Source organism: Pan paniscus, chromosome 7 (genome assembly GCF_029289425.2).
Source record: "Pan paniscus chromosome 7, NHGRI_mPanPan1-v2.0_pri, whole genome shotgun sequence".
Lineage (NCBI taxonomy): Eukaryota > Metazoa > Chordata > Mammalia > Primates > Hominidae > Pan > Pan paniscus.
In genome coordinates this window covers 33,936,319-34,008,407 of record NC_073256.2, presented here as the reverse complement: position 1 = coordinate 34,008,407, position 72,089 = coordinate 33,936,319, and positions in this window count along the sequence as shown.

Sequence of the window (72,089 nt, the reverse complement as noted above, 5' to 3'; positions counted from 1 at the left end):
AGTCATGATATACAGGGTCAAATAAAATCCATCTGATGAGAATTTATGGTTTGTAGGGCATGACTCCCCAGACACCTTAGAAGGAATTTGGGCAAGATAGAAAATCAGAGCTTAGTCCTCACTTAAAATCTCACCAACCTCCCATACAGGCATAATGCAAGACTCCTTAATCCTGCCTTCCTGCATTCTTTTTTTTTTTTTTTTTTTTTTTTTGAGACGGAATCTTGCTCTGTCACCCAGGCTGGCGTGCAGTGGCACAATCTCAGCTCACTGCAACCTCCGCCTCCCAGGTTCAAGCTCTTCTCCTGCCTCAGCCTCCCGAGTAGCTGGGAGTATAGGCACCCGCCACCACGCCCGGCTAATTTTTGTGTTTTCAGTACAGATAGGGTTTCACCATGTTGTCCAGGCTGGTCTCGTACTACTGACCTCAGGTGATCCACCCACCTCGGCATCCCAAAGTGCTGGGATTACAGGCATGAGCCACTGCGCCCAGTCCTCTTGCATTCTTTTCTTGGTAAAGTGTCTGGAGTGATCCTTTTAATACATAAATCAGTGTAAAGTATTATCTCTGTCCTCACCAGCAAATGCAAAATCTTCCATGCCCTCAGGACTTTACATTACCTTCTACCTGGCAACCTTTCCTAACAACATTTCCTATTTTTCCTCTGCTTTCTCATGCTGCTCCAGCAAGGCTAGCTGTCTTGCTTTCCCAAATATGCCGTGCAGACTCTGTCTCTACACTTTGTACTGCTGTTCCCTTTGTTGGAACCCTTTTTGCCTAGATCAGTGGTGTCCAATCTTTTGTATTTCCTGGGGCACACTGGAAGAAGAAGTGCTGTGGGCCACATATAAAATACACTTACAAACACTAATGATAGCTGACGAGGTTTTAAAAAGTTGCAAAAAAACTCATGTTTTCAAAAAGTTTATGAATTTGTATTGGGCTGCATTCAAGGCGGTCCTGGGTTACATGCAGCCCGCAGGCCACGAGTTGGACAAGTTTGACCAAGATAGATGTTCACGGGGTGTATTTCATCACTTTATTCAGGTCAAGGCTCTGATCTCCCAACACGTCATCTCCTAGTTTCCCAAACCTCCCCTTCTTAAAACTCCTTACCCTTGACACACACACTCCTTAACTTTTTATAGTACTGCTACTATCACTTCCTGACATGCTATTGTTTCATTTATTTCTAGTCTTTCCCCGTTAGGATGCAAACTCCATGGGACAGAGGGTATGTATTCATACTGTCTAGAATAGCGCTTGCTTTATCTTTTCAATAGCATCCATCACTAGCCGACTCAAAGTCATCCCCCTGTTCACCTGACACAAATGCATATCTGATTGCTTCCTCTGCCCTATAATTGTTTGTCTTTTCCCATTAGAATGTAAGCTCTAGGATGGTAGAAACTTTATTTTCTGCACCTTTTAGTCCACACTATCCAGAATACAGCACTTGTTGAATGAGTAGATGAATCCACCCATTCTGTGTATTCCCTAAAGCACAGCACTAATCATGTCATTCTCCTTATTCCAAAGATTGTCAGTGACACTCTACTAGGTTCAAAAGGAGATCCAAACTCTTGAAAGAGATTTACGACTAACCCAAATTCTTTATCCTTGCTTTAAAACATAAGCCTTCAAACTGGAGTGCACAAAGAGCTTCCAAGAACTATATAGTCTCAATGGTTTTACAAGAATTAATTTCCAGAATCTAACCTGCTATATATCATTCTATTTATTTGAATATGCTTTTATATTTTTAAAAAGTTATCATACAAACAGTGATAATTTACTTAACACATGAAACCAATTTCAGAAATGTTAAAGCAAAATAATATGGCCTGAGAAGGACTCCATACTCCTATATTTGAGTCCTTGTGGATGACCTGTAACCTAGCTTAATAGACAAAATTGAAAACCTAACTTAATAGTATGCCTGTAACAACGGCTGAGTATTGGCCAATCCCAGCGGCCACACTTCAACCACTCACAGACTGCTGAATGTACAAACTGCGTTCAAATAAGCCAAACACTGAGCTGTAACCAATCACTGTTTATGTACCTCACTTCTGATTCCTGTACGTCACTTTATCTTTTTTGTCTATACATTTGTTCTGACCATGAGGCACCCCTGAGGTCTCTGTGAATCTGCTGTGATTCTGGAGGCTGCCGGATTCACGAATCGTTCATTGCTCAATTAAACTCCTTTAAATTTAATTTGGCTGAAGTTTTTTTTTTTTTTTTTTTTAAAGACCGAGTCTCGCTCTGTCACCTAGGCTGGAGTGCAGTGGCGCGATCTCGGCCACTGGCAAGCTCCGCCTCCCAGGTTCATGCCATTCTCCTGCCTCAGCTTTCCGAGTAGCTGGGACTACAGGAGCCCACCACCAAGCCCGGCTAATTTTTTTGTATTTTTAGTACAGACGGGGTTTCACCGTGTTAGTTTGGATGGTCTCGATCTTCTGACCTTGTGATCTGCCCGCCTCAGCCTCCCAAAGTGCTGGGATTACAGGTGTGAGTCACCACGCCCAGCCCGGCTAAAGTTTTTATCAGATATTTTAACCATGAGAAATTTAACCCTAGTTTTGTATAAACCTAAATATTGTGCTGATATTATTTCTATAGTATGAAAGTAAATTCTACGGACTCTTTAAATAATGCCAAAAGTTATTATTTTATCTTGCAACTAAGATCTTTTCATTTTATCTCATAATTATAGTAATAAGGCTGTGAATGGAAAATAAATCTTGAGGCCCCAAACTCACTAAACCAAAGGGAAAAGTCAAACTGGGAACTAGGTCACACACCTGCCACTCATGTTGATCCTGACAAAGCAAGAACATCACCATCTTGGACAAGCACTGCCATTCTAAAGTTTCCCTTGATCAAAAACCGCCTAAATCCAACCCAAAGGCCATCTGCATAATGGCTAATGTCAGCCATCACCATAAACCACAAATGACACCTCCAACCAGAAACTTTCCAACCATGAGATAAACCCCTCCCAGACCACAGACATGCCAGCCCCGAGAAACCTCCCCACTGACTGGAGAGATGTCAGCCCCAAGATAACCTCCCATCTGGCCAGAGACATTTCAACCCCGCAGTAAACTTCTCAACACAGAAACATTCAGAGCCTTCTCTCGCCCTGAAACCTTAAATACTCTTAGCCTGTAAGAGACAGTGCTCCTGACTGAAGCTGGTCAGAAGCCCCTCCCATGTTTTTTCTCCAAAATCAACCTACCTTTGACTGTTGAACTGCTTTTTATGTTTCTCTCTTCTTTAACACTTACAGTTCCAAAATAAGACAGCAACAAAGATAAAAAGCTACATACCTCCCTCACAAGGTGTCCACAGGGAAATTCCTTGTAGACCTTAAGATCTTTACCCTAAAACAGTTCTGTTGAATTTCACCCTAGCAATATAAATTGATAGTCTATCTTCACAGGTATTAGACAAAGGACAGAACTCAAAGTCATCCCTCTGTTCACCTGAGACAAATGGATATCTGATTGCTTCCTCTGCCCTATATTTAGGTTATGTAAAAATGCAGATTTACTTAGCTAGACAACAGCATAAGTGACTATTCCTCTACCCCTCTGTATTAATCAATTTTCATGCTGCTGATAAAGATATACCCAAGACCGGGAAGAAAAAGAGGTTTAATGGACTTACAGTTCCATGTGGCTGCGGAGGCCTCACAATTATGGCAGAAGGAGGAGCAAGTCACATCTTACGTGGATGGTGGCACGTAAAGAAAGAGAACTTGTACAGGGAAACTCCCATTTTTAAAACTATCAAATCGGTCTGGGCGTGGTGGCTCATACCTGTAATCCCAGCACTCTGGGAGGCGAAGGCAGGGGATCACCAAGGTCAGGAGTTCAAGACCAGCCTGGGCAGCATGGCAAAACCTTGTCTCTACTAAAAATACAAAAATTAGCTGGGCATGGTGACAGGCACCTGTAATCCCGGCTACTCAAGAAGTGGAGGCAGGAGAATCTCTAGAACCTGGGAGGTGGAGGTTGCAGTGAGCGGAGATCGTGCCATTGCACTCCAGCCTGGGCAACAAGAGCGAAACTGTCTCTAAAAACCATCAGATCTCATAAGACTTATTCATTATCACGAGAACAGCACAGGAAAGACCTGCCCCCGTGAATCAGTTTTCTCCCACTGGGTCCCACCCACAACAAATGGGAATTATGGGATCTACAGATGAGATATGGGTGGGGACACAGAACCAAACCATATCACCCCCTCACATGTAAATTGTGAAAAGCTAATCAAAGACTCAAAAGAATACAAACTTTTTTCTCTTATCTGCCCACACCCTTTTTAAACTTCTTACTCTCTCCCCAGTACCTGCCCTTTTTACTTTAAATATTGAGGATCCCAGACCGTCTTCAGAAAAACATGGACCATAGTTTTTCCTGTGGATCTATGGTCTTTCCTGGGCTTATCTTAACTTTGGCAAATAAACCTCCTAAAATGATTGAGACTTGCCTCATTTTCTTTGATTTACATAATGTACTTCTCAGCCTCCACAAATGTAAAGTAAATGAAACACACTATTTTTCTTTTTTTAAACAATTTGAATGTTTATGCTAGTTATTCCCAGTGTTCATGTATATCAAGAAAATGAATTTTTTGATCTGTTATTCTTTAAAATTTCCCAAGTCCCGGAAAAAGAAAGGCAGAGGAACAGAAACAGCAAAAGTAAGTAAAAAGGAGCCAAGTTCAGATAAATATTAAATTATCAGTATACTAAGCTAGTTATCTCCTATCTGCAAGGAAAAGAAAAAAAAACTTAGGTGCATTTGACATATATACACACAAAAAAGAGTAAGTCACTGACAATTTTATCAAGCCATATAATTAAGAAGCCAGGGATTATTGAACCCTGAAGCAAAATGGAAGTGGCATCTTCTACCTGAAATAAAATAATTTCTTTTATAGACAAGACAATTTTATGACAGTTTCTTTCCTTTTTCTTTGATGGTAACTATCAAATGAACATCTTGCTAATGTCAAAGTTTCCCCAAGTAGTCAGTACAATTCCAGATTATCTCTAGGAAATATCACCAGTCAGAAGGTAAGTATACCGTATAATTGAGAAAACATGGAGGAAATGTTACAGGCAGAAGGTATCCAAGTTACATAGCACCAAAATACATTAACAGTGGAAGTTATCTGAGTTACCTGTGGCAAATTCATACAGGTCTGCAACAACCTCAATTCTTGCCTTCTCAGAAGAAAGCATGAGGGGCATTCAACTGAGGGGCATAAGGCAGAAGAAGAGACCAAGGCAAGTTTTAAGGCAGGAGTGAACGTTTATTAAAAAGCTTTAGGCTGGGCACGGAGGCTCACGCCTGTAATCCCAGCACTTTGGGAGGCCGAGGCAGGTGGATCACCTGAGGTCAGGAGTTCGAGACCAGCCTGGCCAACGTGGCGAAACCCTGTCTCTACTAAAAATACAAAAATTAGCCAGGCACTGTGGCGGGTGCCTGTAATCCCAGCTATGCGGGAGGCTGAGGCAGGAGAATCGCTTTAACCCAGGAGATGGAGGCTGCAATGACCACCATTGTACTCCAGCCTGGGAGACAGAGCAAGACTGTGTCTCTAAATAAATAAATAAATAAATAGCTTTAGAGCAGGAATGAAAGGAAAGGAAAGTACACCTGGGAGAGGCCCAGGCAGGCATCTTGGAGGTCAAATGCCCCTTTGACTTTGAACCTAGGATTTTATTTGTTGGCCTACTTCTGGCAACTTGAGCTCCTTTCCCTTGATTCTTCCCTTAGGGTAAGCTGCCCACATGCACAGCGGCCTACTAGTGCCTAGGAGGTGAGCACACACAGTGTGTTTACTGGAGTTATACACATGCGCACCTGAGGCTTTCTTCCCTTTTCCAGTGGAATGCCCCCAGAAGGTCATACTGAAGCAGTGTTTTCTGGGGTGACACCCGAGGTTCGTCATCACATGCCAAGAAGATTAAGGACACAGACACACAAGGACTGAGTTTACGGTCAGGAGCTGCTCAGTTCTTTCTCACATGGGGCATAATCATCTTTATTTACTAATTTTAAAAAGTCAGAAGACTCTTGTGAGGATGAAATTAAACAATACATATAAAAAACTTATTACAAACCTCAGAATAGATACACACTTAATATGTGCTAGTGTTATTATGAGCATTTACTATTACATTGAAAATATGTTTGTTTCCGTCCTGGTGAATGATAAACACTTTGAATAGAGGAACTATGATTTATTTGTCTTTTTAATCCCTACTCTAATCATTAGACTGTTTAGAAGCATGAGCCCTGGAGCTGCATTCCTTGCTCTGTCTCTTACTAGCTGTGTGACCTCAGGCAGATTATTTCACATCTCTGTGCTCAGTTTCTTTATTTGTAAAATGAGGATAATAATGGTACCATGAAGATGAAACAAGTGAATACATGCGAAGTCTTTAGCATCTAACACATTATAAATACTACATATTAACTCCCATTATGATAGTAGCTTTTCTAGAAATATTTAACCAAATTTCAGACATCAACTTATCCACTATGCCAGACACTAGGGTAAACACAGGAGTAGGGGCAAGAAAGAAATGATAGGCAAAGTCCTCATCTGAGAAAATGCACAGATATTCAGTATGTTTCCTTTAGAGAAGCAAGCAGATCAGTGACTTGTCAAACTGTCCTTATAGCTGCTGTGTGGACAACAGACTACCAGAGAGCAAAGATGTAAGCAGAGACTTCAGCCCCATATTCCAGGTACCGTATATGATGTAATACAGGAGTGTAAAAAACTTTTTCACAGAATTACTATACATATGGCAACCTGAGGAAAATCCCTAAATGCTCCAATAACACAGTTTGAAAACCAATGGCTGGAAATATTAGGCATTTATATTTAATCCTAGCCATTTTTCTAAACATATTGATACGTTAGATAGTACATCTAAGTAATGTTAGTATTTTTCAAACAGTTGGCTATTTAAAGCAAATTTTCTATAATAACTGTTTTCTAAAAATATTCTAAAGTGAAACTGATTTTGTATATTACGATAAATTTCATTCAATTATTTTTAAACTGTATCTTAAGTGAAATTTCAAATTGCTATGTCTATGTAATCAACAGTAATTAAAGTATTGTAATAATATTGATAAACCTCAACTTAATGCCATTTTCCATATTAAAAACTTTGCCCTTTTTTCATATAATTTAGTAGCATTTATCAAAAGCCTTTGCATATGATCTTTTCATTATTGTTTGATTTCTGCCCTAGAATTTCTATCAAAGCCAATGTAAATTTATATCTGAAACACAGTATTAGAGAATTGCTTAGTAAAAGATTTACTAAATGGAATTATGGTACTGAACAGCATGCACCTGTGCGATTGCATTTTAGAACTTGTGTCTGTGCTTCGGATATTTAAAGAAAAAAACAGCATATGATTTGGTTATATTGAACATTTGGTTATCTCAAGCAAACAGTATGTCACTTACTTGTTTAGCATGTTCTATGTATCAGGAAAGGTCAGTGGAGTAGGTGGTAGGGCTAAGAAATAAAATTTCAAAGAACTGTTCATTGGTTATTAACTGCGGTGAGAAAGGAGTAATGAAAGAGTAAGGTAAAGGTCATTATTGTCTAAATTCTGATATATCAGATGCTCTGAGGTCAAAGTTCAAAGTCTGACTGCTTTTTGGCATAATGCATTCAGAGTTTTCCTAGACTCACTAAGAAAATTCACGGTATCTTAATGAAATTATACAGAGGGAAGGTAGGGATATGGACAAATGTTTGAAGCTATTTAATTCAGGCAATCTGTAGCAATTTAAAAAAAATTAAAAAAAGAATCCAAGAGGGTCACAGGAGTATGCAGGGAGTATCTCTGAGATTCTGGAAACAAGTGAAGAAGTGTTCTACAGAAGCCAGGAAAACACTGGAAAGGTAGCCGTGAAGCCAGGTGAAAAGCAGAGATAATTTTGCTATCCTTGTTAGGTCAAACAAATTGTGTGAACTTGGACAGATATGAGTTTGCTGCAGAATATTTCACAGTATATTTGAAGTTGTGGCTCTCATGGTTTAAAAATGCTGTAATTTGTTAGGGTACAATTGACCGATTCAACTTACTTGGCTTCCTTTCAATTATTCTCTTTTGAATTATATAAAAAGTTTATATCGAACTTTTAAAATTAATGAGTAAACTATATACTGAATCTTGAAATACACAGTTTTCTTCCTAATTCATTTCCTGAACTCATCAAATGAGGTAATCACTTGCATGCCAGTAATTTTGTTTCACTGAACAAATGTTCATTTTAATTTTAACCTTGTCATTTCCAAGGAAAGAAATAATGGATAGTTTTTTTTTCAAACACCACAAACGCTGAGCTGAGTATTTTTTATAGTAACAAAATTGTGCTTAATTGAAATTATAATTAATCATTATGTTTTATTGGTAAAGGATTACAACAAATCCAGCTGGTTTCCTGTAAGAGTTCATCATCTATTTCAGGGACTAAATTCTTTATAAGGAAATATGTCAAAGAATATTTATCTGTGCTAAAACCAGGACTTACCAAGAAGCTCTATTTAAAGTACACCAAATTATTAGCTAATGGAATTTCATCTATATTGGTTTTATTACTAAAAGAAAATTGTTTTACTCATTAAAAAGTGTATATAAGTGAATATGGCTAGAGGAAGAGGAGAATGTATACGGAATGTTTAAAAATGACAGAAAAAGCATTTTAAGTGAAGAACTTATTTTGTCTATTGATAATCAGTAACTAGTGCTTAGTTACTGTATACAGTGCCTTTCCCACTGAAAATAAAGTGAGCTTCAGAAGTATTCGAGCTGTAGGCCGGGTGCAGTGGCTCACTCCTATAATCCTAGGACTTTGGGAGGCCAACATGGGAGGTTCCCTTGAGGCCAGGCATTTCAGAACAGCCTGGTCAACACAGTAAGACCATATCTCTCAAAAAAATAAAAATCAAAGTTCAAATTAATTTTATAAATACAAAAATATTTTTTAAAAAGAAATATTCAAGGCCGGGCACAGTGACTCACATCTGTAATCCCAGCACTTTGGGAGGCCGGGGCAGGTGGATCACGTACGGTCAGGAGTTTGAGACCAGCCTGGACAGCACAGCAAAACCCCATCTCTACTAAAAATATAAAAATTAGCTGGGTGTGGTGCCGGGCACCTGTAACCCCAGCTACTAGGGAGGTGGAGGAAGAAGAATCACTTAAACCTGGGAGGCGGAGGTTGTAGTGAGCCAAGATTGTTCCACTATACTCCAGCCTGGGTGACAGAGTGAGACTCTGTCTCTAAATAAATAAATAAATAAGCATTCAAGCTGCACATAGAAAAGAATTCATAATGTGTGAAGTAACAATTTAAATCAACAAGAACTATTGTTTTCTTTTAAGTGGGACAGCTAAGCAGTGCACGCCAATATACAAATTATAGTAAACTTTTTGTTACCTGGCATGGTTGAAAACGAAGAATTCTGATTAATCAATTATTCAAACTTTTCTATTTTTCATGTACTTTGCTATGAATTCACAACAAAATTTGAATATGACAAAAAATACACTTAATCCTTTATCCTTTAGTATTTATGATCTAGAAACCTCTTCAACATCAAATGGTGATTTCTAATCATTATGGGTACTTTATCTTTTCTTCTAATCCTTGCAGGGGGCTGTTTTTCTGAAAGCCACCCCTAGTCTCCCTCAACACTGAGACTTCAAACGAAGCAACTTTAGTACCGGTCCTTATCATTTTATATGTGGACTCTGTATTAGTCTGTTATCATGCTGCTGATGAACACATACCTGAGACTGGGTAACTTATAAAGAAAAAGAGGTTCAATGGACTCACAGTTCCACGTAACTGGAGAGGCCTCACAATCATGGCGGAAGGCGAAAGGCACATTTTACATGGCGGCAGACGAGAGAATGAGAGCCAAGAGAAAGGGGAAACCCATTATAAAACGATAAGATCTCCTGAGACTTATTCACCACCAGGAGAACCGTATGGGGGAAAACTGCCCGCACCATTCAATTATCTCCCACTGGGTCCCTCCCACAATGTGTGGGAATTGTCAGAGCTACAGTTCAAGATGCGATTTGGGTAGGGACACAGCAAAATCATATCACACTCCTACGAGAAAATCTTTACTAGTTTCCCTCTGTATAGAATGTAATCATTATCAAGATGAATTTCCCCAGCCAGGCGCGGTGGCTCACGCCTGTAATCCAGCACTTTGGGAGGCCGAGGCGGGCAGATCACGAGGTCAGGAGATCGAGACCACCCTGGCTAACATGGTAAAACCCCGTCTCTACTAAAAAATACAAAAAATTAGCCGGCCGTGATGGCGGGCGCCTGTAGTCACAGCTACTCGGGAGGCTGAGGCAGAAGAATGGCGGGAACCCTGGAGGCGGAGCTTGCAGTGAGCCGAGATGGTGCCACTGCACTCCAGCCTGGACGACAAAGGGAGACCCTGTCTCAAAAAAAAAAAAGATGAATCTCCCACAAGTGGAATTACATTTATATCACCCTACTACCACCTGCTTGAAAACCCTCACTGTCTCCCTACAGCCAAAATAATTAAATTTAAACACCAGTTCTGCTTCCCAGTTTTTGTCTTCCCAGCCTGCCTCTTGTTTCTTTTCCTACGTACTTTGTGACTACTTTTTCCCCCATTACGGCCAAACCGATCAGGCTCTTTACCCCAGCACACACTTTTGCACCTGTGTCTCTGCTGTTGCTGGCTTCCTGACTTAGAGGTCATTTCCATTCTACATTGCCAACATCCCCTTTATCACTGAAGACCCAGAGCAAGTCTCTGTTTCTCCAAAAGTCTTCAAAGAATCCTCCAACCACCATGAGCTCTCTCTTTCTGGATTATTTGCCTAGCCCTGTCACGGGAAAATGAGTGATCTACTACAGCAGTTCTCAAACTTTTTTGTTCTCAGGACCACTTTACACTCTTGAAAATTAATGAGGACCAAAAGAGCTTTTGTTTATGTGAGATATACCTATCAGTATTTGCCACATTATACATTAAAACTGAGAACAATGAAGCAACTTATTTAAAAATAATAGTGGGACTATTGCTTAACATAAGTAACATTTTTATTTAAAACAAGTTTGTTAGAATTTAACAGAATCCAAACTTGTTCTACTCACCTTACCACAGCCAATAAAGTCAAGAAACAAGGAGCTGGACCAAGAAAAGCAACTTTGTCTCAGAGAGCCAGCAAACCAGGAAGATGGCACTAGCATCCTGAAGTACTATCACAGTGTTTGTAGGCTTTGTACAGTTTTACTTAGGTATAGAGGAAAAGAAGGGGATAGAGATCAAGAAGTGGCCAAGAAAGGCATATATACGTGGGCACCAGCAGGGAGTATAGGAAAAGTTGTGAAATCTCTTTGTTTCTGGTTAATGGTCTCCTTGTACCTTTACATCTTTAAGAAAACGTAGTATACATACTTCCCCTTTTACCTTGAGAGTTAGTCTCAACAGTTGCAGGCTTTTGTTCCTATGTTATCTTTCAGTGTTCTAAAATTATTCTAACGTCTCGGCAAGCATGAGCAGAGGCCAGAGGCCCCCTTTTAGTCTAAAATTTAGTTAACTGTGTTAGTCTTTTACCATTTCACTGTTACAGAAGAGTTACAGTGTTTTACATTTTTGCCAATGTCTGGCTTAATAAAAGACAACTGTATTCTGGGATCTCTTTCTATATTTAATCTGTTGTAATATCACATATTATAGGGTGTCTGCAAAACTTCACTATGCGCTCATGAGAGAACGACAGTGAAAAGAGTTTTACCAGAGCATGAACTTAAGGTTTGGGTGTCTAAAAATAGGTTCTCCATTGGGTCTATTTTTATCTTTAGCTACCTGCAAAATATAAAAGGAACAGGGAAGTCACACATGGTCACAATTATCCAAGCACCAATTACGCTCTTTGAGACTTTAAATCTCAAATAAACTTCCTCCAAATATTAATATTGGATATCACTTCCACATGGTCTATTATTTATTTAAGAAAAAATATAGGCTTTAATATCAATTTACGCAAAGCCTCTGAGTTTATGGAAATGTAAGACATTATTACTGTTGTAAGTTCACACTATTCCAAACTCAAAGGTAAATGAATTTAGGAATTATTTACATCACAACTCCTTTCCATTAGACATGGTGAGTGAAAATTAAGTCTATGAATTATCCCAAATTATTCACTGCTATTATGGCTGGTTGGTTTGTAGATATATTGAAATATATTATATAAATAGGCTTATTATTTTTAAAAACTGCAAATTAACTCCTATTTAATATTTGTATTTTTAAGAATTCAACACAAAATATGCAGTATGATCACAACCGTTAACATATGCAAAAAAAACGGTATTAGGATTGTGGGCTAGTTTAGTATAAAAAATGCATCTAAATCAAATGAAAACCAAACACATTCTGATTTCTATTTTTTTTTTTTTTTTTTTTTTTTTTTGAGATGGAGTCACTCTGTCTGTTGCCAAGCTGGAGTGCAGTGGCGCAATCTCAGCTCACTGCAACCTGCACCTTCTGGGTTCAAGTGATTCTCCTGCCTCAGCCTCCCGAGTAGATGGGACTACAGGTGCGCGCCACCACTCCCAGCTAATTTTTGTATTGTTAGTAGAGACGGGGTTTCACCATGTTGGCGAGGATGGTCTCGATTTCTTGACCTTATGATCTGCCTGCCTCGGCGTTTCAAAGTGGTGGGATTACAGGCGTAAGCCTCCGCGCCCTGCCTCTATTTTTACTTTCTAATTTATCTCATTTCCTCTCCTAAGAACTACATATATATATGTTTATATATATGTTTATATATGTTTATATATGTTTATATGTTTATATATGTTTATATATGTTTATATATGTGTTTATATATGTTTATATATATATGTTTTTAAAGAATTTTTAAGCCAATTATTTGGGAAGTGAAATATTTGGAAAGTCGGCAAGGCATTTATTATTTAAGCAAAAGTTATTTAACATGCTATCATTAGAAAACACAATACACTGATGGGTGATCTTAGAATTTGGAATAAGCAGAATAAGTAGTGTTGGTCCTCAAAGAGGTTACGCATTTTTGGAAGACAAATCAAACTCCTATGAAAACCATGTAAGGAGAAAGTAAAAACACAAAGGATACTGCAAAATGTACATCACATAGTGGGAAATGGTATATACCTCCATCATAGCGCTCTCAGAGATCCCTTTGTGCCACTTCTCATCTTACACCCTCACTCCCCTGCCTTTCTTCAGCCATATTTTTGGTGACCACTTCCTTCAGGCTTTACACAGATGCATTGGGCAATACCTCAACTCAGACGATCTCACTCACTGGTGCAGTGGATTAATGCCATCATGCAACCGTTGACCATTAGGAGAGGAGAACAAATGGAAAGAAACTTTCCTATGTCATCATGCTGGCAGATGCTTTATTGACTTAGTAGCACTCACCCATGACTTGTGATGGAACAGCCTGGAAAAGGTGCTAGAGCTGGTATAGTTCTGAGTCTTACAGGATTGAGCATCAGTCTCCTGTAACAGCTTACTTAACGATGCATCTTTGCATTGGTTTTCAACTTCTCCCTTTTTACTCCCACTGCCCCTCTCTCTGCTCCTTGAAATCACTTCTCAAATAAACCATCTGCACTTAAACATTGACATAGCACATTTGTGTGGACAAGCTTGAGAATTTATACCATCAAAATTCTTGAGCCTGTCAGAGGTAAATTCCTCACTAGAGAAAAGGAGCTTCCTTTTGCCTGGAGATATCACAAAAGCCCTGAGTGAAACCAGAGCTTCACAAGATGATGCTTTTCCTCCTCACTGCCTCCAATCCTGTCTCCTGGATTGGATTTCTGTAGAGATGGAGTAGGGAAACAGCCCCTATTTTGGGAGGAATAGCTTACCCACCAAAGTATTCTCAATCTGGTCAGTGGAACACATGTGGGAGTGGATTGTGACTACTATCTCAAGGTGAAAAAAAAAAAAAAAGGCTGAATAGGCTGGGCATGGTGGCTCATACCGGTGATCTCAGCACTTTGGGAGGCCAAGGTGGGTGGATCACCTGAGTTCGGGAGTTCAAGACCAACCTGGCCAACATGGCGAAACCCTTTCTCTACAAAAAATATAAAATTTAGACATGTGTGCTGGCGCAGCCTGTAATCCCAGCTACTTGGGAAGCTTAGGCACAAGAATTGCTTGAACCCGGGAGGCAGAGGTTGCAGTTAGCCAAGATAGCACCACTGCACTCCAGCATGGGCGATAGAGCAAGACTGTCTCAAAGAAAAAAAAAACAAAGGGCTGAATACTATTTATTGACTTACTAGCACTTACCCATGACTTGTGGTGGAACAACTTGGTAAAGCTACCTGGACCTGGTATAAAAACTCTTGACCTGATTCCCTGAAGCTTGGACACAACAATAGTCTACTGCAAATGAGATGAAGATTTCAGAAATGCCTTGCCATAGCATTGAGGAATGAATCAGAGGCAAGGGAGGTTGGAATATTGTAACATGCTTCTCATTTCTAACCCCAGTAGTTTGAGTTACCTAGAAGAGCAGCTATTCGTTTGCTGCAAAAGTAATTGTGGTTTTTGCCATTACTTTAATTGCAGAAACCACAATAACTTTTGCACCAACCTAATAGCTAGTCACTCAACCATGTACAACCTTAAAGAGCAGAGCAGTTAAGGCCTTGGGTCTACCCTTGACCAATAGTGAAAAGGACCAAAAAGAAAGAGGAGTCAATGGCCAAATGGAGGTATCAGTTCTGAGACACATTGCATAAAGTGCCTCAGAAGGCCTAATGAAAGCTTGTTTAACCAGCGGCCCGCAGGCTGCATCAATTTTGAATGCAGCCCAACATAAATTCATAAACTTTCTTAAAGTTTATGCACGGACCTTTTTTTGGGGGGGGGTAATTACCTATCGTTTGTGTTACTGTATTTTATGTGTGGCTCAAGAGAATTCTTCTTTCAATGTGGCATGGGGAAGCCCAAAGATTGGTCACCTTGGATGGGATCATGTGCCAGTCTCCAATAGTTGAGACCAACTGAATGAAACTGCTATTATGGCTGGTTGGTTGTAGATTTACAAACATCCTTGTAAAGGATGTGCCTTTTCTCTGTTTCATTCCTGCTGCCCCTCACTCCTTCCCTATAATCATTCTGGTAGTGTGACAGGTCCCCCACCAGGTTATTTAAGGGTGTATTGTCACTGCATGAACCCTGAAGGTCAGTGGTAAGCCAAGGCCATGCTACCCAGCCGAGGATCAAGCGTCCCTAAGAACTCAAGCATCCCAGAGGCTATCTGGAAACATACCAAGGAAAACAGTTCCATTATACATAAACGGCAGGCAAAGAGCCAGAAAATTAGCTTAAAGGCAGCTTAGAAGTGAGAGGTGGCATGGATCTCTAGCACTGTCCTGCTGCCATCCAGGAATGCCCTGTATGTAAGTCCTAATAAACTCATCTACTCGTCAAGCTGGACTCAATGTTTGGTCCCTTGGCACTTTCCCAGTTCAGGGAGGGAGTGGTACAGTCCCAAGCTTTTCTTGTAACAATCCCCAAGTAAAATAACTGTGCATAGCCTTTATTTCAGGCTCCACTTTGGCTGACAGTTTTGTCATTTCATTGTTAAGGGTGGTTTGCTTCTATTTTCTCCCAATGAGACTATAAGGACAGGAACTTCAATTTACTCATTTCTGCATCCCCTTGAACTAGAACACAGAAAAACCTTACTGTATGTTTGTTGAATACTTTATGGTGTTTGTAGGAAATTTCTTGTGGGTAAAGGCAATAACAAGGTGGAGAACGGAATTGCATAGGTAGAGAGAAATATGGATGCATGAGGAAAACTATGGAGGAGTTAAACCTGTGAATCTCCTCTATCATTTATATGTTTCTGTATTTCCAGGTACACGCAATACAAATATTGGTTATCACACAGTGCAGACGTTTAATACAACACAGAGGCAGGAATGTTTCAAGGCATGTTACAGGACTCTTTTGACTTCATAGAAATATAGATAAATGCCATTTAAATAACAGAAGCTAACCATGACCAACAATTTGTAGAATCCTGTTAAGCCCTGGACTAAGCTGTTTGCGTAATAAATTATCCCATTTACAAATGAAGAGATGAAGGCTTTCAGAGGTTGGATATCTTACTCAAGGTCACAATGTCATTAAGTAGCACAGCTGGAAGGAAAATCCAGTTGTATGGTAGTATTCATTTGTCTTCAAGATGTTAAAGATATTTAAACGTATCTCTATCCTTACAAAATCAGGAATCCCTATTGACAGAGACCATGTCTCACTCTTTTTTCCTCTTCCTCAGTGTTGCATAATGCCTTGCAGAAAAGGGGTGCTTACTGAATTTGGGTGACAAAGAGATTGTGTGACTACAGAAGAACTAGAACAGGAAAGGATAACAGGATGAAAGGGGAATTGGAAGAATGAAATCTCAGAGTCTGAATCTTATTAGGTACACACTGGGGGGCTCCAAGGACAGCATCAGTGAAGTGGCAGTTTTTAGAGCCAACAGTGAGCAAAGACATTGCTAATTCTTTTATCCAGAGGTCCCTCCAATCTCTCCATTTAGGTATACTGAGAGTTATAGTAGCTGTGACAATATGGCAAGACTATTAATCCAAATGAATACATCACTCAATGAGCTTGAGAATTTTCATGCATACAAGTATTTCAACATAGAACAGGCACCTAGTTGCCTTTGATAGTAAATATAGACCTTTCTACAATTATATAATTACTTAATCCAGCGGTCCCCTTAATCCAGTGCTTTTTGGCACGATGGGACTGGTTTCATGGAAGACAATTTTCCCACGGATGGTGGGGATGCAGGAGGATGGTTTCAGGATGAAACTGTTGCACCTCAGATCATCAGGCATTAGATTCTCATAAGGAGTACACAACCTAGATCCCTCAGGTGCACAGTTCACAATAGGATTCTTGCTCCTATGAGAATCTAGGAGGAGGAGCCCAGGTCATAATGCTGGCTTGTCACTCACCTCCTGCTGTGTGGCCTGGTTCCTAATAGGCCACGGACTGGTACTGGTCTGTGGCTGAGGGACTGAGGACCCCTGACTTAATCTATTACAGCTTCAAGTGACTGTAATTTATGAGTAATAAGCTAGTTGAAAGCCTATGTAGCGGTAACAAAGAAAAACTATAAAAATATGCTGATTATATGAAATATACTTCTGGGATTAATATAAAAAGATATAAATGTCTTTACAACTTTAGCAAGTTTCAATTAGGATTTTATCTCTAAAAAATTTTTAAATTATCCTGAAATTAGCCAAATAAGAGAATAAAACATGATCATTATTCTCAAAATCATGACTTCTCCATCATGCTTCAACAATTTAATTAAAAAATGAGTAATAAATCTTAATGTCAGTAGATGTGTATATCAGAGTGAGCAAGAAGCCAAATCAATGAGCCAAAATCCAGGACCACACAACACTGTTGTAATAATGTTTTTGTTGTATAAGCAGATGCTATTTCATGTTTTATTTGTATACAGAGATTTAATGTATTGATTCGATTTTAGTTTAGACTTGTAGAATCATGGGCAAAGTTCACTGAACATTTTCAAATAGAGAAGAAAGAACAGTATAATTTAGATTGATTCCATTTTTATTTTAAAATTGGATTATATTTTCATATTTAGATGGGAATACATACAGTTTGTGTTTAATTCTATAAAAAGAAGAGGGATTATTAGCATTGCTAACTTTAAATGCTCCTTTAAGTACATGCTAAATGTACCCCTACATAAATCATTAATGACATTAAGCTGCTTTAACCCTATATTTTTCATCAAAGTTCAAATTTGCTGCTAAGACTGGTAAGCATTCCTACAAATATGCAGTTCATTTAATGTCTATAATCCTATGGAAAAAAAGGAAAGGATATAAATATTATAAAAGCTGAGATTGTATTTTCATAAGGAGAAGTGACTTGATACACTAATCCAACCCAACTAGTTAAAATAAACACTTTTCTGTTATAATAAATATAATATCCCATATATAGTTCCTTTAATACAGAGAAGAAATACAGATTTGAGAAGGCCTTGATAACATTTTCTATTTTTCCTACTATTTTTCTATTTTCCATTTAATATTCAACTTTTTTCCCAATATCTCACACTATATGGATAAAACTGTAACATGTATAATTTGAGATTATAGCAAATAAAAGAGCCAGCAAATTAAAAACACATGGCATTTTGATGAAAAGATACTGTATTTTACATGAGAAAAGGTAATACTGACCACAAAGAAGTACTAAGCTAATCATAAAACTAGAAAGGAGGATTTCAAGAGATAAACCCAAAAACTGTGCTAAATGAAACAAGCCAAGTACAAAAGCCCACATGGAATTATGTAGATTTATATGAAATCTACAGGCTAAGTAAATATACAGAGACTGAAAGTGGAATAGTTGATTACTGGAGGCTGGCAAAAGGGGTAAGGGGGAATTAGGAACAGGTGCGAATGTGTATGGGGTTTTTTTTTGTTTGTTTTTGAGGGTTGTAAGGATGTTTTCAAATGTAAATAGTTGTGATAGTACCAAAGCTTTACAAACATAGTAAAAACCACTGAATTGTACAATTTAAAAGGGAAATTTTATGGTATGTGAATTATATCAGAAGAAAAAATGATAATAAATTTAAAAACACATATTCATTATTTATGATAACATTGGTAGAAACTTGCAAATTTCTTAGGTAAAGAAATTGAAAAAGCATGAAGCCCAGAAATATGTAATTGAACTATTTATATAATACAGCTGATGATTAGCAATTGTTTCGTGTGCAGTATAACTTGAAATACAAGACAAGTCTCCTTTTGAGGTATACATTCTTTAATTTTGTAAGTTTTCCAGGAAGTACACTCATCCAACAGCTGTGTAAACCGTAAATGTGAATGTTGTGGGCTTTTTTTTTTTTTTTTTTTTTTTTGCCTCATGCTAAATGTTAGGAAGCTCTCACAAGCATTTAGATTTTCAGTTATTATTTACCTTCTACCTAGCAGTTGTATAGTTGTATATAAATATATCCATGTTCCATGTCTGATTTTGTTAAGTCTGTGTGTGTAATTGGGATTGGCAATACAATAGCAAAGATCGGGGTGTAATTCAGCGTGATGAGGTATGAAGAATAGAGCACTGCTAGAAACGAGACTTGAGTTTTCATTTTAGCTATGGGAGTAACTTTTTACAACATTACACAAATCAATTATTTGTTCTTCAGTTTCTCCATCTATAACATTTTTTAAAAATTGGACTAAGATAAATTATGGCAAATTGGTGTAATCTCAAGTGACAACTGAGCTATTGCTAGAGAATCCCTGGAATACTTTGTTCAGAAACTTGGCAAAGCTCCCATTGAAAATGCAGCTATTGATTAGTGACGTCGGTCATGGGTATAAAGGCAGAAAAGGATCAAAGCCCTGGTACTATGGACTAGATGATCTTTAAGGAACTTCTTATTTCTAAAATTCTATCACATTTAATTAAAATTTTTACACAGTATTCAATTCAACTAATTTCAAGAGCATGAACTTATTAATCTCACTCCTTAAAATTACACTGAAATAATACGAACATTCTAATATTTATACTACTGTAAAAATCATAGACTCATTTGGAAATATAATCTTTATAATGGATAGTCCCCATTTTTATATTTTGTTTGAATATCTATTACTCTTCATTTTTATTCTTCAACAAACATTACAGGAGTAGTAAATGACCTTTTATATTTCATAGGATTAATTTGTCTAAATATGGCCTGCCTAAAGTGAAAGATTTTTGCCCTCTGGTTAATAGCAGTGTGAATGTGAGAGAGAACACTTCAAGTAAAGAATGGCAAAACAAGCATTTCAAGGAGGGGCCAAATGCTTTCAGTTCCAATTTATAAACTTACCTGCGTTAATTAAGAAGAGTAAACTCAATGGTAAAGGAAACCCGCACCATTTTCAGGGGGAAAAATATCACCTGCCATAGCATCAAGAACCTATGTATGTATCAAGAGAAATATCAGAGATCCCAAGTGTAATGCTTTGTAATTGAATAACGCCCTGAAGTAATCAAAATGAGAAGTGGTCTGCAAGAAGTCAGCTAGTACATAAAATGAAATTATCGGTAATTAAGGTAAATGAGAACACTTAAATAACTTGCTTTAAAAACTTGAAATAAACCACAAATTAATGCATTTCTCTGTAATTGTTTTAATACTAACTATACACTGAATATATCAAGGACAGAATATAAGATATGTCACTTCTAAGATCAGTGAAGTATCTCTGATACAATAGATGAGGGTGAGTCAAATTCAGTTGACTCAACCATGAAAGTCATTAACAATGAGTAACTATAAAAATCTAGACTAATCTTACTGCTGTATACATTCTTCTGAAGTCCTCTAAAACTTGTTGAGGATAATTTCACACAATAGAAAATTCTGAGAAAATGCTAAGGACACAGTAAACAATTTTTACAGAATATAATTTTGGGGCCGGGCATGGTGGCTCATGCCTCTAATCCCAGCACTTTAGGAGGCCAAGGAAGGTGGATCACAAGGTAAGGAATTCGAGACCAGCCTGGCCAATATGGTGAAACTCCGTTTCTACTAAAAATACAAAAAAAAATAGCCGGGTGTGGTGGCAAGAGACTGTAGTCCCAGCTACTCGGGAAGCTGAGGCAGGAGAGTTACTTGAACCTGGGAGGGAGAGGTTGCAGTGGGCCGAGATTGCATGACTGCCCTCCAGTCTGGGTGACAGAGTGAGACTCCGTCTCAAAAAAATATGTATATACATACATATACATATATATTTTGTATCATATAATATACTGTATAAATATTTCCATCAGAAAAACTTGATTAATAAAAACTCCATTGATATTTTGCTCTAGGCTGGTGTTGACAGTCTTCAAATCTGGTTTCTAATCTATACCTATTAATGAACCGAGGAAAATTTGCTACCGTCAGTCATTTGCTAGAGTCAGAAAGATGCTGAATGACTGTTCATACTATAAATAAAGGAGAAAAATGTGAGTAAAATGCACAGCTAGATTATCAGGGAATCTTCTGTAAGTTCATCATTCAGGACTCTTGTCTTCATTCTTCAGTGGACCATGTTAGTAAAAAATCTGAGTATATTTAATTTTGGTAGTATTGTTGTGTCACTGAATATTGGCAGCTGACAGAGCTAGATGTTCATTTTTTCATTTTTTAGTTGTCCTTGGAAAAACATCAAAGTAGAAAGCGACAAGCTCATCCTAAAATTCAACTCCCAAGTAGCCAAAACAATCTTGAAAAAGAAGGAGAAAGTCAGAAGACTCCCATTTTCTGATTTCAAAACTTTTCACAAAATCAAGACAGTGTGGTCTTGGCTTAAAGATAGCCAATTCTTTTCCATCCGGGGAAAAGAAGTGAGAATCCAGAAAAAAACAAAAACATGTAGTGATAGATTCTCCAACCAAAATTAAACAATATTGTCATTTATGGAGTATTCTCTATATGTCAGGCATTGAACCTACAGTATTTGTGTACTTTCTTCCCGTCTTAACTACAAATATGAAATATAGTTTGTATTATACCCATTTTATTGATAAGGAATCTGAGGCTGAGAGAGTTGAAATCAATCAGCCTAGCGAGTGGCTGAGTCATAATTCTGAACTGAGGTCCACCTGATGCCACAGCCTAATTCCAAAGGGCTCATGAGCACCATCTTATGTGATGACTTTGATGTGTCTTCATAAAATAAATAAAGTGAATATTAAAACATACTAACACTAAAACATAATTGTAAAGACAGTTTCATTAACAAATGTAGTAGGCTCTTCCATACCAAAAGCCAAACCAAAACAACACAAAACATTGCAATTATGCATCTAGAATATGCACGAGGCATGAAACTCTGGGCTGTGAAGAAGCGGAGTTCCGTTTTCAGCATGATTGTAAGGTAAGTCTACAGTTCAGATTTCACAAACTTCTATTTTTGGTTTTTATACTTCAAATTTTTTAAAGTATTACAGCATCCAAAGAAATATATTTTATTTTATATGCTTTGTAATGATGAGCAAGTTTCTGTATCCCTATTAATTTTCTTGCTCAACTTCATTCTTTGCACAATGTTATGAAAACTTACCTAAAATATAAAAATAAATTACTACCACAAATCTAAATTCTATTTTGAAATAAAACATCTATTTTGTCAGCTTACACTTAATGATGCTTTCATCATTCACTCCTAATACACACAAACAAACCAGATCTGAGTATCTACATAATTACTAGAGCACAACACTCCCTTAAGTAATGCCGCGTAAATGACATTACATTAAATCCAGCTAGACTTTACACTAACAGAAAGCACCTCTCTTTGTTAATGCATATCTGGGAAGTGGTGGCGCATAGAAGGGACCTTGACGTTCCTAGGATGAAAAGTACTGGTTATGTTCCTTTAGGCTGTAAGAGGGGCTTTATTGTATGTAAAGAAGAAGGGGAAGGGAACTGAGAGCATGAAGGTGGGAAGAGGAAGAAGGGAGAGGAAGAGAAGCTGAGGCATGAGGCAAAGGAGATGGAGGAGAGACTAAAGGTGGAAAAATTTGGGAGCAAGTAAAAGGTAGACTGAAAAGAGAAGGAGCTTGCTCATTGACTCTGGTGAGATATAAGTGCAGTTGGCTCCTATGAGAGTTTTGTCACATACCTGAGACGCCTCCTCTGTCCCCAGAGCCAACCTGCTGCTTATGACTGGAAGCGAAAATGTGTGTAGACCCAGGAACACACCAGACTTTACCCAAAACGACTGTAACTCATTTATCTAAAATGAGTTTTTTTCCTAAAACAAAGCACTTCACCACCATTAAATCTACTGTCACTAAGACAGCATCAAGATTCTCAATTACGTTCTTGAGTCTAAAAAGGACCTAAGTTTAGTTATATTTTTTCTTTGCCTCTTGACTCAGTTTTACAAGCAGTTCCTGAAAACTTTGAATATAATCTTGTATTAAATTAGATTAGATTTTGCCTTCATGTTTTTAAATTATAGTCTGCAGTTCTCAATTTATATCCAGCAAATATCCCTAGGAAAGATAAAATGAAAAATTTACTTCCAACCAGCAACTTCCATCTCCTCATTAATGGTCATTTAAAAAATTATTTTTTATGAGTAATTTTTTTTACCCATGACTATAAACAAGTTGCTTATCTACTGTGTAGTTTCTTTTATGAATTACAGCAATTATACTACATTTGTAGCTACCAAGTTGGTTAGCCTTAATCTTATGTTTTAGAGATATTTATCATAAACAATTTTTTGTATATGATGTCACACTCATTTGTGAGTTCTTTATTTTCATTTACTGTTTAGGTGGCTAGATTAATTTTTCGAGTAATAATTTTAGTAACGTTACAATTGTAATTCCTAACTTCTTGAATATATCGGATTAAACATGCAACATGCAATCTGGGAAAAAAATTTGACTTATGTATGAGTGAGAATTTTCCAGAGAAAAAGAATCATATATATATATATATATATATATATGATTATATATATAGATACATATATACACACCAAGAGAGAATTGTGTGTGTATATATATACACATATATATATATACACACACACACAAATATATATACACACACACACACCCCAAGAGAGAATGGGATTTATTGATTGATTGATTGATTGGTTGACTGAAACAGAGTCTTGTTCTGTTGCCCAGGCTGTAATGCAGTGCTGCAATCTCACCTCACTGCAACCTCTACCTCCCGGGTTCAAGCAACTCTCCTGCCTCAGCCTCCCATCTAGCTGGAATTATAGGTGTGTACCACCATGCCAAGCTAATTTTTGTATTTTTAGTAGAGATGGGGTTTTCCCATGTTGCCCAGGCTGGTCTCAAACTGCTGACCTCAAGTGATCTGCCCAACTCAGCCTCCCAAAGTGCTGGGATTACAGGTGTGAGCCACCGTGCCCAGCCAGAGAAACATTTATTGTTAAAGAATTAGTTCACATGTTTGTGGAGGGTTGGGCAGTCCAAAATCTGATGGAGTAGACTAGCAGACAGGAGACTCAGGAAGAGTTGCAGTTCTGGCCCAAAGGCAGTCAGCTGGCAGAATTCCTTCTTGTTCAGGGGAGGTCAGTTTTTCTTCTGTTAAAACCTTCAATGGAATGGGTGAGGCCCACCCTCGTTATGGTGAGTAACCTGCTTTACTCAAAGTCCACCAATTTAATTGTTAATCTCATCTAAAAAACACTTTCACAGAAATATCTAGAGTATCGCTCTCCTGTTTCATTAATCTATTTCTCTAACTTTTTACAAATATCACAGTTTCAATTATTATAGCTTTATAGTAAGTTTTGAAATTACGTAGTACAAGTCTTCCAACATTGTTCCTCTTTTTCAAAGGTGTTCTGGATCTTCTAGGTTCTTTGCATTTCCATATGAACTTTAGAATCAGCTTGTGAATTTCTAAACACGCTTACTGGAATTTTGATGGGGATTGTACTGAATCTATAGATAAATTTAGGATCAATTGATATCTTTGTAATATTGAGTCTACTGATCCATGCTCCATTCATTTAGTACTTCTTTTTTTTGAGACTGTCTTGCTCTGTCGCCCAGGCTGGAGTACAGTGGCGCAATCTTGGCTCACTGCAACGTTCGCCTCCCAGGTTCAATCAGTTCTTCCTTCCTCAGCCTCCCAAGTATCTGGGATTAAAGGCACCCACCACCGCGCCTGGCTAATTTTTTTATTTTTAGAAGAGTTGGGGTTTTACCATATTGGCCAGGCTGCTCTCAAACTCCTGACCTCAAGTGATCTGCCCATCTTGGCCTCCCAAAGTGCTGGAATTACAGGCGTGAGCTACTGCACCCAGTCCTTTCTTATACACCTTTTATCGAATTTATCTGTATTTAATATTTTTGGTGCTATTATAATTGGTGGTATTGTTTTTAAAATTTAAGTTTCTGACTGTTCATTGCTAATATAGAGAAATACAATACATTTTTGTATATTGACTTTGAGTTCTTCAACCTTGCTAAATTCACATATTTCTAGTAACTATTTTGTATATTCCATCACATTTTCTATTTATATGCATAATCATATCATCTACCAAAACTACAGTTTTGCTTTCTCTTTCTTCTATTCCAATCTGGATTTCCTTTCCTCACCTCCCTCCCTCCCTTCCTTCCTCCTTCCTTTGTTCCCTTCCTCCCTCCTTCTACTGGAGAGAAATTCATTCCAGCACTATACTGAATAGGAGTAGTAAGAGTGAACCTTCTTGACCTGTATTTGAACTTATGGGAGAAACCATTCATGTTTTCACCATTAAGTTTGGTATTAGTTTTAAGTTTTGGGTTTTGTTTCTTGGGGGGTGTCCTTTATCGGGTAGAGGACGTTATCTTCTCTTCCTGGCTTGCCAAATGTTTTATCCGCAGTGGATCTTGAATTTTCCAAAACATTTTTCTGCTTGTATGGAAATCAATAAATGGTTTTCCTTTTTAGTTTGCTAATAAGGTAAATGGCATTCACTGATTTTTCAACAAGTAAACCAATCTTGCATTCTACATATGAGCCCTCTGCCAATTTTAAAGTGATTCCATACATTGTTAAATTAAATTTGCTAACATTTTGTTTCGAATGTTTGTGTCCATAGTCATGAGGGATATTTGTCTTTCTGTTTTTTTAAAATAGTATCTTGGTTTTGTAATGAGAGTAACACTGACTTCATGGAATAAGAAAGCATTCCCCGCTCTTAAATTTTCAGGAACAGTTTGTGTAAAATTGGTGTCATCTCCTCCTCAAATGTTTGATCAGATTTATCAAGAGAGCCATCTGGGCCTGGAGTTTTCTGTGTGGGAAGGTTTTTAACTACAAACTGATATTTTAAAAAATATATATAGTGTTGGGGTTGTCTGATTCTTCCTGGGTGAGCTCCCGTAATTATCTTTTATGTATTTGTATATTTCACATAAGTTATGAATTTACTGCATGCATTTATATATAATATTTCCTCATTATCACTTTAGCACCTGTAATTTCTGTAGTGATGTCATTGCTCTCATGTCTGATATTGGTAATTGTACCCTCTCTTCTTTCCCTGATCAGTCTTTTTAGAACTTTATCAATTGTATTGATCTCATAAAGAACCAGCTTCTGGTTTTACCAATTCTTTTCTTTTTCCCTTTTTTCTTTTAGGTTTTCTATTGCATTGGTTTCCACTTTGATTGTATCTATTTTTCTCCTTCTTGTGGCTTTAATTTGCTTTTCGTTTTCCAGATTTGCAAATGTATTAATCTAAAGGCACTGATTTTAGATCTTTCTTCAGTGGTGTGATCATAGCTCACTGTAACCTTGAACTCTTGGGCTCAAACAATTCTTCCCCCTTAGCCTCCCAGGGAGCCAGGACTACAGTTGTGCACCTCCATGGCTCGCTATTTTTCTTTTTATTTTTTGTAGAGATGAGGTCTTGCTATGTGGCTCAGGCTGTTCTCAAACTCTTGGCCCCAAGCAATACTCCTGCCTAGGCCAACCAAAGCTTTCTGGATTCTCCTGGTAAGCATTAGATAAGTGGGGAAATAACTTATTAAAATTTTAAAAATACATATTTTGGTCAACTAATATGCAAGAAAACAGTCTCCTCATAGATTCACATTCATCTCACTTACAGATTACTGTATTAGGCCAGTTAATGGATACAGATGTAATATGAGCTTCAAAATCATCTGCATTTAGAGATGAATAGGTAAAGTCCAAAATATTAAGAAGTACAAAGCTACAGTTAAGACTACAAATTTGTCACGCTAATACTTAATCCAATGTTTCTGTGCTATTTTATTATGATTTTTTTTTTTTTTGAGATGGTGTCTCACTCTGTCTCCCAGGTTTGAGTGCAGTGGCACAATCTCGGCTCACTGCAACCTCAGCCTCTGGGATTCAAGTGACTCTCCTGCCTCAGCCTCCCGATTAGCTGGGATTACAGGCGCCTGCCACCTCACCTAGCTAATTTTTATATTTTAGTAGAGATGGGATGTCACCATGTTGGCCAGGCTGGTTTCGAACACTTGACCTCAAGCAATTTGCCTGCCTTGGCCTCCCAAAGCGTTGGGATTACAGGCATGAGCCATCACGTCTAGCCTTTATTATGATTTTGAATTTCACGTAGTATTCAGTTAAAAAAGTTAAGGAAACTAACTTAGATGGTTGTGGTTTAATTTATTGACAAGAGCATCAAGAAAGAAGAAAAGACTATCATCTCCAATATTTGCTCTTCTGTACTCTGTTGTTGGAAAACAATGTGGATTCTTAGCAGAGCAAAAGATTGCATCCTTACTTGGGCCCTTACTGTTCCTCAGCTATTCTTTTTTCTCTCTCCCCCTCAGCTTCTTCTCTCATTCCTCAAAGCAGTTCATTCACACCCTTCAACACTTCCCTCTCATTCTGAGCTGAAGATCTTATCTTGAATTAAAACTCTACCAGGCGCAACTTCTGGAACCTGAGACAGTTATATAACTTTCTAAACTTTCAAATTCCTATTTGGTAAACTGGAGACAGTAATAATGCCAACCCTACATGGAAGAATTAAGGTAATATATTACAAGCTGTTGACAGAGTGAGTAGCAGAGTAAGCTCAATACACTTTGGTTTTTGTTATCTTTATTAATGCCTACTTTTTTTCGTATTCCACTTAAAAAGGAAGCTTCAGGACAGGTGCGGTGGCTTACGCCTGTAATCCCAGCACTTTGGGACACCCAGGCGGGTGAATCACAAGGTCAGGAGACTGAGACCATCCTGGCTAACACGGTGAAACCTGGTCTCTACTAAAAATACAAAAAATTAGCCGGGCATGGTGGCAGGCGCCTGTAGTCCCAGCTACTCGGGAGGCTGAGGCAGGAGAATGGCACGAACCCGGGAGGCGGAGCTTGCACTGAGCCGAGATAGCGCCACTGCACTCCAGCCTGGGCAACAAGAGAGACTCCTTCTCAAAAAAAAAAAAAAAAAAAAAAAAGGAAGCTTCGATTCCTAAACTACCTCAAAGTTACCTAGACATTTATCTATAATCTCTCTAAATCCAATGTCCTTTCTCCCTCCCTGAGATCTTGTCAGTCATTCATTTCTCCTGTTCTTCACCTCAGTTAATAGGATATCACATGCAACAAAATTTTTTATTACCCATAATTTGTCCAGAGCAAGGTTTTGTTTTGTTTTTTGTTTTTGTTGTCGTTGTTGTTAGACAGAGTCCCACCCTATCACCCAGGCCAGAATGCAGTGGCGTGAAATCAGCTCACTGCAACCTCTGCCTCCCGGATTCATGCAGATTCTCCTGCCTCACGTTCCTGAGTAGCTGGGACTATAGGCACACCACCACACCTGGCTAATTTTTGTATTTTTAGTAGAGACGGGTTTCACCATGTTGACCAGGCTGGCCATGAACTCCTGGCTTCAAGTGATCCACCCACCTCGGCCTCCCAAAGTGCTGGGATTACAGGCATGAGCTACTGCATCTGGCCTCAGAGCAAGTTTTGACTCATCTTTTGTTATTTTGGCTCAAGTTTTACCTCCTCTATTTAAATGTGCCCACCTTCACTCCTTTCCATCTGGCTGTACCTCTTGGCGAGGCCATTAATGTTTTTTGTTCCCTTTGCCTTTTTTTTATTAACTATAATTTTTTCCTTACATCATCCTCTCTCTCTTTTCCCAAGTAGACTGTTAAAGAGTACAAAGACTTCTATTAGTTGAATTTCCAATACCTATCAAGTTCTCAATACTTAGTGTTCATAATATATTTTTGTATTAGAATATGGTAGGTTTCCGAAATCATCCTGATTTACATCTTTATAGATTCTTTTGACTTTAGAAGACCTTTAATTAACATTTAAAAATTGATAAAACTCAAAAAAGGCAGAGACTCCTGATTTTCTTTAATTATAGAAATTAGCTAGAATCTGAAAAATACAAAAAAAAGATGCTTTTCCATTTATTTTTCCAGTTAACTATCTGCCTGACTTTTAGCAAATATTCCACTTTCAACTGTACAGTTCTTTATTAAGAGGATTTTGATAAGGCATGAACTATAAAGGGATCAAAGTTGTATATATGAGAGATAGCTGAAAAAATAATAATAAGTACCTTTCCTCTTCCTCTAATTAAAAAGGACCCTGAGGCCAAGGAATTAAAATATGCAACAGGACAAACCATGTTTTTAAATGTAAAATACAGGAACAATGTCACTTTGTTTCTTTTAATGAATGCAGAGCCAAGTTCCTCTATAGTTTGGACTATGGAGGGCAAGGGGGAGCTCCCCTTGGCCCTCTGAAGGCTGGCCAAAAAAATCAACTTACAGAAGGCAAGTTAATTGGAGAAAAAACATACAAATTTATTTCATATGTATACATGAGAGCCTTCAAAATGAAGACCCAAAGATACAGAGGAAATTGTCTATTTTCATGTTTAAGTTAAATAAAGCATAAACAGCCATCTAGAAATATGACTGGACAAAAAGGGTATGATCTAAGCCTAGCCGACCAAGACAGGAAATGCAGCAAGGCCTGTCTGTCTACATTCTTCCTGGCTTCTCTGAGCATGCATTCCTTCCTTCCGGGTAAGGGGCAGGGCCCTTTCTGGAATGGCTGTGATTTGGTTTGACCCACCGAAATCTCATCTTGAATTGTAGCTCCTATAATCCTCACGTGTTGTGGGAGGGACTTGGTGGGAGGTAACTGAATCATGGGGACGGGTTTTTCCTGCGCTGTTCTCGTGATAGTGAATAAGTCTCACAAGATCCGATGATTTTATAAAGGCACTTCCCCTGCACACATTCTCTTGCCTGCCACCATGTAAGGCGTGTCTTTGCTCCTCCCTTGCCTCCTGCCATGATTGTGAGGCCTCCCCAGCCATGTGGAACTGTGAGTCCATTAAACCTCCTTTTCTTTATAAATTACCCAGTCTTGGTATTTCTTCATAACAGCGTGAAAATGAGCTAATACAAGGGGTCATATGATGTACAGTCAAACAAGTTAGGTCAGATAATTTCTTTAGAAGGTCAGTTTTTACACAGAAATGTGGAGCGAAAGTTACAGTAATGTTTTCAGGTTTTATGGCTGGCTTTGGGGAAAAGGGATTCTGGTTTCTATGATCCACCTTGGGAAAGAGGGATTTAGTTTCTAGAACTAGCCTCAGGGGAGAGTGGGACTGAGAGAGAGGAGGGCAGGGGAAGCTCAGAGAAAAACTTTTGCTTCAGAGGCTGCTTTGGAGGCCTTTATTTTGGGGTACTGTTTTCTAAGCCCCAGCAGATAATATACTGTGTGTTCTGGTATGATGTGGAAGTCACTCTCTTTTTCATCCTCTCTTATAATAGTCTCCAGTCAAGGCAGGTTTACAATCACTGATGCAAAATCTCTCATCTAGAAACTACTGCAAACAAACACTAGCACACCAGGGTGCTGTGAACAGGGATCAAGAGTCAGTAAAATAGATTTTTAAAAATTGCTTTTAGCCTAATCACTGTATCCTATTGTATGTTTGTATGACCAGATTGGGCAAGAATATGTTCCTTAGGATTTTACAGAGATTCTGTATCCAAGTACAGGGAAAGAAATACTCTCTCAACTATGGAAGACTATTGAATCTTTTCACGTATTCACTAGGAATTGTCGCTTACTCTGTAGGGTTTAAAACTAAAAAAAACAGAAAAAAAATAAATTTTAACTTTACAATTATAAAGTAGTGCTCCCATTCTGCCTGATTATAGTGTTCATCAGTTAAAAATGCAGTTTCTCTGACCCCACTTCAGACCTGCTGAATCAGATTCTCCAGGGAGAAGCCTGGGTATTTCTATTTTTAGTTGGTGATTCTTAGGACAGACAAGCTTGGGACATACTGTAGTAAAGGAAACTATGGAATCGGAAGATTCAACTAGTATGGCAACAGAAAACACAATAAAAAACGTACAGATGTTCCCTGCTGGAGATTTTACCAACAGGAATAAAAATGGTGCTAAGGTTATGCAACAGCAATTAACACTCAAATTAACTGAAAAAGGAATAGACATAGTACATTAAGTACAAACCTGAAAAATGACAAGACTTGGCACAATGCCATTATAACACATGAAAAGTCTGGCCATCAGAACAGCATTCTGGGTTTTTTTCTTTTTGACAATTGACAGTGCAGTTTAACTTATTGACAAAGCCTTCTTGTTTGGAAGGATCATTCCTAAAATATTTGATCATCCAAAAGTTGCTGCGGCAAATAACTTGAGTCATCTGTGAAAATAGTCATGAAGTAAAGCCACTTCTCATATGGATGACAGATGATTTATTCCAAGTGGCGGATGGAGGGCAATCTGTCATATTTTCACAATGTGGGAGGTGGAATTTCTAGATTCCTGCCATTTGGCAGCAATATTTATATTATTTTGGTGAATGTTTAATAGATATTGATACAGTATTGTTTAGGAAGCCCGCACCTCATTTGAAATAGAAAATACATGAATTACAGAAAGAAAGACGCAAAATTGCCTGTAATCCCGGCACTTTGGGAGGCTGAAGTGGGCGAATCACAATGTTAGGAGATGGAGACCATCCTGGCTAACACGGTGAAACCCTATCTCTACTGAAAATACAAACAATTAGCTGGGCATGGTGGCAGGCACCTGTAGTTCCGGCTACTAGGGAGGCTGAGGCAGGAGAATCGCTTGAACCCAGGAGGCAGAGGTTGCAGTGAGCCAAGATCGCACCACTGCACTCCAGCCTGGGGACACAGCGAGACTCCATCTCAAAAAAAACACACACAAAAAAACCCATTTAAAAAAAAAAATATATATATATATATATATCCTGAAAGTTGCCTTTAATAGGATTAAAATAGAACAAAATAGGAATTCTGTTTGGCAACCTAAAGGGAGGGCAATAACTAATATGGCAGTAGTAGAAATATGTTTCTTAATGAACTGATGTTAATGATAATGATGGTAACTAATACTAACAACAACTTTCCCTTGTTGGGTGTTTACGCCTATTTTGTGCTAGGCATTACACTCAGTAGTTTAATGGATTAATTTATTAAAATCTCACAAAACCTCTATGAGGTTTTAGAAGTCTATGTCAATAAGTTAAACCGCACTGTCAATGTCTATGAGGTAGGATCTCACTATGTCTATGAGGTAGGATCCCCAGCGATCTTTATTTTGTAACTGAGGAAATGGAAGCTCTCAAAATTACTCAGCTGGCAAGTGACAGAACCAGCATTTGAACCCAGGCAGTCTGGTTCTGAGGCCTACACTATTAACCTCTACCCTATTGTATTCATGGCTTTCTTTTGCTGGAAGCATGTGTGCCTCATTTGACTCTAGTCTGAAGCGAGCAGTGGATAGGATAAATAAACGGTGTGTTCTTTTCTACAGAATTTTTTTTTTTTTTTTTTTGAGACAGAGTCTCACTCTGTTGCCCAGGCTGGAGAGCAGTGGTGCGATCTCCGCTTGCTGCAACTCCACCTCCCCTGTTCAAGCAATTCTTGTGCCTCAGCCTCCCAAGTAGCTAGGATTACAGGTGTGCACCACCACACCCAGCTGTGGAGCCATTACCATTTTTGTATTTTTAGTAGAGATGGGTTTTGCCATGCTGCCCAGGCTAGTCTCAAACTCCTGGCCTCAAGTGATTCGCCCGCCTCAGGATCCCAAAGTGCTGGAATTACAGGCATGAGCCATTGTGGATGGCCGATTTTTTTTTGTTTAAGACACAAGATTTCACTCTGTTACCCAGGCTGGAGTGGAGTACTACGAACGTAGCTTACTGCAACCTCGTATTCCTGGGCTCAAGCAATCCCCCCTTCTTAGCCTTGTGAGTAGCTGGGGCTACAGGTGTGAGCCACCATGTCTGGCTAATTTTTAATTTTTTCTAGAGATAGGGTCTCATTAAGTTGAAGGAAGCAAAGCCTACTTAAATTGAAAATACATATTATTGAGAAATTTCAGATCATAGGGCATAAGAAGAAGATCCTAGAAGTATCCAGAAAAAAAAAGTATGTCTAGTATTAGTTTTCCAGGGCTGCCATAGCACAGTGCCACAGACGGGGTGGCTCAAACAAGAATTTATTTTCTCACAGTTCTGAAGCCTAGAAGTCTAAGATACAGGAGGCAGCAGGGTTAGTTTCTTCTGAGGCCTCTCTCCTTGGCTTGTAGATGGCCATATTCTCCTTGTATCTTCCCACGGTCTTTCCTCTGTATGTATTTGTGTCCACATCTGTCATGTTAGATTAAGGCCCACCGTAATAATCTCATTTTAATATAATTACCTCTTTGAAGACCCAACCCTCCAAATACACTCACATTCCGAGGTTCTGGGGATTTAAGACTTCAGCATATAAATGGCGGGAAAGTGGACATAAACCCGTAATTGGTTTCACACAAGGATGGGTCTCAGAATGGTTTAAATTTCTCTAAACCTGTAAGTAAAATACCTTTAAAATCATAAGGTTTCTAAGTTCAGCCAAATTACTGATCAAATGAAAAATAGAATAAAGACTTCGTCAAACATGTAAGGAGTAAAATAACTCACTGGCATTCTTTTTGGGAAGGCACTCAAAGATGAGCTTCTGCAAAATGTAGGATAAAGAAAAGATTGATAAAAATATGGGATCTAAGGGACCTGCTGTGGTAGCTCATGCCTGTAATCCCAGCACTTTGGGAGGCCAAGGCAGGGGGATCACGAGGTCAGGAGATCAAGACCATCCTGGCTAACACGGTGAAACCCTGTCTTTACTAAAAATACAAAAAAAAGTAGCCAGGTGTGGTGGTGGGTTCCTGTAGTCCCAGCTACTTGGGAGGCTGAGACAGGACAATGGTGTGAACCCAGGAGGTGGAGCTTGCAGTGAGCGGAGATCGCGCCACTGCACTCCAGCCTAGGCGACAGAGCGAGACTCCATCTCAAACAAACAAACAAGAAAATATATATATTGGATCCGGGAAATGATAATCCGACATAGGAGCTCTAATAAAAAGAAGTGTCAATGTAGTCCTGATGGTTGCAGAAGGATGCCATTCTGAAAAGCAGTCTGAGGGCTGAAAAAGGTGAATAGAACAGATGGACTATGATATAATTGAACTTCAAAAAAATATTGCTTAGATATTTAACAAATTAATTGGGCATTTTGGAAAAAATAAGAATATATACACAAAACTAAGCAAGTGAAGAAATAAGCAATTTGTAGACTTCAGCAAAAACTTGCGCAAAGAAAGACAAAAATCATAGTTTGCAATTTGACTTACACGTGAACAATGTTTACATTGTCAACACAATTTAAACTCTGCTGCTTCAACTAAAAGTTATAGCATAAGTATATTGAACAGATAGCTGGTGATAACACATAAGTGATGGTTGTATAAAGGAAACCAATAGATGATTAAAATATATGAATCAAAACGTAATGAGCATATTACTTAGAAACATAAAGGTAAACGTCAGAAGGAATAGATTAAAAGTTATCAGTCGTTACTTCCAGAGATCAAGACTGAACTAAGGTGGAGACAGGTAGGATAAGAGACTGTGTTATTAAATACTTTTTCAAATACAATTTGATTTTTAACTGTCTACCAGTATGACTTTGGTAAAAATAACTTTCTGAAAGAGCACTGAAAACAAATAAGTAAGGCAATCAGCATCCTGTTAGATATACATTAAGCACTCAGTAAGTGTTATCTATCACTATTACTATTGCCATTTGTTGGAGAAGAAAGATGGAAGGACAGGAAGAGAGTAATATGTAGACTCTGATGAAACTGCTTGAGTACCTGTGGGAGTCAGGTTAAGCCCATTGCCATAAACCATTGTAGCTTCTTCTTTCCCATTCCCAAAACATTGTGACCAATTTGAAAAGATGAAAAGAAAACCTACCATGATTCCAGATTCAATAAACATTTACTATGCAGCTACAGTAGTTAAGGCACTAGTGATTTAAGATGAATATGGCATTGTCTTATTTTCCAGTAACTTAAGACCTCCTGTTGTAATCAACATGTGTCAAGTTTTGCTCATTGCCAAAGTGAAGTATACCGAAAGTACCACGTGTGCATCAAAGACAGGACAATTGATCCAAACTTTGGGTTCCAAGAAGGATTCATGGAAAAGGGACGCATTTTATTTAAGCCTAGAGAGTGTTTTCATAGATAAAATTATGAAGTAAAGAGAAGGAAAGTCCAGAGAGAGAAAATTGGTTAGCAAATCCTCAAAAGGGAAAAACATGTTAGAGAAACCTTGCAGTCTTTTGTGGTTAAAGGTCAGGATGAAGGAGTGTAGAAATACCAAAAGTGATGTAAGGAGATGCTAGGGGCCAAATGTTTACAGTGTCCTAAGTTTTTATAAACTGTCTGTCTTAGACTTGGGTGGGTCAAGGAAGATAGCAAGAATACAAAGGAAAACTGTTATTTGGTATTATAGCTATATAGAAAGAGTTACTTTCTGTACCTTATAAGAATTTAAAGTTATTATGTTATACCTTGTAAGAATTTAAAGTTATTATGTTTGGTTGCTCTTGAAAAAGGTTAAAAAGGCCAAGGCTAGTGACCAGTTGAAAGAAAGAAAACTGAGATTCTTTCATTTTGACAGGTGCTGAAGGCTTAATATTCATGAACAGAAAATAAATCATGGGACTTTTCAAGTTCCGAAACTTTGCTAAATGATTTATCTACTGATGTTTCCTGTCACATTCTCTTTCTCTTTGTAGATTAATAACTTATAAATGATTTGCTGTTTTTACTGAGTGTTTTAGGGTTTGTTTTAAAAGGGGAATTTAAAAAAGATTTGATTCATCTACCAGGTTCAACTGGTGCCTACATCATTTTCAATATTTTTAAAAGCTAAGCAAATAAGAGACAATCATTCTTTGTAAACTGTCTTAGATCAACTGAAATGCTGGTTTCCTTTTTTGTGTGTTAACAGTGACTAGTTCTTAATGATCTAAAATTATGATTGGCAGTTAGATCTCCGATTGACTAAAAAATCCCAATGGTGATTTTTAAAAAATGTGATGACTATAGAGGGAAAATAGTCTATGGGACCTTTGGTGGTAATTTAGGTTGAAAACAAGTAACATAAAATAATGGCTTTTGAAAACAATAAACTTGCATTAGATATGGAACAAAACAAAACTGATTTCCTTTGATCTGCTAACTTCTGTCAAGATTCTTGATAGAATACCCAGTTGACATACAGAGACTTTCAGCCACCACCAGAGGCCACCACCAGATACGTGTACAGCTCCGTAGAGAAAGACTCTAGCTGCTTTTGCAGGTCACCTGCTTTGTCAGTGTTGGAAACAATGAAAGACAGTCAAGGTAATAGAGGATATATGAAAATGATGGTTATGATGATGGCCAGACAATTGAACCAAGACAATAAATGGCTAAGATGGGTTAGAAAATAAAATTATTGAAGGAATGGAGTTTAAAATATAGAGTGCTGGAAATATGATCTATATTGGCATTGAAATTGCCACGTGTATTCATCTGGGTTCTACAGAGAAACAGAATACAGAATGTGTGTGTGTGTATGTATGTATGTATGTATGTATGTATGTAAAATGAGGATTTGGCTCATACACTTATGGAAGCTGAGGAGTCTTAGAATCTACAGTTGACAAGCTGCAGGGAGGAAAAAGAACATCAATGGTGTAGGGAGAAGACTGATGTCTCAGCTCAAAGATAGGCAGAAAGCTCAGTCTACCAATTCAAATGCTAATTTTGTCCAGAAACACTCTCACAGACACACCCAGAATAATGTTTAACTAAATATCTAAGCACGCCGTGGACCAGTGAAGTTGACACATAAAATTAACCATCATACCAAGAATGAGCACTGGATTATAAATTATGTTGAATGACAGAACGCAGACACAAAAGAGATGCCACTTATCTAAGTCCATTGACATGAACTTCAAATATAGGCAAAGCTGCTCTGTAGTGATAGATATCAGAAGAATTATTACCTGATCGCAGAGGTCAGAGGCGTGGAGTGTGATTGGAAATGGATATGATAGAATTTTCTGAGATAATGCAAAAGTTCTAGATTTGATTTGATGATGTTAACATGGGTGTATACATATGACAAAACTGATTTAAAAGCACACTTTGACCTGTGCCTTTTATGGTTTGAAAAGTAAATGTCGATAAGGAAAACACAGAAATGCAAATAAAATGTTTAAATAATTTCAGGTAAGAGAGAGGCAGAAGGATAGAGAGTAAAACATAGAAAGAGAGAGAGAGGCTAGTGGGGCTTGGCATTAACAAGAGGCACAGTGAACCAGAAATTAAAGCATCAAGATGATAGTAACCATGAAAAGTAGTGGGTGATGGAGTCTGATGGCAAGAGTTGGGGCAAGTTAGAGAAGAATGGAGAGAATAATTTGGAACCCACAGGAGAAAAAAAAAGAGAAAAAAATAACTACCTACTCTCAGGACTAGTTCCATAACGTCTATGAGAAAAAATAAAAGGCACCTATATCAGTTGAGAATTCAATCCGGTAAACAGGAACACTATAAGTAATATGGGATATAAGAATTCATTGTACGGATTAGACTATACACAATTGTAGGAATTGGTGAAGGAGCTGGGGAAAGTCATCTCTCTGCCTCTGGTGGTGGCTGAAAGTCTCTACATGTCAACTGGGTCAGCAGGAAGGAAGAAAACCCTTATTTCAGGGAAAGGAAAACAAACAAAACTGGAATGCATTTGAACAAACCAGAATCAGCATCATTTTCATTGTTTCTGAGCTTGACTAAGAAGGCAACTGGCAGAAGAGGGGAAAATCTAAAACATAGGTTATTTCCAACTCTCCACCTAATTCACATCTGCACTTGTGCAATTAATCAAGGTTAGAAATAGACAAAACCATGTAGAGCGATTCAACTTCAAATTCATCGCTAGGATCCTCGGGTGGATTCCTTGGCAACTCACCTGAAGGTCATTTTCATGGCTCTTAAACTGTAGTTTTCCCGTGCTTCCCTGCTCTGGATCTCCTACAGTACTATTTTATTAATACATCTATTCTTCTATTCACATCTCCAACACCTTCTCTCTTATTTTCACTTTCAACTTTTGCACTTGCTTCCTACATCACTGAGCAAATTGAAGCAATCAAATGAGAGCTTCCAGAAACTCCAATGCATCTCTTAGTCTACTCAATCTGTGTTCTTATGATCTTTATCCACTGGAAGGTACAATCTTAAGGTTAAAACCTACATTCCTAAATAAACTCATCTGTTTTTCTCCACTCAAAGGTAACTATCCCAGCAATTTTACATCTGTTATCCTAAATTATCAATTTTTCCTTTTTGATAGGTCATCATCAGCATACAAACCTACTTTTGTCTCTTCCATCTTAAAAAACAAAAACAGAGCCGGGCACAGTGGCTCGTGCCTGTAATCCTAGCACTTTGGAAGGCCGAAGGGGGGCGGATCATTTTAGGTCAGGAGTTTGAGACCAGTCTGGCAAACATGGTGAAACCCCATCTCTAGTAAAAATATAAAAATTAGCTGGGCATGGTGGCAGGAGAGATTACAGAATCCCAACTACTCAGGAGGCTGAGGCAGGAGAACCACTTGAACCCGGGAGGCGGAGGTTGCAGTGAGCTGAGATCACACCATTGCACTCCAGCCTGGGAGACAGAGCGAGACTCTGTCACAAAAAAACAAAAAGAAAAAAAAAAGAAGAAACAAAGAAAAATAAAGAAAAAAGAAAACTTCTCTTGCGTGCATTTTCCTTCCAGCTATTACACAATCTACCTGTCCTCCTTCATAGCAAAACTCCACAAAATAATTGTCTATATTCGTATTCTCTAAATCCTCTCCTCTCATTCCCTCCAGAACTCACTTCAATTAGGCTTTAAATGCCACCCCTCCAAAGAATTGCCCTCGTCAAAGGAGACAATTCTTCATGGGTCTATAGCATTTGTGTAAGTTTTGTAAGAAAAGGCACTAGCTCCCTTAGTTCTGGAATATAATTTTAACATGTTTGTTTAGCAAACATCCTTGGATAGTGTCTCCTTCAGGGCAAGAGTGAGGCAGGCTTACTGCTCATTATAAAAGATTTGGGTACCCTAAGCTTGAGGATATGTCTCTTCCATTGTGACCCACTGCTTTCTACACATCACTGGGCCCTCTTTAAATCACCCGGTGGGAATTGGGACTTGGAAGCAGACGCTAACACTCTAAATGCCCATGGTTCATTTATCTACCAAGTCCCTGCTCAAACTTAAACTTCTCAGAGATGCTTACCAAGAATACGCCATTAATTTGAAACAACAACCACCATACCTTTTATTCCTCTTACTTTGCTCCATTTTTTCCTGATAGCACTTACCGTATTTTCCGTATTTTGTCATTTCCTTATTTACTATGTTTATTTCTCATCATCTGCTTCCCCTATCTTTTTAGAGATAGAGGATTTTTTTCTGTTTTGTTCACTGATGTATTCCTAATATCTAAAACAGGTTCTGGCAGGTAGTAAGTTATCAATAAATATTCGTGGAATGAATGAGTAAATTCATCTTTTTATTTTTCCTAAATTTCTCCTACCAGCTTCTTCTAATTCTGTTACGGTATGCCAATGGAAAGGAATGAATTAGTTGGTGTGATGTATCGTGAGTGTGAGAAATATGGGGGAAATAGTAAGTGTACTGACCGTGCTAAAACGACCCAGCTCTCCCTGTTAAAATGACCCACACTCCTTTGCTTAGAGGTGATGTAGATGTTTCTTCCATCCAAGACAGCATATGCGTTTCTCAGGGTCTGTTCCTATTCCCCACTTAACCACTGGGCCTGTATCTAGGGTCAAGGCACAGAATAGCCCAGCTGGAAATGTGCTGAGCCTGGTAAGGGAGAAAAATGACTCTCCCAAAAGTAAGACCTTGTCGGCATGTATCAGAAACTAGGACAGTATACATGGGGTTGAACTCACAGGGTGTTTGATCAAGATGGCCAATATTTAAGGTTGGATAAGTGAAAATGACTAATTTGAGATCACTCTTCCAGAATATTGGATTGAACACTCTGACAAGGACCCTAGGAGACAGCACAAATTCACTGTTAGGATGGCCCCTAGAAGCGTGGAATAATTAATGGCCTATACTAAGTGAAACTGGAGTGCCACATATTGCTTTAGCAGAGGGCAGAAGATATGTTAAAACGCACAGAGAAATGAATATGCTGGAATAGATATGCTGTGTGAAGCTAGAAAATGTAGCAGATGATTTTGTGCCACAGTGAGACCCAGACAGTACATCATTTATCAAGGATGTATAGAATATGCTATTGAGAGGGGCATGAGCATCACTAATTTTAGTGGTCATGGCTTTCCTCTACAGGACAAAGTTGACCATAAGAGAGTCTATTGGACAGTTAGGCTCAAAAATAACATAAGGGTGATGGGATTCTGGAACAGTAGAGGCCACTTGGTTAGATTCACTGTCATAAATCAGGTAGGTGCAATATTTTTATTAAATGCAAGGTAGAAGGGTCAGGTAGGGGCCTGCAAATTTAAATAGTATATAGTGACCCTGGAGGCAAAATAAATGAGTAGTAAACAAGGATACTACTCCATTTGTACTATCAAAAGAAACTAAAAGTGGATGGTTGTAAGTCTGAGTGCAATTTCTCCAATATAAGCCTATGATCTCTTTCTCAATTTCTATACCTTTGCCAGTTTTTGGACATGGAGCCCACTGACTCCAGGAAGAGTCCATTTTCCCTGGAAGAGTAACCCAGCAAGATCATGGCAGGTATACTTGGTGGAGGCTCCCATACTGCCCCCCAAAGGGAGATGTGCTTATTTTCTTGGGTAGAATTGTGCATTAGGGGAGTGGAATACACAAACATTTCAAGGGCTGCTAGACAAAGAATATGAGTAGTCACTAATACCTGGAAACCAAAAGCATCATCTTGGGGCCTTGCTAGAGGTAAGACATATGTAGAACAGATAATAAATGGAGTCCTGCTCGAGGTTCAGGAACAGTGGGTTCACTGGGTATGTGAACTTACCTGAAGGTCAATTTCATGGTTTTAAAGTATATACTAGGAAGATAAATAATTGGCATTTGACAAAACACCAACACTGGGTTCTTTGTCAGGTGTGATCTATCACATTTGGGAAGACAAAGTAGAAGCCTTTGAAACTGCTCCTTTCTACTCCAGCCAAGACTGAAATCAAAACAAATATTTTATCCCAGAGAAGGATGGCAAAAATTGAGGCCACTCTTTAGTATCTAAAGGGTGGAAGAGACGTAAATCAACCTAAATGCTCATCAGTGGTTGACTGGATGAAGAAAATATGGTACATATACACCAGGGAATACTTTGCCATCATAAAAAAGAATGAGATCCTGTATTTTGCAGCAGCACAGATGGAGCTGGAGGCTATTATCCTAGGCAAACTCATGCAGAAACAGCAAACCAAATACTGCATCTTCCTTATAAGTGGGAGCTAAACATTGAGTACACATGGACACAAATAAAGGAACAACAGATACCAGGGCCTACTTGAGGGTGTAGGGTGGGAGCAGGGTGACGATCGAAAAACTACCTGTAGGGTACTGCACGTATTACCCGGGTGATGAAAAAATTTGTACACCAAACCCCTGCAACATGCAATTTACCTATATAGCAAACCTGCACATGTACCCCTGGACCTAAAAGAAAAGTTAAAATAACGTCATGATTCACATGAATAAAGAAAAAAAAAACATAAAGGGTTCAAGCGAGAGTGGTAGTTGCTACTATACCTCCATTTAATTTTCCAGTTTGGTGCTCATGCAAAAACTACAAGGACCTAAGGAAATGACTGCCATCAACTCAACCAAATTGAACTTCCAAATGTATCTGATATGCCATACAGGATCTGTTTTTGCTATTAAGAGAAAAGTTTAAAAATGGCCCCAGGTAGATAATATGCAGCTATAGATTTGGTGAATGAGCTCTTTATCATTCCTATCAAAAAGGAGAAACAGAAAGAGTTTGCAGTTATGCAAGAAAAGAAAACGCCCTATTTCCAGTTTTTGTTGCAGGGCTGCATTATCTATTTCACCCTTTGTCATAATACAGTCCAGAAAAGTCCGTTCTGTCTGGATATTCTGTGTGATGCCACACTGTTCCATTACAGGTATTGACATAACATTGTTCAAATAGGACGTGCAAAGGTGGTCAGTGTGCTGGAAATCTTGATAAGAAAATGAGAGGCCGGGTGCGGTGGCTCACGCCTCTAATCCCAGCACTTTGGGAAGCTGAGGCGTGCAGATCACGACGTCAAGAGATTGAGACCATCCTGGCTAACACAGTGAAACCCCGTCTCTAATAAAAATACAAAAAATCAGCTGGGCATGGTGGCATGCGCCTGTAGTCCCAGCTACTCCGGAGGCTGAGGCAGCAGAATCACTTGAACCTGGGAGGCAGAGGCTGCAGTGAGCCGAGATCGCGACACTGCACTCCAGCCTGGGCGTCAGAGCGAGACTCTGTCTCAAAAAAAAAAAAAAAAAAAAAAAAGATGAGAGATAAGCCCTATGGAGATTCAGGGGCCTGAGACATCAGTAAAAAATATTGCTCCATTTCACTCACACCATTTAGATAATAAACGCCATACGACATCCACGGACTATGAAGGAATTCAGATCCATATTTCATCGACTGTATCTGACAATGGAAAGACAACTTGAATCAGCCAAATAAAGACTGTGAGGACAACAGCAGCAGCACAGAGCAGAGCAGCTGGTATAGCAGCAGGCTGGTATGGTGGGGTTATTTTTGAACAAAGATCTCAAGCATGCCACGAGTGTAAGAGAAAGAAGTGCAAATAATACCATGTTGTGTAAATACCAGCTGGCCTTGTAAATCAAAGGGCAAACTGTACGTCCAGAAGTCACTGAAGAGGTTACAGCATATTTATTGGTCTTTTTAGTGAAAATCATCAGGATAGTCCTTCAGCTATGAAGAAGGGTGATATTTAGACATTTTGATATTTCAGTTTCCAGACTCAATCGGAAAGGTTATAATTGGCTACGTGGTCATTCCAGACGAACACTTAATGTAAGTTTTATTTTGGGGGCTCACTTTTTGAACTTGATTCTTAAGTTAGCTTTTCAATATGCAGTGTCTTCTTTTTCTAATTGGATAGTTCATTCCCTGAGGGCAGCAACTATGTTTTATGTTTATTTGTTAATTTCATTGCACCTCCCTAGTATAGTTCCAGTACCAAGTGTTTGGCAAATATTTGCTAATTCTTTTTATTAAGTTGATATCTGTGCTGGGCTCAGTGGTTCACACCTGTAATCCCAGCACTTTGGGAGGCAGGGATGGGAGGATCGCTTAAGGCCAGGAGTTCGAGACCGGCTTGGGCAACATAGCAAGATCTTGTCTATGCAAAAAATACAAAAAGTAGCCAGGCATGATGGTGCATGCCTGTGTAACCCCAACTACTCAGGAGGCTGTGGCAGGAGGATCACTTGAGCCCAGGAGTTTGACCCTGCTGTGAGCTATGATTGAGCCACTGCACTCTAGCCTGGGCAACAGAGAGAGACCCTGTCTCCTGTCTCTAAAGAAAAAAAAAGTTGATGTCTGAAAGTTGGACTCATACAATAGAGTCAAATAATACAGAAACATCAGAGACCAGGGTGGAATTTTTGGTTCTTTCATTCACTTTGTCACTTTGGATAAGTTACTCAATAACACTCATCCTTATTCTGTTAATAATATCTACCTTGCAGGATTTTTTTTGTGTATTAAAGATTATAAAACCTAGCACTGTTCATAGAACACAGTAGAGGTTTAATAAATGGTAGCCACTATTATCAGTTTTGTCTATGTATTTATTTGTTGAGACAGGGTCTTTCTCTGTTACACAGGCTGGAGTGCAGTGGCAACAGTTTTGTCTTTTTTTCATGATGTTTTAGGACTTGTTGAAGAGATAATTATCACTAGATAATCAACTACCTAATTATAATATTTTGCATATTCTATATATGCAAAGATAAAAACTCATATGGATATTGTTAAATGACATATTATTACACTTTTTTTTTTTTTCCTTTTTATGGAGAACAGGATCTCACTATATTGCCCAGGCAGGTCTCAAACTTCTGGGCTCAAGCTATCCTCCCGCCTCTGCCTCCCTAAGAGCTGGGATTACAGGTGTGAGCCACTGTGCCCAGCCTGTTATGTGACATTTTAAAAATTATTTAATTTGTGTCTGAAGTTATCTGAGTGGTCACCAAGTCAAATCTCCCATGCCATCCAGTTTTTGTTTAAACGCTTCCAGAAATAGGTCTCTTACCACCTCAAGTCTTCAGTCTTGGGGCAGTCTTAAAGTCAGAATATTTCATGTTTAAAGTGAAAACAAATAAGGATATTTGTGACTTTCCCCCTACTGACTTTAATCTTGCCTTCTAGAACTGTGCAGACAAGCCTGTATTGCATGTAAGTTTTTTAAATAATAAAGTGGGAATGATATTAATACCAAGAGGTTAATGTTAACTGTGACTTTAATATTAAATGTTATTGATCTGAGGGTGGTCAGTCAGGAAAGACTTTAAAGAACAGGCTCTTCTTGAGTTCGTGCTAACTCCCATCACTCTTCATATTATTAACGTACCCAAGTAAGATTCAGATTCTTCTCCTCTGTGCTCCACAACCCCCTGCACATATCTATAGCCTGGTCAACTAACTCCAAGATGGCAGCCAAAAAGACTGCCATATGGTAAGTACTCAACAAACGGTTTACAAATAAGTAGTGAGTAAGACATAGCCAGGAATATGAGGAGTAAAGGCATTTCAGGAAGCAGGAGCCACATGCAAAAACCTGGAGGTATGAGACTGCTCAGAGATTTGAGGTAACTATAAGTAGTTAGATGGAAGTAGCCACGGTAAAGAGTATTAAAGTTGTAAATATATAAAGTAAATTAAATTATTTGGAACAGCTAATGCATTAAAAACTACTTAGGAGAGAGTCTAACATATGGAATGTTGTCATCAAATGTTAGCTATTAACTTATTTTTAGTGATAGAACTTGTTGAGGAATTCAGGCTGTGTTCAGCCTGTTTTCTTCAGCAAATGTCTCTGCGTTGGCCAGTAGTAGACAAAAATCGTACAAGGTTCCCAGATGGTGCTTAGCCTTAGTTTCTCCAGCCTCTTCCTTGTAAATCAGCTGGATAAAGAATATTGCACAGAAGGGTTAGAGAATCACTTCCCAAAACAATTAGCCCTATTTGTCACAGTGTATGTAAGCAAAAAGATAAAAATTCAGTGATTAAAGAATAGGTTTGTAACTCTATCTCTTGACTAGAAATTTCTTCATGACTTAGTTACCTAAACCTTTGGGTAGATTTACAAGACTCACTCTGATTTGTAACACTGAAAGGAAAAAAAAAAAAACTGGGATCCTGAACTCACTAAGCCAAAGGGAAAAGTCAAGCTGGGGACTGGGTCACACAAACCTGACTCCCATTTTGTTCCTAGATAGCTACATACCTCCCTCACGTATTACTCACAGGGAAATTCCTTGTGGGCCCCAAGATCTTTACCCTAACACACAGTTCTATCAAATTTCACACTGACAGTGTAAATTGATAGCTTATCCTGATAGGTACGGGACAAAGGACAGAACTCAAAGTCATCCCTTCACTCTACTGAGACAAAGGCAGGTCTGACTGCTCTCTCTATCCTATGTTTATTTTATCTTATATAAAAATGCAGATTCACTGAGCACGAGACAAATGCATCTGTGACTATTCCTCTACCCCCTTCTCATATGTAAAATGTGTGTTCAGTGAATGCTGATCAGAAACTCAAAAGGAAGCAACCGTATGTCCTCTCTTTTCTCTTTAAAGATTGGGGGGGCCCCAGACCCTCTTTGGAAGAAAGCATGGAGCACTGTAGTTTTTCCTGATAGTTTTGTGTTCCTTTTTTCCCAGGTGTGTCCTTAACCTTGGAAAAATAAACTTCTAAGAATGACTAGACCTGCCTCAGTGATTTTCTTTGATTTACAACACAAATCTAGCTTGTGAAGTTATGAGAAAAATATCTCCTGTAGCAGATTGTTTTGGTGACTTTCTTTCATTTTGTTAAATAATATTTAAAAAAGTATTATTTTTGATGAGTGCACCCTTTATTGCAGAAGGAAATGATTTGTTTGTCACACATAAATCAGCATCTCTTTTAGGGCAAATGTATCATGTTTTATAGGATGAAGACACCAGCACACCTGGCAGCTGCACACTTTGTGCCTGAGCTGTGCTTGGGAGCTCCCAAATCCCCTCTCTGCTGTTCTCCTTCAGTGCTGGCCTCTGCAGGCTGCATTTCCCAAACCTCAACGTCAGCAGGCCTTCATTTGAGTGCACCCAATGGGAGGGGCTGCTGGGAAAATTGCAGGGTGGTGATGATGGTAGTGGTGGTGGTGGGGAGACAGGAGAGGAGAAAGTTAGGGTGTTTCTCCTCCTCCTCCGTCTTGAGCAACTCTGAGAGAAGTCATGAATTCTTTATAACTCAGCTCCCAAAAGACAAACCTGCCAGAATTCCACCTGCATTTGGATGTGACTCTGTCTCCTGCCCTCTGGTAACAGTGTCTCTTCTCTTTGTTTCTCCTGTCTAGAGATGGTGATGGCTTCAGATTGGTCCTAATGTTTAGGATTACTCACCATCACTTGTTTGTTGTTCTAGCTTTTCCAATATCCATGTAAAAAAAATAGTAAATAAAACCAAATCAAACTAACAAACAAAAAATTCTAACAAATTCCTTCTGTTTTACATACTTAAGGACACCATGTTCTTGATTAAAGCCTCACTGCTAGAATGTCCTAGTAAAACAACACAAAAGGAGATAAATTTCTTATTTTGACTATTTCAGCACCAACAGAATCACAAAACTTTACAATATAGGATTTTCTAGCCATATCAGAATTAATCTTTTATCTTATGTGTCTGATTTGTTTCAGAATAGAATATATTATGAATTCTAAGCCCAAGGGACTGAATGGACTCCATCTCTTGGCCAAGGGGATTCCAAAGTAAACCTGAAAAACTAGTTTAGGCCAGATGGGAAGAGAGGGTCAGACATGCCTCATTATGCTTTTCTCCCTTTTGAATTCATGCACAACTGGCCAACATTCACATTAAAACAGAAATCTTAAGACTGACAAAACAGACTCTTTGTAGCAGTGAGATACCAAATTCCAATGTAACTGTAGTACAGCATCACATGACAGCAGATCCTGAAAGAAATGAAATATCTTACCCCAAAATGTAACCCTTTGACATATTTTGAACCCTCAAAGCTTTCTCTTGTAGAGGAAATTCATATTCTGCAGAGAAACCTCTTCCCTTTCCAGGTGTTTTTCTGATCCTGAAGAGATTAGCTGAGAGTCCAGCAACTTCTAAAGGTCTGAATAGAAAACAGTTGCCATCTATTTTCTCTAAGGGTGGCCATCTGTGAGACTTCATCTGCATAATAAGAACCTTGGTTTCCACAACCCCTTATCTTAACTTGGACATTCCTTTCTATTGATTCGAGGTCTTTAAATAACAACTTAATTCCTCCAGTCAATTGCCAATTACAAAATCTTTGAATTTGCATATGACCCAGTGAGTCCCTGGGTCTTGAGTCCTTGAAGTAGAAGCCCCTACTTCAAGTTGTCCTGCCTTTCCCGACTGAACCAATGTACACCTTACAGGTATTGACTGATGTATACCTGGAGCTTCTGTCCCTCTAAAATGTCTAAAATCAAGCTGTAACCCAACCATGTTGGACACATGTTTTCAGGACCTCTTGAGACTCTGCCCTCAGTCTTGGTCACTCATATTTGACTCAGAGTAAGTCTCTATAAATATTTTACAGTTTCTCTCTTTTTCATCAACACACTCTATCCTGAATAGCCAAGAGACTGAGATTACTGGGGAATATCAAAGTCAGCATACTTATTCATATTCCCATTTGTCAGAAAGAAGATGACTGTTTTAGTCAATTTGGGATGCTATAACAAATACTATAGACTGAGTGGCTTATGCAACAAACATTTATTTCTCATAGTTTCATAGCTGGGAAGTCTAAGATCAAGGCACCGTCAGATTTGGTGTCTGGTAAGGACCCCTTCCTGGCTTACAGTCTGCACTTTCTTGCCACATCTTCATATGGGAGAGAAAGAAAATGAGCTATGATATCTTTCTTTTCTTATAAGGACACTAATCTCATCATAGGGACTCTACCCTCATGACGTCATCTAAAACTAATGAGCTCCCAAAGGACCTACCTCCAAATAAACAACACACTGGTGATTAGGGCTTATAAATTTGGTGGGGACACAACATTGTCTATTTTATTACCAAGATGACAAAAAAAACAGTTTATTTTTGAGAGAGGGTCTTACTCTGACACCCAGGCTGGAGTGCGGTGGTGCAGTGATGGCTTACTGCAGCCTTGGCCTCCTGGGCTCAAGCAATCCTCCAGCCTCAGTCTCCTAAGTAGCCAGGACTACAGGTGCGAGCCACTACACCCAGCTATTTATTTTAATTTTTTTTTTTTTTTTTTTGTAGAGATGGGGTGTATGTTGTTCAGGCTGGTCCTGAACTCCTGAGCTCAAGCAATTTGGATTCCCAAATTGCTAGGATTATAGGTGTGAGCCACCGCACACAGCCAACAAAAACACTTTAGAGATAAATAAGTGTATTCAAAGTGGATAGTGAAGAAGAATTTTAGGTGACTCAGGAAAAGGAAACTTCAATCAAGAGGGGACTTAGAGTCAAAGAATCGTGACATTTTCTACTTTAAATCTTCCTTCCCTTCTCAAATGCATATCATTTTATAGATAATGAAACTCATGCTTAGAAAATTGACTTTTTAGAGACCACACTGCCTATATTAGATTAACGAATAGAGTTCAGATCACCTGAATTTCAGATGAGAGTGTTTTCAATAACATGCTGCTACTCTTTTCAGTAAAAAAAAAAAAAAAAAAAAAATTGCCAGCACACTGTTCTAGTAATGAAAACACTAAAGTAAAACTAGATAATAAATTAGATGTAGTTTGCTTTTGAAATTTTAAAACAACGATGTCAAATGAAGTGATTCTTGGAAACATCTAACACGGGAGATAGAATTTAGAAAAATAATAGGCTAATCGGATGTTCCGTTTGCAAATAAATACTTTAGCTTATAAAGAAAGATGTGCTGATATTGGAGTAACAGATTAGGTGGCACAGCACTCATAATTTGAATGCTCAGCTAAAAGAAAGATTGAGAATCTAAAAAGAGACCTGGTGTTATCTTGTGTATCAATATTTTCTCTAAATGTTTAGTATCTCAGTAACAAGACATAAGCCTACCAGGATAAACTAGCCCTTATAATAATACAAACGGATAAATCAATTGTGTTTTATTCAACTCATCTAAAAACTTTTAAGATAGACTTTGGCCACTGTCAGTGACTGTGGCTACGGAATTGGATGCTAGAAAAGCAACTGATTGAGGCAGAAAATAATCAGGTATTTAGACTTTAATATGAACACTGATGAACACAGCAGAAGGAGGAAATAAATCATGAGACAAATCTTGTTCTCAAGATACTCAGAAGCTTTGAAAACCCAACACCATGGCATGTTTAAAGTTAATATTTTCAGATTAAGTAGAGAAAAAATTCAAAGTAGTAGAAATAAGGTCAGATCATTGAAAGAAGAAAAATATAAAGAACTAAAATCATTAAAACACAATAAAACTAAACAAACAAACAGGAAAATATTCCTCAAATTTAATAGGCAATGAAGAATGACTAGATAGTATTTTATCGGTTTGTCATAGAAGAAGGGAAGCTAATAATATATGGTGGTATAAAAACTGAAGCTTTTCAGTGCACACATTTCTGCTTCTTCAAATAAGATAGTGTGTTAGATGACTGGCTGAATCAACTAACAGTTATGTTAAAAAGATGCAAGATTTAAGTTATTAGGAAAATAAATACAGTCCCTGGATATATTGCTATTACTGCATATGCAGGCTTATTTATGGACCTAAAGATATATTTGCAGTGCTACTAGCTTCAATGAGTAAGGAATATAGAATACATTCCTGAAAACCAGTAAAAGGAAAATATATGCTTACCTTAGAAAATTGTGGGAGAGGAGGCCAGGCGCGGTGGCTTGTGCCTGTAATCCCAGCACTTTGGGAGGCTGACGCAGGTGGATCACGAGGTCAGGAGTTCAAAACCAACCTGGCCAAGATGGTGAAACCCCATCTCTACTAAAAATACAAAAATTATCAGGGCATGGTGGCGGGCGCCTGTAATCCCAGCTACTTGGGCGGCTGAGGCAGAATAATCATTTGAACCTGGGAGGCGGAGGTTGCAGTGAGCCGAGACAGCACCACTGTACTCCAACCTGGGCAAAAGGGCAAGACTCCATGGAAAAAGAAGAAAATTGTAGGAGAGTAAAGAGATTATTCTTGAGAATTATAGAATGATCAAACCAAAATAATATTAAAACCAGGTACCAGCAGTCATTTTGCATAGTCCAGATATGCACAAATTTCAGTTACCACATTTTAATTACCACTTATCCCTGAAAACCATGCTTCAAGTCTTAATGATTATATTAACTGTGAATAATTGCCTAAAGTACAGACTTATTATAGCTAGCTTTACAGTTGACAAATAGCTGCATAAATAACAAACACATCATGAGCAATGACCAATCACATCACTTCTTTCAAAGTCTGTGGCTAATTGGTCACTGTGCATCTGTTACTCAGTTCACTTAAAGACAACAGAGTATGCTGGGCAAGGTGGCTCATGTCTGTAATCAGGCACCATGGGAGGCCAAGGTGGATGGATCACTTAAGGTCAGGAGTTTGAGACCAGCCTGCCCAACATGGCGAAACCCCGACTCTATTAAATAAACAAAAAAAATAAGCCGGGCTTGGTGGTGAGCGCCTGTAATCCCAGCTGCTCAGGAGGCTGAGGCAGGAGAATCACTTGAACCCAGGAGGCACAGGTTGCAGTGAGGAGAGATCGCACCATTGCACTCCAGCCTGGGCAACAAGAGCGAAACTCTGTCTCAAACAAACAAACAAACAAACAAACAAAAAACTCAAGCTCATATTCAAAGCAAAGTTCTCAAATAAATAAATAATAAAATACAAAGCAAAGTTCTGTCCTTGGTCTGCTCTCTTCTTTCCCCTCCTACTCTTCATTCCCAACAGATACTCTTCCCTGCACTGACACATGTGGTTTTGGAGTAGAGATAGAAGAGAGAAATTTCTCCTTGGGAAAGCACCCATGGTTAGGTATCTGTCTCTTTGTTTAGCTTATGTTTATAGGCCCAATGAGGAAGAGCAGAGAATGCAAGCGGCCCTGCACTCCAGCCTGGGTGACAACAACTCTGTGTCAAAAAAAAAAAAAAAAAAAAAAAGACAACAGAGTATAACGACATTGCTTCCCTGTGATAAACCCATATTATATTTTACAAAACCCATGTCATATTTTACAAAAACAGGTGATCAAAAATAGTCAATGGCCAATAAAGATAAAAATGCAGCAAAGAAACAAAACCTGGTGAACACTGGAAGTGAAATTCTAGTAGAACACAAGTGGAATTATAGAAGAAGTAGCTGATAATGGGAATGCTGCACTGCAGATGTCTGAAAAACTAGAAGTGCAGCCAGAGGGACTTGGAGAAGGTGTCCTTATAGATACAAATGAGGAATATGGCTATGACAAAAAAGATAATGGTGTCCTACAGGAATCAATGCTGGCAAAAAAACTTCACTTTCAAGGAACTCAGAAATATTTCTTGACTGAAAGTGCAAATGAAAAATGAATGAGCTGAGACACACTTAGGGCAGAGGATGACAATTCACTGATACATAGAAAAGATGCTCACACCATACCATACGCCATACTATGAGAAGAAAATAACCAAAGTTCAAGTTACTCAATAAGTTTTTACAAAGAAATAGTTTTCTCAATTTCCTGTTTTAAATGAGAATGTAAAAATACATAGTAGTCTTGTGAAGTTTTCCATTTCTCTATATATTTTAAATGATAGTAAGAATTTTTACTATTTGGATGAACATTTTAAAAGTGATGGAACTGTCACATTTGTCCCCACTGAATATTAAAATTGCTTTGCACAGTTTCAGCTTAAATTCAGTTTTCTGACTCTGCGCCACTGTGCAAAGCAAGAATTGCCTATGTTAATCTGATTTCTGTGTACCTAGAATAATACAACATATTGCCAAATTGTATTTTGTGAAGAGCAAGGTACTCAAGATTAATTTTACTTTTTATCTATGCCCTACACCGGAATGAGAAAGAGATAGACATGTTAGATAATTTTCTGAATACTTAGATGTATCTCACAAAAATATTTTTATGGGATTATTTCGTACTTGCTCTATGTCCTACACTGTGCTGGCACATGTAAAGAAAACAAAAGCGTTTATTCACTTCAGTACCTTTATAAAAATAACCATAAATCTAAATGAGCACAAGTGAAGCAACTAGAAAACAATTAAGTACTATATTATATTCATTTCTGATAAGGAGAGATTAATGTGATAACACAAGGCTTCCTGGGAAATTGGGCTAGAGCAGAGTGGACATTTGAGTTAAGAGGTGAATCATGAGAAGGATTTAGAAAACAATTAGCAAATTTAAGGTTGCATAAGGGCATGTAAATATTAAAAATCTCACTAAAAATAGACCTAATTTAAGAGGTGAATCATGAGAAGGATTTAGAAAACAATTAGAAAATTTATGGTTGCATAAGTGCATGTAAATATTAAAAATCTCACTACAAATAGACCTAATGTAACATACATACTAATACGGTGGGAGAGAAAAAGAGAACACATAGCAATGTCAATTACCTCAACATTTATAGAGACGGCCAGTCAACATAGTTAAAAATCACAGGCCAGGCGCGGTGGCTCACGCCTGTAATCCCAGCACTTTGGGAGGCCAAGGTGGGTGGATAACGAGGTCAGGAGATCGAGACCACCCTGGCTAACACAGTGAAACCCTGTCTCTACTAAAAATACAAAAAAAATTAGCCGGGCATTGTGGCTGGTGCCTGTAGTCCCAGCTTCTCGGGAGGCTGAGGCAGGAGAATGGCATGAACTCGGGAGGCGGAGTTTGCAGTGAGCCGAGATGGCACCACTGCACTCCAGCATGGGCAACAGAGCGAAACTTAGTCTCAAAAAAAAAAAAAAAAAAAATCACAGTGCTAGGCTGGGCACGACGGCTCACGCTTGTAATCCCAGCACTTTGGGAGGCCAAGGTGGGCAGATCACCTGAGGCCGGGAGTTCAAGACAGCCTGATCAACATGGAGAAACCCCATCTCTACTGAAAATACAAAATTAGCCGGGTGTGGTGGTGCATACCTGTAATCCCAGCTACTTGGGAGGCTGAGGCAGGAGACTCGCTTGAACCCGGGAGGCAGAGGTTGTGGTGAGTCGAGATCGTGCCATTGTACTCCAGCCTGGGCAATGACAGTGAAACTCCGTCTGAAAAAAACAAAACAAAACAAAACAACAACAACAACAAAAAACAGTGCTTTTTCTTTATTCTTCATCTTAGAGGATTTTTAAATAAACTAATAACCCATGTTGCTTAAGAATATTTGCCTGAAAATTAGAAGTATATTCCTATTTACTCCCATTTCTTTTTCTTTTGCAAAATATAAAAAACTTAATAGAATTTAACTTAAAAGAGCTTATATGCTGTTAACACTTTCTTCTCAAATTATTCTTTTCTTCCCGTTTCTCTTTTCCTGTTCAATATGTATGAATAGAGGAATATTTTCTACGATGTTCTGCAAATATTAAAGTTGGCTTTTAGTCTGCGACTGTTAAATTATTATTATTCTTTTGACTTGATATTTTTATACAGCTTAATTACGGCTATTTTATACAGGTCTTATTTTAATTTATTAAAACACACTGCTTAAAGTAATGTGTAATAAATATACTAATTCTGGGACACATGACAAAATTTAAAAAGGTGAAGAAAGTCATGTATTCTATCATACAAAGACCTTGCAATTAATATTGTATGTTTGCTGGATTTTTCCTATTTTTTCCCATTCATAGGAATTTCTGTATATACAGATTTGCTATTATTCTGTACATACATTTTTAATCATATTTTCCTTTACCATAGCATTTATTTCATGTATGTATTTCTAACACAGTAAGACTTGAACTTTGAAATTACTCTTTGATCTATGGGCTGCAGAATGGATGTTGTGTTTGCAGGCATGAAAACAACATTAATCTTCTTATATATCTTCATCAGAACTTTTATATGATTGAGTACATTGTCAATGAGCATTAACATTTTGAAAGGAATCTTTCTTTTCTAAGCAGCAGGTCTCAACAGTGAGCTTAAAATATTCAGTAAACCATACTTTAAACAGGTGTGCTATCATTCATAAAGCTATAGCTGCCTTGATGGATCTGAGCAAAGTATATTGAAAACCTTGTAGGAGAGACTCACCATTCTCTGCCACGAGAATTTTGTGATTCATGAAAGGAAATCACAATAGTATTAACAGGAGTTTGAAAGAAGTTGATTCCAACCCTCACACATGACATTGAGGGGCTCAAGACTTCAGTGGAGGAAGTTTAACTGGAAATGTGGTGGAAATAGCAAGAAAACTAGAACTAGAAGTGGAGCCTGAGATGTGACTGAATTGCTGCAATCTCATGGTAAAACTTAAACAGATAAGGAATTGTTTCCGAGGGATGAACAAAGAAAGTGATTTCTTAAGATGGAATATACTCCTGGTGAAGAGGCTATGAACATTGTTGAGACGACAACAAATGATTTCAAGTATACATAAACTTAGTTAATAAAGAAGCAGCTGGATTGGAGAAGATTGACTCCGATTTTCAAAGTGGTAAAATGGTATCAAATAACATCACATGCTGTGGAGAAGTCTTTCATGAGAGTCAATCAATGCAGCAAACTTCACTGTTGTGTCATTTTCAGAATTTGCCACAGCTACCCCAAGTTTTAGCAACCACTACCCTGATCAGTCAGCATCCATTAACATCAAGGCCAGACCCTCCGCTGGCAAGAAGATTATGATTTGCTGAAGGCTCACATAATTGTTAGCATTTTTTTTTAGTAATAAAGTGTTTTAAAATTAAGGTATGTACATTGTTTTTCAGCCATAATGCTATTGCACACTTAACAGACTAAAGTACATTGTAACTTAACTTTTTTATGCACTGGAAACCAAAAGCTTCATGTGACCTGCTTTACTGTGATACCTGCTTTATTGCGGTGGTCTGGAACAAAACCTGCAATACCTCTGTGGAATGCTGAGATAATGAACAGAAATTTATTGGATCATGGTTCTTGAGGCTGAGAGGTGCAAGATTGAGGAACTGGCATTTGGTGAGGGCCTTCTTGTGACACATCATCCCATGAAGGAAGAGCCAAGAAAGAGCAAAAGAGGGAACAAGAGGGGTCTGAACTTGTCCTTTAATGAGGAAGCTGCTAACTCAATAATGAATCCACCTCCTCAATAATGGCATTAATCCACTGATGACGGCAGAGCCTTCATGGCCTAATCACCTCTTAAAGACCCCACTTTTTTTTTTTTTTGAGATGGAGTTTCACTCTTGTTGCTCAGGTTGTAGTGCAATGGTGCCATCTCGGCTCACCACAGCCTCTGCTTCCAGGTTCAAGCAATTCTCCTGCCTCAGCCTCCCAAGTAGCTGGGATTATAGTCATGCACCACCACACTGGGATATTTTTGTATTTTTTAGTAGAGACTAAAAATACAAAATACCAGCGTGGTTTCTCCATGTTGGTCAGGCTGGTCTCAAACTCCTGACCTCAAATGATCTGCCCACCTTGGCCTCCCAAAGTGCTGGAATTACAGGCATGAGCCACCTTGCCTGAAGGCCCCACTTCTTAATACTGTTGCAAAGGTGATTAAGTTTCCAATCCATGCTATTTGGGGAACACATTCCAATCATACCATAGACTGAATTGTTTCACCTCAAAATTCGTATATTGACGTCTTAACTCCCGGTACCTTAGAATGTAATTATATTTGGAGATAGAGACTTAAATAGGTAATAGGTTAAATCAGGTTATATTAATAGCTCTCATCTGATCTGACCAGTGTCCTTTTAAGAGGAGGAGGTTAGGACATTCAGAGAGACACCAAGGATGCAGGTGCAGGGAGGGACTGTGAAGAGGAAACAAGAGGCAGCCATCTGCAAGCCAAGGAGGGAAGCCTCAAGTAGAAATTTTATTTCACATGTCCATGGCATGGTTATATAATTTTTACAATAAAAAATCATAAATTAAGAAAGAATCAAATCAGACATGAGGCAAGAGTTCCTGCTATTAACATTTCTACTCAACTAGAAGTTGTACTTGATGTAGGACTTCTAGCCTGTGAGAAAGTACATATCTGTTGTTTAAACCACTAAATCTATGGTATTTTTTCATGGCAATCCTAGCCAACCAGGAATAGTCAAGCATAGCATGTGTTCATGAAAATGTTTACGGTTCCATGTGGATTTGAGAGTAGGTTTTTCTAATTATGTGAAGAATGTCAATGGTAGTTTAATGGGAATAGCATTTAATCTATAAATTACTTTGGGCAATATGGGCATTTTTATGTTGTTGATTCTTCCTATCCTTGAGCATGGCAAGTTTTTCTATTTGTTTGTGTCCTCTTCTATTTCCTTCAGCAGTGGTGTGTAGTTCTCCTTGAATAGGTCCTTTACTTTCCTAGTTCTCTTTGAAGAGGTCCTTCACTTTCCTTGTTAGCTGTATTCCTAGGTATTGTATTCTCTTTGTAGCAATTGTAAATGGGCATTCATTCATGATTTGGCTCTCTGCTTGTCTATTGCTAGTGTATGGAATGCTTGTGATTTCTGGGCACTGATTTTGTATCCTGAGACTTTGCTGAAGTTGCTCATCAGCTTTAGAAGCTTTTAGGCTGAGACTATGGGGTTTTCCACATATAGGACCATATCATCTGCAAACAGAGACAGTTTGACTTCCTCTCTTCTTATTTGAATACGCTTTATTTCTTTCTCTTGCATGATAGGCCTGGTCAGAACTTCCAAAACTATGTTGAAAAAGAGCCCATATAGCCAAGGTGATCCTAAGCAAAAAGAACAAAGCTGGAGGCATTATGCTGTCTGACTTCAAACTATACTACAAGGCATAGTAACAAAAACATCATGGTACTGGTACAAAACAGACACAGAGACCAATGGAACAGAATAGACATCTGAGAAATAAGACCACATATCTACAACCATCTGATCTTTGACAAACCTAATAAAAATAAGCAACGGGAAAAGGATTCCTTAACTAATATATGGTGCTATGAAAACTGGCTAGCCATATACAGAAAATTGAAATTCAAACCCTTCCTTACATCTTACACAAAAATTAACTCAAGATGGATTAAAGGCTTAAATGTAAAACCCAAAACTATAAAAACCCTAGAAGAAAATCTAGGCAATACCATTTGGAACATAGGCACGGGCAAAAATATCATGACAAAAACATCAAAAGCAATTACAACAAGAGCAAAAATTGACAAATGGGATCTAATTAAACTAGAGAGGCTTCTTCACAGCAAAAGAAACTATCATCAGAGTAAACAGACAACCTACAGAATGGGAGAAAATTTTTGCAATCTACCCACCTGACAAAGGTCTAACACCCAGAATCTACAAAGAACTTAAACAAATATACAAGAAAAAATCAAACAACCCCATTAAAAAGCAGGCAAAGACATGAACACATACTTCTCAGAAGAAGACATTTATGAGGCCAACAAACATGAACAGAAGTTCAACATCACTAATTATTAGAGAAATGCAAATCAAAACCAAAATGAGATAGCATCTCATGCCAGTCACAATGATGGTTATTAAAAAGTCAAGAAACAACAGTTGCTGGCAAGGCTGTGGAGAAATAGGAATGCTTTTACACTATTGGTGGGAATGTAAATTAGTTCAACTATTGCAGAAGACAGTGTGGCAATTACTCAAAGACCTAGAAACAGAAATACCATTTTACCCATGAATCCCATTACTAGGTATATACCCAAAGGAATATAAATCATTCTGTCATAAAGATACATGCACACATATGTTCTTTGCAGCACTATTCGCAATAGCAAAGACATGGAACCAACACAAATGCCCATCTGTAATAGCCTGGATAAAGAAAATGTGGTAGGCATGTATATATCATGGAATACTATGCAGCCATAAAAAGGAATGAGATCATGTCCTTTTCAGGGACATGGATGGTGCTGGAAGCCATTGTCCTCAGCAAACTGACACAGGAACAGAAAACCAAACATTGCATGTTCTCACTTACGAGTGGGAGTTCAACAATGAGAACACATGGACACACAGAGGCGAACAACACACATTGGGGCCTCTTGGTGGGAGTTGGGGGAGAGAGAGCACCAGGATAAATAGCTAATGCATGTGAGCCTTAGTAGCTAGATGATGGGCTGATGGGGCAGCAAACTACCATGGCACGCGTTTACTTATGTAAAAACCTTGCACATCCTGTACGTGTATCCCAGAACTTAAAATAAAATAAAATAAAATATTTAAAAGGCCAGGCATGGTAACTCACGCCTGTCATCCCAGCACTTTGGGAGGCTGAGGCAGGTGTATGACTTGAGGCCCAGACTTTGACACCAGCCTGGCCCACATGGTCTTTTAGTAGAAACCCCGTCTCTACTGAAAATACAAAAGTTAGCTGGGTGTGGTGGTGCATGTCTGTAATCCAGCTACTCAGGAGGCTGAGGCAGGAGAATCGCTTGAACCTGGGAGGCAGAGTTTGCAGTGAGCCAAGATCATGCCACTGCACTCTAGTCTGGGCAACAGAGCGAGACTGTGTCAAAAACATAAAACTACTTAATTAAATTAAATTTTTAAAAAAGAAAATTTCTATGGATCTTTTACTGGTTTGTGTAGTGTTATGGAGCCTAGTTGGAAAATAGTCAAGAAAGAGGAAAGCAAGAAAAAAAAAAAACAGGAAAGCAAGGAGATAATCTATTCAATACCATCGCATGTAGAATTCTTTGACAACTTATATGAAAACACTATATGTGTATACACAAATATATTTCTCACTTTAATTATTATTATTTGTTTTTTGAGACAGAGTCTCACTCTGTTGCCCAGGCTGGAGTGCAGTACGCAATGTCGGCTCAATGAAAGCTCTGCCTCCCTGGTTCACGCCATTCTCCTACCTCAGCCTCCCAAGTAGCTGGGACTACAGGCACCAGCCACCTCACCTGGCTAATTTTTTGTATTTTTAGTATAGACGGGGTTTCACCATGTTAGCCAGGATGGTCTCAATCTCCTAACCTCGTGATCTGCCTGCCTCAGCCTGCCAAAGTGCTGGGATTACAGGCGTGAGCCCACTATAATTATATTTTATAAGCTATAGCTGCACAATGTGAAAAGTGAGGCAATTATCCTAGTTAGTTGATTGCAAGTAATTATTAGCAGAATTAACTATCTCTACACTAAGTGTTTGATATTAGGTTATAGGCAAAGTTTCTTGAGACTCCATCCTAGAAAACTGTAAAAAAGAAATGGACATAAAGGTACACCGTGTAACCTCATAGACAACTAAATAGAATTCGGTCAATGGAATTGAGGCAGGAAAATAGGGTCTGGAGTCAGGGAACCTAAGGTCGATTCATGCTGACTTCCTAGAACTAAATCAAAAGAAACTCCCCAATTTTCCACACCTAAGTAACAAAAGGACTGAAGACTACTTCCTTTGCAACCCACCCTTTCTTTTGATGAGTGTCAGATGGAAAACTGTAAGTACCTCTGATGGGTTGCTTTCCACAACCGATCACATTGATTGCAGGCCAACTCTTCATGTGCATAGAAGTGTAACTTTGTAACTTCACTTTAGCCTCTGATTGGCTGCCTTCCACAACATATCAGATGTTTGCATAGGGTGTAACCTTTGTAACTTCACTTCAGCCTGTCATTGGTTGTGAAAAACTTTCTGCAAACAATCAGACTGATGGTGGGCCACTACTTCATTTGCATGGGGTGTACACCAAGTGGCCAATAGGAAACCTCTAGAGGGTATTTAAACCCCAGAAAATTCTGTAACCAGGCTCTTGAGCCCCTATGCTCGGGCCTGCTCCCACCCTGTGGAGGGTACTTTTGTTTTCCATAAATCTCTGCTTTTGTTGCTTCATTCTTTCCCAGCTTTGTTTGTGCATTTGGTCCAATTCTTTGTTCAAAACACCAAGAAGCTGGACACCCACCCCTGGTAACAGAATTGGAATATTCTAATTCTTGAGCACGATGTAGAATAAATTCCTTTGTAAATCACGTTTAAGAAATATAAGTGAGCCCTCTCTTAAGCCTTAATATCTGAGAATTTACTGACTTTGGTAATGTAGCTACTATGTTCTTAGAAAAAATTACATTAGTTGATAAATAAAAAGACCAAAAGTATGTTAAAGTCAGCACATCCTTTAAACCTCTGAACTATACAAAAAGGATAAAGTATAATAGAACGCAGAGGAATAGAACACATTAAGAAAAAAGACATACATACTGGGTGATTAAATGTATTTATGATGAATTCGTGTAGCTATTTTTTCATCCTACTCAGGGTTCACATTGGATTAGACATTATTTGGTTTTAAAAATTCTTTAAATGGATTCTTCTCTTACATAACAGCATAAAACCTATTTGAAAATATTACACAGTTAGTTATTCTTTGGGTACAGGCTGCACTTTATTGGTTAAAAAAGTTCACTTTATTCAGAATGAAATTTCTAAGTAGGAGCAAACAAGTCTTGTAGGAATAATTTTAAAGATATCTTTCAAAGCTTGATGTACAGAAAGCCAAAAAGAAGACCCTCATTATGTTGTTAAAATTCCAGAAGTCCTGTTCTATTGAGCTCTAAATGTACATCATACTGAGTTATTCTTGTTGGAACAATCTAATTCGAAAGAAATATATTCTGGAATCACTTAAATCTATCAGAGGAAGAGAATTAGTGCAACTATATCATCTAGACTTTCAGAGTGCCTACATCCTATTAATGCCAAGTACTTTTATAAAATGCAAACTAGTTCCTTCCCTTTACTCTGTATTTATGTTAATGTGTACAATTTAAACTAAGACAACAACACACTTAAGCCAATAATCTTCATATAAAACCAAAATGATTATGTAAAAAACAGCTACTGTAATGGCATATATCCCAAACTACTCTAGAGCTCCAGTTTTCCAGTTGATTTATTTATACTTTTTCTTTCAACTCTATAGAAGTGACGGCATCTGTACAGGGTTAAACAATTTCTGATCTCAATGTTTATCTAGGGGAATTTAAAAATCTCTTTGGAAACTTGGCTAAGAGACTGAGAGATAAACAGAAAACTGAAAGATGGGAAGAATAATACTGGTAATAATTAGCTGGATCTAAAAATGAGACTACTTAAAAAGATCTCTAATACTGCCCTAACTGTATAAGCATCACACAAAGGGGATAGGGATGCAGTGTAGAAAATTAATACTATCCCTGAGACAGGCTAATTTGGGCTCTGGTGTTATCTCTGTCCTTTGCCACTTCTATAACTTCAGGCAAGTTTCTCTATGTCTCTAGGCTCATCAAAAAAATGGATTTAATAACCATATATACCTCTTTGGAATGTTGACAACTAAATAGGATAGTTTAAGCCTTTAGGTGTAGCATGGTGCCTGAGAGCATAATAACTGCTCAATAATATTAGCTGTTATTATCATGTAGCAGCAAACTGTGTATAAAGGGGGCGCATATAAATATTGTAGTTGAATTATAGCAATTGGCCATCGTCAAAACATTTGGAAAGGTAATATCAAAATAAAGGAAATGAATCTTTTCATCTGCAAGTGTCACAGAAGGGACATGACTTCAATATAAATAAGAAATTGCTTTAATTAGCCAAGTAATTTAAATACTATGATAATGCTGGTTGTTAGGAGGCTAGTAGAGATGGTCAGGGTTGGGATGGGTTGTGTGTGGATATGAAGGAGCAATGTGAGAAGTGGGACTGTGAAATAAACACCAAGTTCTAAACTTTTAATATTTCCTGGCTATTTCACTTATTTTTGTAATGTATTCTTTTATATCTTTGGACATTCAAATTTAAGTTTTTTTAAGAGAAAACAAATATACATATTAACTTGTTAAAAAGTATGATCCAAATCCCCCAACTGTAAAATGATGCATTGTCTTCTCTGAATTTTCTCAATAACGTAAATTCCAGGATGCATGTGGCTTTTCTTATACCCATTCCATTTGCTACACCTAGTGAGATTTAATTACTGTGTCAGCGATCTACTTTATTGTTGCAGGAAGTCAGGGACTCTGAACAGAGGGACCGACTGGAGCTGCAGCAGAGGAACATAAATTGTGAAGATTTCATGGACATTCACCGGTTTCCAAATAATACTCTTATAATTTCTTACACCTGTCTTAATTTAATCTCTTAATCCTGTTATCTTTGTAAGCTGAGGATGTACATCACCTCAGGACCACTGTGATAATTGTGTTAACTGTACAAATTGATTGTAAAACATGTGTATTTGAACAATATGAAATCAGTTCACCTTGAAAAAGAACAGAATAACAGCGATTTTCAGGGAACAAGGGAAGACAACCATAAGGTCTGACTGCCTGCGGGGCAGGCAAAACAGAGCCATATTTTTCTTCGTGCAGAGAGCCTATAAATGGACGTGTAAGTAGGGAAGATATTGATAAATTCTTTTCCTAGCAAGGAGTATTAATAATTAATACCGTGGGGAAGAATGCATTCCTGGCGGGAGGTCTATAAACAGTTGCTCTGGGAGTGCTGGTCTTAAGTGGTTGAGTTAAGGACCGAAATACGCCCTGGTCTCCTGCAGTACCCTCAGGCTTACTAGGTTGGAGAAAAACCCCGCCCTGGTAAATTTGACATCAGATTGGTTCTCTGCCCTCAAACCCTGTTTTCTGTTGTTTAAGATGTTTATCAAGACAATACGTGCACAGCTGAACACAGACCCTTATCAGTAGTTCTGTTTTGCCTTGTCCTGTTTCCTCAGAAGCATGTGATCTTTGTCCTGCTTTTTGCCCTTTGAAGCATGTGATCTTGTGACCTACTCCCTGTACTTGCACCCCCTCCCATTTTGAAGTTCTTAATAAAACTTGCTGGTTTTGCAGCTCAGGTGGGTAGCACGGTCCTGCCGATATATGATGTCACCCCTGGAGTCCCAGCTGTAAAATTCCTCTCTTTGTACTCTTTCTCTTCATTTCTCAGCCAGCCGACACTTATGGAAAATAGAACCTACGTTGAGATATTGGGAGTGGGTTCCCCCGATACTTTATGAACATGTAACTGCAAACCAATGCTTTGAGTGACAATGGAACAAGACTTCAAGTTGAAGAGCAAATTCAGGTAAAGCCAAGTTTTTTCTATAGTATTTCATAGGAAAGTGACATGTATTCTACTAGCAAGGACAGGGTATGGGATGAAACATTTCCTTTCAGAAGAATTGAAGAGAAATTTTTTTGTTGCAGTGTTGTAAACACACAAGGTTGTACCCCTTATAATAATCATATAATACTTTAATTATTTACCAGTTATGCTAGAAAGCTTGCAAATACCACATCTTCCAAATATAATATTGACAACTCACCATGGTGAAAATGGGTGCTAAGTCAGAAATAAGTTAATATTCTTTTGCTGAGCACATACTATATTAGCACTTATTTGGGGAAACTAAAAAGAATGAGAAACACAGGCCCAAGTTGAGATATTTTCCATCCAACTTCATGAAGGCAGCATATATTGTTAAGGATTCTGGGTTAGGCTTTGAATCCTACTTCTATAATTTGCTGGTTAGAAAACTTTAGGCAGGGTGCATAACCTCGCTGAGAGTCTATTTACTTAGCTGTAAAATGACCAAGATATTATCAACTTCTGTATGTGGAGCTGTGGAGATGATCAGTCAGTATATTCCACCATAAACATAGTCATTCTCTTTATGTCCACAAAGCATTTGCCATTTAATGGCATAAAATATTTGAAAATATTTCTACACCATAATGGATTTGATCTTGTCACAAGTAAAATGTAAATTATCGGCACCATATGAAATAAAACATTAATAATTAACCTGGTTTCTAGTGCAAGACTGGGGAGTCTTGGGCAAACTATGTTCTTATAATGGCCCTAATACCATCCTCAACATAGTGAAATGAGCTGTGTTTCAGAAGAAAAACTTACCCACTTTGATGTCCCACTCTGAACTAAAAGCTTGGATTTGGTGAATACTTACGGAAGAAATTGAGGTGACCAGAGAGGTTTTTAAACTACTTTGAACGTAATTTTCCCTCTAATGGAAGGAACGGCCAGAGATAAAATTCAGACCTTCAAAAGTCACCTGCAAAATGATTTACTTATAGCAATGGCATAAATTATCTAATTATAATATAGAAATTTTACTTTAACTTTCTAGATAGAAAAGTTTCAGAAATTTCTTTTATGTTCATTTCTGTGGTCTACTGTCTAGTCTGAAAGTCTGCCAGAATCTCTCAGGCTTTTAAATTACAGAAATTGTTTGAGACAGACATTTTGGAAGCTCACCATAGAAAGGGAAATTTATTAAGTTTTAGGCATTAAGTTAAGACTTGTATTTTACTTTCTGTATATATTTGAAACAGGTCAATTCCAGGTTGGAAAATTCTTGTCAGATATTCCCATTACAAAATATACCAAAAAAGTTTTCTCAAAGCTAAGGACTATTTATGTCACATATATTTTTGAAAAATTAGAAATATTTTGGTTATGTTACTTACATAGTTTAGCCTATTTTAATCATTTTTTTTTCTTGTGCACATAACCAGGTGAAGCACTGAAATTCATCAATTATGTTATTCAACTACGATGTTAAATCATTAGAACTGGGGGCCAGGTGTGGCAGCTCATGCCTGTAATTCTAGCACTTTGGGAGGCAGGGGTGGGTGGATCACCTGAGGTCAGGAGTTCGAGACCAGCCTGGCCAACGTGGCAAAACCCTGTCTCTACTAAAAATACAAAAATTAGCTGGACGTATTGGCGAGCACCTGCAATCCCAGCTACTTGGGAGGCTGAGGCAGGAGAATAGCTTTAACCTGGACGGTGGAGGTTGCAGTGAGCTGAGATCACACCATTGTTCTCCAGCCTCGGTGACAACAGTGAAACTCCACCTCAAAAAAAAAAAAAAAAAAAAAAAATCAGAACTGGAAAGAAATTTCAGTTATAAGTAAATTTATAACACTATGATTCATAAAGTCTTTTATGTGAATGTTCATTCTCTTCCTAAAAATTTAAGTTAATTTAAGAAATCTGATCTTAGCGATGAAGAAAAAGTTTTATTAGTATTAAGATATTTACTTCTTCCAAGAACAATTAATAGAATAAATCTTCACTTAACATCCTCAATAGGTCCTTGGAGACTGCAGCTCTAAGTGAAAAGATGTATAACAAAACCAATTTTACCAAAAATAATTTATATAAACAAAAGTGAAGTTTCTAAGGCATATTTCTGGTCACAAGAACATCACCAAATTTCTTAAGATGAAATTACTTCCACTACTAAACGCTGAAATAAACATGAGCTATACAGACATTTAAGAAAGATAAATCAAAGGAAGTAAGACGATGATTTACCAAGTTTTGGTGAATCAATGAGCAGAGGTTGTAGTGGTGGGGGATTAAATCAAAGAAGAAATGTTTGCACATCCTCTGACCACACAGTTAGTAAACAGGTAATTACAAAGAAGGGAGTTTGCAGAGCACTTTTCTACTGCATCCTTTATTGTCTTGCATTTTATGATTATCATCTACTTGATGAAATTTTGACCATAATTTTTATTCATTCATTCATTCATTTTCCCACTCACTTATTGCAGGGTTGAGCGTGGCTGCAGCCTGTCCCCTCAGCTCAGGGCACAAGGCAGGAACCAGCCCTGGCCAGGCCACCGTCCTGTCACAGAGCCACTCACAGCCACACTCACTGGGACCATGTAGACACAGCAATTTCCTGAATCTTTGGGACATGACAGAAAACCAGAGGAACTGGAGAAAATCCACCTAGACAGTGGGAGAACATGCCAACTCCACACAGACAGTGGCTCTGGCAGGAAGGGATTGTTTTTCTCATCTGTTTTAATGAAAGGACTTTGAATGGAAGGAGTTTATTTGGGGACCTGCTGTGTACTACTTTTAAAATACACTTTATTCTTCATGGTTTATAGAAAAATTGGGCAGACAGTACAAGAATTCCCATATACCTCCTGTCCCGACACATACTCAATGTTCTCCACTATCAACATCACACATCAGAATGGTACATATGTTATGTTACTTACATAACATAAGCCTACATTGACATGTCATTATCAACCAAAGCCCATAGTTTATATTAGGGTTACATTACTAACCCACATTTTTAATGGACTTAATGACAATGTATAAGGAAGGCATCCACTATTATATCATGCACGTTAGTTGTATTGCCCTAAAAACCTCTTTGTTCCACCTATTCATCTTTCCCTCCTTCAACCCTTGGCAACCAATGCTTTTTTTTTTTTTTTTTTTTTTTGAGACAGGGTCTTTCTCTGTTTCCCAGGCTGGAGTGTAGTGGTGCAACCTCTGCCTCCTGGGCTCAAGCAATCTTTTCACCTCAGGTTCCCAAGTAGCTGGGACTACAGGCACGCACCGCCATGCCTAGGCTAATTTTTAGCTTTTTTTTTTAATTTTTTTTTGTAAGGACGAGGTTTTCCTATATTTCCCAGGCTGGTCTTGAACTGCTGGGCTCAAGCGATCTTCCTTCCTTAGCCTTCCAAAGTACTGGGATTACAGGCGTAAGTCACCTCACCCAGCCTCCACTGATCTCTTTACTGTCTTCATAATTTTTCCTTTTCTAGAATGTCATACAGTTGGAACCACATAGTCTAGAGTCTTTTCAGACTGGCTTCTTTCACTTAGTAACATAGACTTACGTTTCTTCCCTGTCTTTTCATGGCTTCATAGCTCATTTATTTTTAACACTGTGTAATATTCCATTGTCTGGATGTACCACAGTTTATCCATTCATCCACTGAAGGACATCTTGGTTCTTCCAAGTATTGGAAATTGTGAATACAGTTGCTATAAACATCTGTGTGCAGGTTTTTCTATGGACATAAGTTTTCAGTTCATTTGGGTAAATACCAAGGAGAACAACTGTTGAATCACATGGTAAGAATATGTTTAATTTTAAAAGAAACTGCCAAACAGTTCTCCAAATTACCTGTACCATTTTTGTATTCCCACCAGCAATGAAAGAACTTCTGTTGTTCCATACTCTCCAGCATTTGGTGTTAGTGATTTGGATTTTGGCCATTCTAATGGCTTTGCAGTGGCATCTTTTGTCTTAATTTGCATTTTTCACGATGACATGTGATATAGAACATATTTTCATACGTTTATTTGTCATCTGTATATCTTCGGTGATGTGTCCATTCAGATCTTCAGCCCATTTTTAATGGATTTGATTTCTTATTGTTGAAATTAAAGACTTCTTTGTATATTTCGGACAACAGTCCTTTATTAGATGTGTCTTTTGCAAATATTTTTCCTAGTCTGTGACTTGTCTTCTCATTCTCTAGACAGTGTCTTTCACAGAGAAGAAGTTTAATTTTAATGAAATCCAGCTTATCAATGATTTCTTTCATAAATCATGCTTTGGTGGTTCAAATTGCTTCATTATCGCTTGAGAAGCTCATTATCTCCAGGGAATTTTATTACTAGCCTTCTCATCTTTCTTCTGACTTTCTCCTCTGTGTTCTGAGAGAATTTGTGTGGCATGCCTTTACCTTCATTAATTAATTCTCTTCAGGGTCAAATCTTCTCTTCATCTGCCTCCCTCACTATTTTTAAGTCAGCACCTGGGTTTTTTTTTTAATCTGTCTGCACTCTTAACTCAGATTATTCCTTTTTATTAGAGTCTCATGGAAAATATTTTAATATATTTCTAAAACAGAAAGATATTTGATAAATATTTCTTAATTTATATATTCAAGAGAGAGAGAAATCCCTTGAATCTCCTGAAAGCATCACTTCTAATATAAAGAATGTTTTCATATCTGTCGTGATTTTTCTCTGCTTCTGTATTCCTTTCTAGAAGTCTCTAGACTGGCCTAGAAAGGTTTTATAGTCTGGCAAGAATTGAATGAGTTAAAACCAAGATGATTATTACTAAAACCCCAAATGTTTATTAGAGGGGGGCATCAGATCTAAATTTAAGGGTAAAAAACAAAGAATATCTAGTAATGTATAACTCATGCTAATTTGACAGAGTGAAGAGGGAAACAGACATCTAATCACTGGTAGACCCATGATCAGGAATCTTGTCTCTGCATAAGCAGAGATGGTACCCTTAGGGAGAGGGTCATGTCTATGTTGAATGTGTCGATCATGAAGCCATTCACTCTTCATCCATCTGCCTCAGTGTTCTTGTCCAAAGAGGAATGGAGTAGTGAAATGAACACCCTTGACTAGCCCTTCAACACCCAGTGGGCTTCCATTTCTTAGAAAATGCAATTTTTTCCTCTCACATTAAGCAGCTGTCTGTGGGATTCCACCAGGGCATCTGTCCTCTTTGCTTCAGGAAAAAACCAAAACCAACCAACCAAACAAAATTCTGTTTCTCTCAGGATGATAATTGTATGATACTCTTCAATTCTGCTTTTCAGCAGAGACTCATCAAGAATACATTTAGCAGAAATACTTTAGAGCTCTAAGATGTACATGATACTCATTCTCTTTTTAATTACTAATCAGTATTTTACCTATTTATATATTGTTTTCTATTTCATAGTACATTCCTTTGCTGACACTACCATCTTGCCAATAAATCCAGATTTTAACTAGTTTTTAAAATTTGTATAACATAAAGTTAAATGCTTATTTTATGGGAGAGTTATATTGTTGAATTCTAAGTAGAATATTAGAGAAAGGTATTGTGGATAAGAAACTCTATGTTAGAAGCATATGTAGAAAAGATACTGTGTCCTTAAAGCAGAGAGATAAATAAAAATAAAGACAGAGAACAAACATAATTCAAGATGATTGATTACATATCCAAGAACATTAGGTGGTCAAAGACTTTAAGAAGGAATACATTCAAAAGCAAAAAGTCACTTACTGATTTTGGTGGAGTTTGCCACATGGACAGCAGTTTCCAATAGAAACCAAATCAGTGTTTTCCCAAGGCGCAAATGAGAAAAGACTTTACTCTTTCAGGACTAATATTATTGTCATCTCCCAATGAAACTGGGAGTTCAGAGTAAGATCAATTAGTGCAAATAACTACAATCACAAGGCTTAGAAATTAGAAGTGTCCTAGCCCACAGCAGAATTATACTCTAAGGCAGTATGTATAATTTACTGCAATTGATTCTGTTTCTAATCTTTTCACTCAAATTCCCACACACCATGTTTCAGATATAGTTTTTGACTTAGTGAGTTCAAGATGTAGGAGGATTATTGTGAGAGAAGATAGAGAAAAGCTCAGACACACTTTTTTTTTTTTTTGGCTAAAGAACTTTCCTATTTAATACCACTGAATGACAGTAGATAATGAACCCCATGTAGAATAGCACCGTAGTGCACGTACATGTTGACTACCCTTAAAAAACCCTAACAGTGTTGTCTTTTAATCATAGGTTTTAGTACTTTTTAATAACATTTATGCCTCCTTTCTGAATCCTTCCCAAATAGGCCAAGCTCTTAAACTGTAAGCGAAGACTGTACACTTATCTCGATTTGTCCTTAGCTATATGTAATGAGATCACTTCTCAAATGTCAGTGAAATGACATCAAAAGAAGGGTAAAGTCATGAATTTAAATACTGTACTCAGGAACTAATTCCATTATGCTAAAGGAAAGAAATCTTTTACATAAAAGGACGAAAGAAACAATATTCAATTATCAATGGCCCTCTGAGTGAGCAATTAACAGTGGAACAACTGAGAATGATACTCTCCATCACAACATGGAGATGTGCATGCCCATGGAGGAAAATCAGAAAAAGAAAAAACTGAATTATACTAAGATGACTTGATTTTTAAAAGCAAAACAATAGCAACAACAAAAACAGGAATTAAAGAAAATCTCATAGAACCTTTTCCTTAATCTACTGTTCAGACAAATGCAAAAGATTATTTGAGACATTCTCTAAGTTGGATAGCTAGTATATGACTTAAGACTGAATGTCTCCTAACTCAAATATTAAGGATAAAAACCATTTTAAGATCCTTACAAGCTTAATTATAAATGCTTTTTTAAATTTAACTTTAAAAATAAGCTAAGAACTATTTCTAATTTTATATAAGAATTTTTTTCCTACATTGGGCACTCACCTTTGACTTTAAAATTAGGTTTTTACAATTTCAAGATACCAGATTAACTTACATTAGGTTCTAAGGTATAGAAAGTCATGTAATTGCTTTGAGTATTAAGGTTCTGTGCAATAATTAAAAGATAACTGCTTCAGTGCCAAAGAAATTCACAAGGTAATTTTCCAGTGATTTCCTCTTGATGTAGAATTCTTAGATGTATTGAAATTTTTCCAAAGAAATGTGTCTGCTACAGTTAGGCCCTGGCAGAAAAGATGCTGCCTTTAGGAGAAAAACAACCTTTAAAATACATGTTTCAAAATAATAGTGATGTCATTACAGTTTGTTTCAGTAAAAATAATCTACAACAATCTGACTACTTATAACATAAAGCATTGTTCCCAGGAAGAAAAAGCAGGATATATTGAGTTTAAAAATTCGGAAGTTCCCTCAGACAAAAATGTTGAATTTGAGTTTTAACATTTGAATTTGAGTTTCAAACACTTGGATTAAATTAATTTCAATGTTTATTCCCTGAGTATATCACGATGAACTAGGGACCGCTAAGTTGATTGTGACAGAAAATGAGGAAATGCCTGTTGACTTTGAAGACACCTTGAACCTAAAGTAGACTCGAAAGAAAAATCAACCAAGTCAGCAACTAAGACATTTAAGAGAAAAAGATAGGGTTGCACTGCAGAGAAGTAACTAATTCATAAAGTACCTTTATGTTTGATCTTTAATTCCAAAATGCTATGGGTTATTTTAAGCATCTTTTGATGAAAGGTGTTTGCAGATAAAAGTTTTACAGGAACTTGTCTTCCTGATCTGAAAATTAAGCCTTTTATAATTCAGTATCGGAAATACTAAATGCAGTTTTATGGAGCAAAACTTTGATCACATTTTATTAAATATAAGGTGTATTTTTAAAAAGCATTTTAACATCTCAAATCAATTTGCATTTTTTAAAATCAATAATATTTGTTGATCATTGCTGGTATAGACTGAGATCATTTTAAGTGAAAATTTCTTCATGAGATTGTGGACCACATTGGTGGTTTGAATTCAGAATATAAATCTGCTGGTGGTTCAAAATCTTTTTTAACCTCTCCCTACTTTGTGCTAAATTTGAGACATGTAAGTTTCCCTGCTGTTTTCCACATGGCAGTTACATTTACTTCTATCCTTACACTAAGAGTGTAGTCTTATGGTGTCCCATGTTGGGCATTTTTGCTTTTAGAGAGTTACACAAAATAATAATACATTTGGCAATGCAAAATTTCTTAAATTCTCTCTAAAGCAGACATTTGTATTAGAAGTCTTTGACCAGGCACAGTGGCTCATGCCTGTAATCCCAGCAATTTGGGAGCCGAGGCAGGTGGATCACGAGGTCAGGAGTTCAAGACCATCCTGGCCAACATAGTGAAACTCCGTCTCTACTAAAAATACAAAAATTAGCTGGGCATGGTGGCAGGTGCCTGTAATCCCAGCTACTTGGGAGGCTGAGGCAAGAGA